Genomic DNA, 72,089 nt, shown 5'->3' with positions numbered 1-72,089 from the left:
TTCTGCAGCTCCTGTCACCTGCATGTAGCAGAGCTGGACGCGACGCTGGAGGACCGTGGATTACACCGGACATGGAGGGCTTTGTTGTGGGTAATAAATTGGTGATGAGGGACTTTGTTATTGTTTTTTATTTCTAATAAAGGATTTTTCGTGTGTGTGTGTGTTTTTTAACTGTAATTTACAGATTAATCATGGAAGGAATCTCGGGGAGACGCCTGACATGATTAATCTAGGACTTATTGGCAGCTATGGGCTGCCAATAACTCCTTATTACCCCGATTTGCCAACGCACCAGGGTAAATCGGGAAGAGTCGGGTACAGTCCCAGAACTGTCGCATATAATGTATGCGGCAATTCTGGGCGGCTGCTGACTGTTATTGTTAGGGTGGGGGGCTCCCCATAACGTGGAGCTCCCCATCCTGAGAATACCAGCCTTCAGCCGTATGGCTTTATCTGGCTGGTATTAAAATTGGGGGGGACCGCACGCCGTTTTTTTTAATTATTTAATTATTTATTTCACTGCACAGTATACACACACACACCGGCTGCTGTGATTGGGTGCAGTGTGACACCTGTCACTCAGAGTGGGGGCGTGTCTCACTGCAACCAATCATAGGCGCCGAAAAGCAGGAAAGCAGAGAATACGAGATTGATTAATGAGCGGCCGGCTTTTTCAAAAGAGGAAAAGCCGCAGGAGCAGTGTGAATGCCGTGCAGTGCCGCAGCAGTGATCGGGGAACGGTGAGTAAGAGAGAGGGGGGAGAATGACCGACAGACTGTGAGAGGGGGACAGACAAGACAGAGAGAGACCGACAGAGCGAGACCGACCGACGGGAGATAGAATGAAAAAAAAAATGACCGACATCGCTAGTAAAAAGCACAAAACGTGCGTTTTGGACATCGGCGTGCCACACAATGTTTATGTAAAATCTTTCATGTATTAATCTCAAAAAGTAACATACACCAGCTCTATCTCACTATTGTGTATGTGCCCTTAACATTTCCGCCATGAAAATTCATTTTGGGGTCATTTTGCAAGGTTTTCTGGTGAGTCCGTAAAAATGGCGTAAAACGCGGACAAAATTGTTCACAGCTGTGACTTTTGAGTGATAAATGCTTCAAGGGGTCTTCCCCATGCTGTTGCCATGTCATTTGAGCACTCTTCTGAGACTTTTGTGACATTTTTAGGGTTTCTACATGCTGCCGGGGGTCATTTCACAAAAATACTCGGGTCTCCCATAGGATAACATTGGGCTCGTTGCTCGGGCCGAGTACACGAGTATCTTGGGAGGCTCGGCCCGAGCTTCGAGCACCCGAGCTTTTTAGTACTCGCTCATCACTAGTCATAATGAATTGTTTGAAGCATTCCAGCCCTAGGTCATGCGAGATATTCGTATACAGAGCTGCTATGTCCAGGGATACAAATATGAAGGATTCTTGCCATTTAATGTCTTTAATGATGTTTATAAGGTGTGTCGAGTCCTGTAGATAGCTTCTTAGGTTAGTTACATGTACACACATGACTTGATCTATATAGGAAGCCAAATTCACTGTCAGGGAATCAATCCCCGAAATGATGGGTCTCCCTGGTGGATTCTGCAGGTTCTTGTGAATTTTAGGCAAGTGATAATAAAATGCCATTTTAGGGTCCTTCACCTCGAGGAATTTTTTCTCCTCTTTATTTAGTATACCCGCTGTTACAGCTCTGGATATTAAGGAGTGGTAATTCACAATAGACTGGTTGTAATGGGCCATGTCCACCACCTCATAATGTGAAGGGTTGGATAGGTTCCTTAGAGCCTCCTGGATATAGGTATTTCTGTCCTGCAGTACTATGCCTCCCCCTTTATCTGCACTCCTGATGATCAGGTCAGGATTATTTTTCAGTAAGAGAAGAGATTTCTTTTCTTCAATATTTAAATTGGAATGACCCGAGGTTCTGTGACCAGCAAGTTTTTTGAGGTCTTCCAGCACTAAGTCACTAAAGGTCTTCAGATGGTGACCTTTGCTCTGTAGGGGATAGAATTTGGACTTCAGCCTGAGATCTGTATGATGAAAATCATCAGGCTCCTCAGTGCCTTTATCAGAGATGTATTTGTGAATTTGGAAATGTCTGGTTAGAGTGAGCTTCCTAATGAACCTCTGGAAGTCTAAAAATACATCAAAATCATTGGCATTAGCCGCTGGACAAAAGGATAGTCCCTTATTGAGGATTTTTATTTCACCTTTGGAGAGGGTATAATTGGATAGATTAAAAATGCCCATATTTTTGTTTATTGTGTTGGACTTTTCCTCTCTTTTTTGTTGGACCCTGGCATCAGCTCTTGTCCCTCTATAGCACTTTTTCTTTTTCCCATTCTGGGAGTGAGGAAATTTGTGATGTGAGTTTTTTGCCATCGATAAAAAAGGCACACAGGTGTTGCCTTTCTGTGTATTGTCGATGGTGATTGTATTGTCTATTGTGCTGGCTCCCGGGACTGCCTTAGGAGATGTGGAATTGATGATACTGTTAGAGGTCTGCGTATCTGGTAGGGGAATGTATTCATCATGTGTTGACAGATCCAAAAGGTCAGTGAATGCTATATCGGGTGTGATCACTTCCATAGGAGTGGTGATCTCTCCTTCCTGTTCCAGATCTCTGTTCCTTTCTTTTCGGATTCTCTCTATCTGGGTCCCCCTATTTTTCTTTAAAAGGAAATATATACTTTTATAAAGTATATATATTTATTAAGAAAACACCCCCACTCCCCGTCTCTGCTCTCTTTCGTTTAAGGTGAATATTTACCCTTAATACGTTTGTTCTGAACAAATCAAATTATATATACACGTGGCACAGGGGGCTGAGTGTACGTGGTTCCCGTCCCCTGGATCATGGACTGCGTAACACTCGTATGGTGGTTCAAGGCAGTTTATGTGAGATACGGAATATCGAGAAGCTTATGTGTCTTGGTATTTAAAGAAACGTTTTTGGAATACAAAGACTACGCCTTCACATACATTTTTTTCACACATTTTTTACACAATTTTATTTCTGTTCAAATACCACTTTTAATCAGCACCATTAATATTTTGGGATTAAGAATAAGTTATCACGAATGAATAAGTTGGAAAATTCTTTTATTACAATGTATGATGTCATGCGGTTTTAAATGTATAGATTCCCGTCGATTTTTTCAAAAAAGGGGCGGACCGGGACTTCACCTCCAAGGTATTTAATGCTGTATAGGACACCTTGCAGCAGATTTTATGTTCTTTGCCAGCTTGTCCTGATGAAGAGAGCTGAGTCTCTTGAAACGCGTTGACCTGACCTGTGCATGAAATAAAGAAACATTAATCTGACACTTTTGGATTGTCGGTCATTGGCGCGGTGTTGAAACCCTTCTCTACCGTTCTCTGTTATCTGCCATTTGGGGACCGCTGCCGTGACCTGGAGCTACATGCTTGCATAGGAGTTGTGACTTTCACAACCATCTTTGGTGAGTAGGTTTGCTCATCCTAGACCCCTTATATACCGGGGTAAGACCCTATTGCGCTTCTCTTTCCACAGATTTTTCTTTGCTATTATAATGGCTTAGTAAAAATGAGCTTGAGGGTGCAATGCAGAGGTGCTGGAAATAGCTTGGCACCAGTGGGACACTAATGAAGTCCAACAGCTACTTTTAGGATGCCACTAACTGGCAGCACTCTGCAATTATAATGGCTTTGCTAAAAAGGGCAGGAGGGTACAGTGGCCGGGATGTGGGTCAGTGTAGAGGAAAGGAAGCCTCACTTTCTATCCCTCCTAATGGTGAAATGCAGCAAGGAAGTCCCTGAGCTTAGCTACACAGATGTTGTTATCTGTAGCTGTTAAAAACTGTTTCCACGGACCTGACTGTCACCTATGGCTCTGAGCATGCTGTAATTAGCCCTTAAAAGGGCTGAAAGAAACTTCTATCCCTGTTCTGTATAGTGCTGTGTGTAGAGCGTACACAGCAGGATCGGTGGCAGGAGCTGCGTCAGCGGTGACTGACACCCAGACGCAGAAGGCAGATAATGCCGTGCTGGAACAAAATGTCCGTTTGTATAATGCAAGAACATGTGACATGGACAGCCTATGACACATGCCCTTGCTTCTCTGGCAAAAAGTCCACTTAGCTGTGTGTGTGTCTGGGATTGGCTGAAATGCTGGCCCGCCCCACTACACGCGCGCATAGGGAAGGAAGAAAAGAAAAAAAAAAAATGGCGATCGCCATTATCCCAGCAGCAGTGATCTAAACGCGCAGTCCCCGCACACTATACGCTGAAATTTCATAATAGTGTGAGTCACAGAGTGACTTACACTATTACAGCGAAAAGCCAGCTAGTAATTAGCTTGGCTTTTTGCTGATAGAACCGTTCTCGAACGTAACTCGAGCTAACGAACTTTTAGCAAAAATCTCGAGTTCTAGTTTGATCTAGAACACCCCCCAAAATCACTCGAACCGCGAACTGTAGAACCACGAACCGCGCACAACTCTAGTGGTGTCACACATAGCGATGCAGCAGCGATCACGACCAGCGATCTAACCTTATCAGAATCGCTGCTGCATCGTTACATGGTCGCTGGTGAGCTGTCAAACAGGCAGATCTCACCAGCGACCAGTGACCAACCCCCAGCCAGCAGCAACGCATGGAAACATAACTAAGGTAAATATCGGGTAACTAAGGAAAGCACTTCTCTTGGTTACCCGATATTTACCTTAGTTACTGGCGTCCGCCGCTCTCACGCTGCCAGTGCCGTTGTGTACTCCAGCTATGTATGCAGGGAGCAGGGAGCCAGCACTGGCAGCGTGAGAGCGGCGGACGCTAGTAACTAAGGTGAATATCGGGTAACCAAGGAAAGGGCGTCTTGGTTACCCGATGTTTACTGTGGTTACAGCTTACCACAGGCTGCCAGACGCCGGCTCCCTGCTCCCTGCTCGCTTCAGTTCGTCTCTCTCTCGCTGTCACACACAGCGGTGTGTGCTTCACAGCGGGAGAGCAACGTCCAAAAAATGAAGCAGGACATTCAGCAACGACCGGCGACCTCACAGCAGGTGCCAGGTCGTTGCTGGATGTCACACACAGCGACAGCGGCGGGACGTCGCTGCTACGTCACAGAAAATGGTGACTTAGCAGCGACGCCGTTGTCGCCGTCGCTATGTGTGACACCACCTTAAGTCATGTGGCAAGGCTTGTTAAAAGGTCAATAACTTTTAGGATTGCTATCTCCAATAGGTGGCACTTGAGTTCCTTTCCTCTTCCTTTCTTCTTATGGACACAGACTGACACACTCTTATGTTTACATGAACTATATAGTGCATGGGCTGCAGCCATTCTGTCACTGAGGAGCTGAGAAGATAGTATTACCCTCATTGGGTGTTATGCCCCAGCCCCTCCTGTGATGTAAATGCCCAAAACCCCTCCTGTGTTGTGTATGTACCAAGTGTCTCCTGTAATGTATATGCCCCCATCATCTCTAATGTAATGTATAAGTCACAGAAGACGCTAGGGCATACACATCACAGGAGACTCTGGAGGCAACATATTTATAAATGACCTTGTTGGGGGCATGCGGAGTAGAATTTCAATATTTGCAGATGATACTAAACTCTGCAGGGTAATCAATACAGAGGAGGATAATTTTATATTACAGGGAGATTTATGTAAATTGGAGGATTGGGCTGAGAAGTGGCAATTGAAGTTTAATGTAGATAAATGTAAGGTCATGCACTTGGGTAGAGGAAATAAAATGTATAATTATGTACTTAATTGTAGAACACGGTAAAATAGACACAGAAAAAGACTTGGGTGTATGGGTGGATGGTAAACTTCACTTTAGTGGACAGTGTCAGGCAACTGCTGCCAGGGCTAATAAAATAATGGGATGCATTAAAAGAGGTATAAGTGTTCATGAAAAAAATATAGTTCTACCTCTGTACAAGTCACTAGTGCGACCGCACTTAGAATACTGTGTACAATTCTGGTCACCGATATATAAGTAGGACATAGCTGAACTGGAGAGGGTGCAGAGAAGAGCGACCAAGATTATTAGAGGAATGGGTGGGCTGCAATACCAAGACAGGTTATTAAACTTGGGGTTATTTAGTTTGGAAAAACGAAGGCTTAGGGGGGATCTAATCACAATGTATAAATATATGAGGGGACAGTACAGAGACCTTTCCAAAGATCTTTTTACACCTAGGCCTGCGACTGGAACACGGGGGCATCCGCTACGTCTTGAGGAAAGAAGGTTTAATCATAATCACAGACGAGGATTCTTTACTGTACGAGCAGTGAGACTGTGGAACTCTCTGCCGCATGATGTTGTAATGAGTGATTCACTACTAACATTTAAGCAGAGCCTGGATGCCTTTCTTGAAAAATTTAATATTACCAGTTATGTATATTAGATTTTATGACAGGGTATTGATCCAGGGAACTAGTCTGATTGCCGGATGTGGAGTCAGGAAGGAAATTTTTTCCCCATTGGAACTTGTTTGCCACATTGGGGTTTTTTTTGCCTTCCTCTGGATCAACATGTTAGGCTACAGGTTGAACTAGATGGACTTAAAGTCTCCCTTCAACCTTAAAAACTATGATACTATGATACTATGATACTATGAAAAGAGGGGCTGAGGTGGCATACACATCACAGGAGACACTGGGGGCAAATACAGCGCAAGAGGTGCTGGGGGACATACACAATGCAAGAGGAGCTGGGGGGCATACGCAACACAAGAGAGGCTGGGGCACAGACATCACAAGAGGGGCTGAGGGCACAGACATCACTGGGGGCACAGACATCACAAGAGGGGCTGGGGGGCATACACAAGGCAAGAGGGGCTGAGGGCACAGACATCACAAGAGAGGCAGGGCCACAGACATCACAAAAGTGGCTCGGGGCACAGACATCACCAGAGGGGCTGGGGGCACAGACATCACAAGAGGGGCTGGGGTCACAGACATCACAAGAGGAGCTGGGGTCACAGACATCACAAGAGGGGCTGGGGTCACAGACATCACAAGAGGGGCTGGGGCACAGACATCACTGGGGGGGGCACAGACATCACTGGGGAGGCACAGACATCACTGGGTGGACTGGGGGCACTTTCAGAGCACAGACATCACTACTAGGGGCATGGACATCACTAGGGGAACACAACACTGGGGGTGATACACAGAATTGGGAGGGCACGGGGGGGCTGCACAGCACTGAGGGGCTGCACACAGCACTTGCAGAGCCCTGACATCACTGAGGGGACACAAACCTGGGTTGATACACAGCATGGGTGGAGGGGGGACACAGCACTGAGCGTTGCACACAACTCTGGGGGGTGATACACAGAACTGGAAGGCCACAAAGCACTGAACGGGCCACAGCACGCACAAAGCGAAGGCGCCGGACACACAGCCCTGGAGAGCAGGCGCCAGACACTCAGTGCCGGAAGGCAGAGGGGCAGGCACACCGCTCCGGAGGGCAGAGTGGGGGCAGACCACTCAGAGAGCAAAGGGGTGGGCACACCACTCTGGAGGGCAGAGGGGCGGTCACACTGCTCAGATGGCAGAGGGGAGTGCACACCGCTCGGAGAGCAGAGGGGCAGACACACCACTCGGAGAGCAGAGGGGCGGACACACCGCTTGAAGGGCAGGAGGGCAGGCACACTGCTCGGAGGGCAGAGGGGCGGGCACACACCGCTTAGCACGCTGACACTGGACAGCGGGAGAGCCCATTGGTTCACACAAGCAGCGCATGTGGTGATTTAAAGGACCGGTGGCCACAGCACTGCAGCCCCTGGGAATTTGCCCGGTGGCCACATAAAAGGTCATCGCAGGCCACATTTCTTTTTTATTTTTTATTTTATACAGTACAGACCAAACGTTTGGACACACCTTCTCATTCAAAGAGTTTTCTTTATTTTAATGACTCTGAAACTTGTAGATTCACATTGAAGGTATCAAAACTATTAATTAACACATGTGGAATGAAATGCTTAACAAAAAAGTGTGAAACAACTGAAAATATGTCTTATATTCTAGATTCTTCAAGTAGCCACCTTTTGCTTTGATTACTGCTTTGCACACTCTTGGTATTCTCTTGATGAGCTTCAAGAGGTAGTCATCGGAAATGGTCTTCCAACAGTCTTGAAGGATTTCCCAGAGATGCTTAGCACTTGTTGACCATTTTGCCTTCCCTCTGCGGTCCAGCTCACCCCAAATCATCTCGATTGGGCTCAGGTCTGGTAACTGTGGATGCCAGGTCATCTGGCGTAGCACCCCATCACTCTCCTTCTTAGTCAAATAGCCCTTACACAACCTGGAGGTGTGTTTGGGGTCATTGTCCTGTTGAAAAATAAATGATGGTCCAACTAAACGCAAACCGGATGGAATAGCATGCCGCTGCAAGATGCTGCGGTAGCCATGCTGGTTCAGTATGCCTTCCATTTTGAATAAATCCCCAACAGTGTCACCAGCAAAGCACCCCCACACATCACACCTCCTCCTCCTCTATGCTTCACGGTGAAAACCAGTCATGTAGAGTCCATCCATTCACCTTTTCTGTGTCGCACAAGGACATGGTGGTTGGATCCAAAGATCTCAAATTTGGACTCATCAGACCAAAGCACAGATTTTCACTGGTCTAATGTCTATTCATTGTGTTCTTTAGCCCAAACAAGTCTCTTCTGCTTGTTGCCTGTCCTTAGCAGCGGTTTCTTAGCAGCTATTTTACCATGAAGGCCTGCTGCACAAAGTCTCCTCTTAACAGTTGTTCTAGAGATGTGTCTGCTGTGTCTCTGTGGCATTGACCTGGTCTCTAATCTGAGTTGCTGTTAACCGGCGATTTCTGAGGCTGGTAACTCGGATAAACTTATCCTCCACAGCAGAGGTGACTCTGGGTCTTCCTTTCCTGGGGCGGTCCTCATGTGAGCCACTTTCTTTGTAGCATTTGATGGTTTTTGCCACTGCACTTGGGGACACTTTCAAAGTTTTCCCAATTTTTCAGACTGACTGACCTTCATTTCTTAAAGTAATGATGGCCAATCATTTTTCTTTACTTACCTGCTTTTTTCTTGCCATAATACAAATTCTAACAGTCTATTCAGTAGGACTATCAGCTGTGTATACACCAGACTTCTGCACAACACAACTGATGGTCCCAACCCCATTTATAAGGCAAGAAATCCCACTTATTAAACCTGACAGGGCACACCTGTGAAGTGAAAACCATTTCCGGTGACTACCTCTTGAAGCTCATCAAGAGAATGCGAAGAGTGTGCAAAGCAGTAATCAAAGCAAAAGGTGACTACTTTGAAGAACCTAGAATATAAGACATAACTTCAGTTGTTTCACACTTTTTTGTTAAGTATTTCATTCCACATGTGTTAATTCATAGTTTTGGTGCCTTCAATGTGAATCTACAATTTTCAGAGTCATGAAAATAAAGAAAACTCTTTGAATGAGAAAGTGTGTCAAAACTTTTGGTCTGTACTGTATATATTTTATATTTTATATCTATTTATATTTTATATTTATCTTAAGCATTTATAAAACCACTTATTATGGATTTAAAAAATATACATCTTTTGGAAGTTTGGACAAATTAGTCTTTTGTTAAAATTATGTTTGCTGGAATTTTTGTAATAGTTTGTTTAAAACATGAAATGAAAGATAAGAACCTGTGGATAAAAATTGTGAAGGGGATTATCCAGGATTAAAGAAAAGATCTTGCAACTAGTGTTGGGATTGACACAAACAATCCCAACAGAAGCAGATGACGTAAAGTTGTCGGTTTGACGTCTATAGCCTCTGAAAACTTTGTTTGCTATGTCCGCTGTTTTATGTTTATTCTATTGATTGTGCTTCTTATTCCTGTCACTAATGTTTGCAGATCCCTGACAGCTCATCTCGTAGAGAAGTGCAAATCAGAATCATCATTAGCTCAGAACTTCCTGTTCTTTAAGTCACATTTATTATCACTTTGCATGTAATAAGCTGCTCTGGTTTTCTTGTATAATATTTGCTACTGTAAATATGACATTTATTCAACACTGATCAAAGAGCTACACAAAAAATAGCATTTTAGGATCTACAACATTTACAGTGATATATACAGTGGGTCCGGAAAGTATTCAGACTCCTTTAAATTTTTCACTCTTTGTTTCATTACAGCCAGATACTCATATTTGTCACATTCTGTCCATTTCCTGGTGATCCTCCTTGAGATAGTTCTACTCCTTCATTGGAGTCCAGCTGTGTTTAATTAAACTGCTGGAACTTGATTTGGAAAGGCACACACCTGTTTATAGAAGACCTCACAGCTCACAGTGTATGTCAGACCAAATAAGAATCATGAGGTCAAATGAACTGCCCAAGGAGCTCAGAGACAGAATTGTGGCAAGGCACAGATCTGGCCAAAGTTACAAAAGAATTTCTGCAGTACTCAAGGTTCCTAAGAGCATAGTGGCCTCCATAATCCTTAAATGGAAAAAGTTTGGAACCACCAGAACTCTTCCTAGACTTGGCCGTCCAGCCAAACTGAGCAATCACTGGAGAAGAGCCTTGGTGAGAGAGGTAGAGAAGAGCCCCAAGATCACTGTGGCTAAGCTCCAGAGATGCAGTTGGGAGATGGGAGAAAGTTCCACAAAGTCAACTATCATGGCAGTCCTCCACCTTTATGACAGAGTGGCCCGACGGAAGCCTCTCCTCAGTGCAAGACATATGAAAACCTGCATAGAGTTTGCAAAAAAGACATGAAGGACTTCCAGACTATGAGAAATAAGATTCTCTGGTCTAAGACGAAGACAGAACTTGTTGGTGATAATTTTAAGCAACAACAATACTAATGTTTTAAATCAGGAATAGTTCAGATATCAATATTTTGTGGAATAACCATGATTTTTAATCTCAGCTTTCATGCGTCTTGGCTGCTTTCCACCAGTCTTTCACACTGCTTTTGGGTGACCTTATTCCACTTCTGGTGCAACCATTTAAGCAGTTCTTCTTTGTTTGATGGCTTGTGACTATCCATCTTTCTCTTGATTACATTCCAGAGGTTTTCAATGGGTTCAGGTCTGGAGATTGGGCTGGCCATGACAGGATTTTGATGTGGTGGTCCTTCATCCACACATTGATTGACCTAGCTATGTGGCATGCAACATTGTCCTGCTGGAAAAACCAGTCCTCAGAGTTAGGGACTGAGCAGAAGGAAGCAACTGGTTTTCCAGGATAACCTTGTATGCGGCTTGATTCATACGTCCTTCGCAAAGTTTCACCTGCCCAATTCCAGCCTTGCTGAAACATCCCCAGATCATCACTGATCCTCCACCAAATTTCACAGTGTGTGCAAGACACTGTGGCTTGTACGCCTCTCCAGGTCTCCATCTAACCATTAGATGACAGGTGTTGGGCAAAGCTGAAAATGAAAATCATCAGAGAAGATTACCTTACTCCAGTCCTCTAGGGTCCAATCCTTATAGTCTTTGGCAAACTTCAACCTGGCTCTCCTTTGCTTCTCATTGATGAAAGGCTTTTTTCTAGCTTTACATGACTTGAGCCCTGCCTCTAGGAGCCTGTTACGAACTGTTCTTGCCCTGCACTTCATCCCAGCTGCCATTTTCCATTCATTTTATAGGTCACTTGATGTCATCCTACAGGTGCTGAGTGACATTTAAATAAGATCACGATCATCCCGGTCAGTGGAGAGTTGCTTTTGCCCTCTGCTGGTCTGTAACTTTGTTGTCCCCAATGTCTGCTGCTTGACCTTGTTCTAATGGACTGCCATCTTAGAAATTTTAAGGATGGAGGCAACATGATGCTCACTGTATTCCTCTGCTAGTAAAGCCTGAATTGAGCCCTTCTATTCCTCACTCAAGACTTTTCTTTTCAACTCCTTTGGCATGGTTAAAGTTATTTTTTCATTCCTATTACTTTTGGGATATTACTAGCACCTGTTTTGCCATCCAGCTAGTCCTATTGCAAGAGGATTGTGAAGACCACAGCAGTGTTTTTTATACTTTCCCTTGTTAAATAACATTTGGTTCAGGAGATCACCTAATCAGACGCACATTAAGTAGAATGTGGTATAATGAGAAAAACAAAAATCTAAATTCCTCAATTGCATTTTTCCAGAGCAAAAAAAAAAACAAAAATGCAATCAAAACATCGTATCTATCCCAAATGGAACCAATAAAACTGTTAGCTAAGGGTGACAGATACAAGCCCTGACATTGCTTGTTCTACGACGAGCTATGTTTCTCTCATAAAACAGAAACACAAGCAAAAAATGTATTTTACAAATTTCTTTTACACATAAATAAAATGTTTCATTTCATCGGAATTATTCTGACCAGTAGAATCATATCGCCAGATCATTTTTACCGTATTATGAACATTCAAAAATCAAACCTTAACAGAATTACTCAATTATGCACAATTTGGATTTTTTTTCCTTTTGTCCCAGTACATTACATTATAAAATGGACAGGGTAATTCAAAAGTACAACTTGTCCTACCAAAAACAAGCAATCATGCATCTATGGAAATACAAAAAAGTGATGGCTCTTAGAAGGAGCAGAGAGGGAAAAATGAAACCACAAAAATCTCTCAGTCGGGGAATGGTTAAGTCATGTAACACCCTATCAGAGTTTTATCTTATTGAAATTTTGCTAAACTTCAGGAGTAAACAAATGACATCCATGAGTTCTTAAGTAGCTAAGTCTTGTTATGTCAGTGTATTGCATAATAACACCCAAAAGTGTGATAGTATGATAAGAAAGTAGCAATACACATCTGATCTACAGTAAAAAAAAATATTTGACAATATTCCAGAGATAACATATGAGTTTTCCTGACAGAAAATAATGTGTTTACCAAAATGGTTTTCTGAAATATAGACATATTGTAGGATTGGGAATTATATCATAGACATTCGCAAAGCAATTTAATTGCTTTTCATAAGTTTAATGTTTTGAAGCTTGGCTGTAGAGGTAGGAATGGATATAGGACATTTATATTTTGTAAAGGAATATATTCCTACCCTAGATTCATTAGGTATTTTAGGCAACTTCCTGGCAGATGTTAATAATCAATATCACTTAATTTAAAATGGCTAAAATCTTTATGTACCATACATCATCTGTTATGCTATGTTCACATAATGTTTATTGGAATGGATCTATTCCAAAACTCACCTACAAAAAAAAGCTTGGAAATTCTTCCTATTATTTTCTATGGGAAATTCACCTTACTGTTCATGTGAGTTGTTTTTGAAAGTGTTTTTTTCTGAAAATGTTTTGTAAAATAAATTAAAAAAGTGCATTTCACTCCTTTGAAATGGATCCTGATTGAATTTGCACCAAACTGGGCAATGTCAAATTAAAAGGCTGCAGGGGGTTTGTCCAGGTTGCACTGAAGTGAAGCTGTATGTTCTGTGAGTCCCCCTGCCCGCACGGTGTTTATCCACATAAATCTGCCACTTCTGTCTCCCCACAATGCCAGAAAAAAAGAAGCAACGAGCCCCACACACCGGGAACCTTCCAACAGCTTCTCCGCATCGTGCAGGTGGTATGGAGACATTTTTCACTCCACCGGGCTATGGCACGCTCCCAGCACTAAAGGACAAGATGGCGCCGCTTCTACAGCATGTCTCCCATGTGAAATCTCTGGTGGCAGTGATGTCGGCTGGGATCAGGGAGTCTGCATCGCCTAGCCACAGCCGCCACATCAGGTGAGCTGTGGTGTGGGAGAGCCCGCAGGGGATCAGCCATTGCAGGAGGGAGACAAGGGGGCCCAGCCCAGTGCATGTGACACCCCTTATGCAGGATAGGATGAGACACTACTATCCCCTGCAGATACTCTGGGACATGTACTGGCGCTAGACCACCATTGTGATAGGCCTCCCGCTCCTCTCCCCTTCACTGTCACAGGGACCACAGTCTGACTTCCAGGCCCTGAGGGAGCTCATTATGGCCCCAGCATAAAAAAAGACCTGGATCTCATGGTGGAGAAAGTTGAGCTATCCCACCAGCAGGCCCTCAATGCTATACATGGGGAAATTAAGCTGATGGACAGCAGGATTAGTGTCCCAAAGTATCACAGGAGTCCCTAGAAAGTAGGGTGGCCAGATTAGCAAAGAAGATCGTGTCCAGTAAGAGGTGCCAGAAAGACCTCCCACTGATGGTTGATGACCAGGAAAACAGAGACAGAAGGAATAATGTCAGGATAAAGGGGATCCCAGAGGACTGGCCATCGGAGCATCTACAGTCTAAAGTCCTGGCCATTTTTAACACACTTACCAGCCGACCCCTGGATGCTGTTTATAGATTTGACAGAGTGCACCAAGTCTCCAGACCTAACATGAGATCATCCAATTCCCCACGGGATGTACTTTATCTTCTGCACTACTACTCAGACAAGGACCTGATCATACAAAAAGCTTGGTCGCATGGTCCAGTGGAACTAGACGGGGTGGTCATCAAGTTGTTCCCAGATGTGTTTTCCCGAACCCCCAGTATGAGACGCATGCTTCAGCGCCTGTTGGCAAAAATCAAGGATGCCAATGCAACCTACAGATGGGGCCATCCAATTCATGTCATTATCCACAGAAGTGCCTCTACTTTCATCCTGGGATGGCATTCAGAACTGCCAGACCTGTTTGCTTTTCTGGCTCTGATGGGGTGGCCATCCCAGACTGTCTTTCCCTGGACCTTCCCGAGTCCCCGTTGGGCAGATCTGGGAGAAGAAGGAGGATCTCTGTGCCTGCTGTGGGTGGCTTGCGGTGCTCCACTGAAGTCATGGACGGCAATCCCGCTGGGTACTCTCTCCGCTGAGATCATTTTTGACCCTCATGAGACTCAGCGTATTGGGTTGATCTTTGAAATATATTAAATTAAATTAATTATAAGAGTCTATCCAGGTGCTATAGGGTCCCAACTAATCTTCACAAGATGTATCTGTAGCGCCCCACGGGGCAGGTGGAGCGGCCCCGGGAGGATAGCGGGGGCATAGCAGTCCCCGTGAGCGCCGGAGCGCAGGGCGATGGCAATCAGAGTCAAAGTCAATAGATGTGGGTTCCAGGTCTTTACTTAATGGTTCAACACCGCACCCCGGGTACTGGTCTCTGCCGTGATGAAGCTCCGGTCGATCCCAAGTAGGTCAGAGGTTCGGTCCGGTATGGTAGTCTCTGTGGGTCTCTCCTTCTCTAAGATGTGCTGTGTCGATCCCTGTGGCATGAAGCACCTTGGGGACCCCCTTGGTTGTTTAAGTGTCCCAGTTCTGTCGCAATTGAAGTGGATCCTCACCTTGGGAGCAGCCGCTGAACTCAGTCCTGGATCCAGTGGATCACTATGCCTCAAGCTATTTGGGTGGTGGAGGGGAGACTTGAAATCTTTCCATTCTGCAGATATTGGCAGCCAACATGAAGTATAACTTGCCCTAGGACTCTGCACCCTATATTAGCGCTGGCCCTGAGGAAGCAGCCGCCTGCTTCTCCCCAGTGACCCTTGTTGAATTTCTCTATCCCATAAGATCTACCGGTACCAGACTCCTTCTCCTACCAGTGTCTCGAGACTCCCCCCGGTCTGTCCGATTCTATCCGCAGGAGCTTTGAAGCACTCCCTGCGGATGACCGTGTTGTCCTTAACTTTCTGAAGTTCTTCTGTCTCTGCTCCTGTATTTTCCTGTGCTCCTCCATCCCTCTGGATGAGTCACCAAACTAGGGACTTTCCAGCTGTTATGGTGATCTCCCCTGCTCTAATTACTGAGAACCCACCTGCTGTATGTGTTATGCAAGGAAATTGCTGACTCATTCTCTGACTGTGTGGTTTAAGTGAGATATACCAGACATTAACCATTCCATACCCAGGATGGATATTGTGCCCTAAATGAGACACAGTACCCTGTGGCGACCAGAAGCCTCAGAGACGCCACATATCCTTCTGTAGACCCTAAATGTTGGAAATGTGGGGTGGAGGAGCGCAATTTTCTACATACTTTTTGGGTATGCCTGGCCGTGCAGCAGTTCTTGGATGGAGTGAGGGGCATTATCAGGTTGGTGACAGGTACTACACCGACATTAGGCCCAGTAAGGTTTCTTCTTCAACTCTCTGAGTCCTCGCTACAATCTTATAAATGGGCTTTATTGAGATTCTCGTTAATGGCGGCCAGGGTCTGTGTCCCTCTAAAATGGAGGTCCTCTGCCCCCCCAAGTCTAGCTATGTAGGTGAACACAGTGAACAATTTGATGCACACGGAAGACCTGACGGCCTCTCTTCACAACAGATAAGAAGGCTTTTATAAAACTTGGTATTACTGGATTGAGTTTAATTACTCCAGCAAATTCGGTAATTAGATAGCCCCGAACTGATCATCGGGTCCCCATAGACTCCTGTTTTGGATTGCCTAATGTATTGTATAAGTCTTTTTTTTTTTATTCGTGTGATCTTGTCCCTCCCTCTTCCCCATGGCCCTCCCTACCTCTCTCTCTTTTGCCTGCATGTGTTCATATCCCTCTATTCTCCCCTCTCCCATCCGCTCCCCCCTCTTATTCTCTTTTTCTATTTCTCATTCCACCCTCTAAAAATTTTTAAAAATTCCAACAAGCATGGATTTACATTTTGGCTGACTTTTATGTTATGTTATGGTTATATTGGTTTATCTACTGTGTTGACTTGGCCAAACTGTTATTAGCTTATTACTCTGTTATATCCATGTTCGGTGGTTAAATAAAAAATGAAAAAAAAAATATTAAAAGGCTGCAAAAAATACTGCTGAAAAAAAACTTCTTCCAAAGTTCTTCAAGACCTCTTCAAAACTGACTGCTTCATGGAAAAAGAAAAACTTCCCAAAGACAATAGAGCATTTCCTTGAATGAAGTCTGCTTGTAAAACCCATAGTGTGTGGAATGCCTCGAAAATTTGCATGTAAACTTAGGGTTTGAATTACTAATGGATAGGGGCTGGCTGGCATATTTTGGCCTGGGGTCTATCAGAAAGCATTGGTCCATGGGTTGCAGCAGCCAAACTTTAGCCTTATCTCTGGCAGCTACAATAAAGCAGCAGAGGTAAAAGGCTTTCAAAATAACAGTGACTAGTACATAGATACAGGAACAGTAACCAGCTTATTACATAGATACAAGAAAAGAATGTAGCTTATTACTAGAGATGAGCGAACCGGTCGCGGTTCGGCTTGAGGGCGGTTCGCCGAACGGAGCTCCCGTTCGAGTTCGGTTCGTCGAACGTTCGACGAACCGAACTCGAACCAATAGGCTATAATGGGAGGCAATCACAAACACATAAAAATGCATTATAAATGTACACATACAGTAAATAAACATTGCCATAACACTTACCGGTCCCCGCGATCCCTCCTGCACTCTGTCTCCTGCCGCTATTCCATCCGATGATCGCTGAATCCTCCCGGTGACCGGCACTGCCAGCAGAGAAGCAGGACCTATCGTGACGTCAAAATAGCCATGTGACCAGTCACGTGGCTATTATCTCATTGGCTACAGACTGGTCACATGACTATGACGCGTCATGTAGGACCTGCGAGTGCATCTCTCCGGTACACGGTGCACATTTGTGTATCGCCGTGTACCGGCGATATGCTCTAGCACACGGTCGACTCCCCGTTCCGTTAGGGACCGGCTGACACAGCCGGTCATTAACGGAGATCATCGTTGCCATAGCAACGCAGTTAGCGGTGACGTCACCGCTAACCGCGGCTCCGGGAGCACCGTTGCTATGGTAACGCGTCTGTCAGCGTTACCGCTGTTACCGCTAGCAGCACTGATCACTCACGGAGTGAAGGCTGCACGCTGCTTCCCGATTGTAGTGAAGATTGTAGTGAGGATGAGGTGTCCCAGCCCATCAAGTGATGAGCTGGTGCACCTCATCCTCACTACAATCGTCACTACTACTACACTAGTGAGGATTGTAGTGAGGATGAGGTGCCCCAGCCCATCAAGTGATGGGCTGGGGCACCACATCCTCACTACAATCCTCACTACAATCCTGAAGTGCAGTTTCTTCAAATTCATTTAAAGGCACTTGGAACGCTGAAATTGCTGCTTATAATTTAAGCCTCTATTAAAAACCTCTTATCAGCGCTGGTTTATTGGGGATTTATTGGGCTGACAGGGGGTAATAAAGATGGAGTCTCTAATGTGTCTGTGTATTTATTTCTATTAAAGTATTTTTTCTCTGTGTGGTGTCTTTCTTTTAACCCTTTATTGGAGATTCTTAATGGCCGGGTCAAACGTGCCTGACATTAAGAATCTCTGGCTTAATACTGGCTAGTAAAACAAAGCCAGTATTAACTCATGATTACCCAACAAGCCACCCGGCTCCAGGGCTGTTGGAAGAGTTGGATACAGCGCCAGATGATGGCGCTTCTATGAGAGCGCCATTTTCTGGGATGGCTGCGGACTGAAATTCGCAGCAGAGGCGCCTAGAAACCTCGGGCTAACCTGTGCTGCGGATTCCAATCCCCAGCTGCCTAGTTGTACCTGGCTGGACACAAAAATGGGGCGAAGCCCACGTCATTTGTTTTTTAATTATTTCATGATATAAGTGAAATAATTAAAAAAAACGAGCTTCCCTATATTTTTGGTTCCCAGCCGGGTACAAATAGGCAACTGGGGGTTGGAGGCAGCCCGTGGCTGCCTGCTGTACCTGGCTAGCATACAAAAATATGGCGAAGCCCACGTCATTTTTTTGGTGGGCAAAAAACTTCTGCATACAGTCCTGGATGGAGTATGCTGAGCCTTGTAGTTCTGCAGCTGCTGTCTGCTCTTCTCCATACAGACAGACAGCAGCTGCAGAACTACAAGGCTTAGCATACTCCATCCAGGACTGTATGCAGAAGTTTTTTGCCCCCTGAAAAAATTATGTGGGCTTCGCCATATTTTTGTATGCTAGCCAGGTACAGCAGGCAGGTACGGCTGCCCCCAACCCCCAGTTGCCTATTTGTACCCGGCTGGGAACCAAAAATAAAGGGAAGCCCTTTTTTTATTATTTCATGAATTTCATGAAATAATTAGAAAACAAATGACGTAGGCTTCGCCCCATTTTTGTGTCCAGCCAGGTACAACTAGGCAGCTGGGGATTGGAATCCGCAGCACAGGTTGGCCTGAGCTTTCTGGGCCCCACTGCTGCGAATTGCAGTCTGCAGCCGCCTCAGAAAATGGCATTTTCATAGAAGCGCCATCTTCTGGCGCTGTATCCAACTCTTCCAGCACCTGCCTGCTATACCTGGCTAGCATACAAAAATATGGCGAAGCTCACATCCTTTTTTTGTAGTTTTTTGGCAAAAAAAATAAAAAATACTTCCCTGGATTTTCCATTGCCAGTGAATGTAACACCAAGCAGTGGGGGTTAGCAGCCAGTAGCTGCTTGGATTATCCTTAGCTAGCAATACAAAAAATGCAGCGGGAGCCCATATATATTTTTTTTAATTATTTATTTAAATAACTAAAAACAAAATGGGCTTCCCTGTATTTTGATTGCTGGACATCACAGTGCTGTAAAAATAAATCTTTAAAAAAAATGACGTAGTGCTCCGCGGTATTTTTGATTCTCAGCGCAGATAAAGCAGACAGCTATGGGTTGCCACCCCCATCTGCCTGCAGTTACCTTGGTTGGCAATCAAAATACAGGGAAGCCCATTAATTTTTTCTATTTAACAAATAGTTAAAAAAAAAATGACGTTGGGTCCCCCCATTGTTGATAGCCAGCTAGGGTAAAGCAGACGGCTGTAGCCTGAAAACCACAGCTGGCAGCTTTACCGTGCTTGGGGATCCAATGTGGAGGTCCCCCCAGGCTCTTTTTTTATAATTATTTTATAAATATTAATAATTACACAAAAAAAGTAGGGTCCCCCCCCAAATTGGATCACCAGCCAAGGTAAAGCGGACAGCTGTGATCTGGTATTCTCAGGGTGGGAAGGTCCATAGTTATTGGGCCTTCACAGCCTAAAAATAGCAGGCCGCAGGCACCCCAGACGTGGCGCATCCACTAGATGCGCCAATCCTGGCGCTTCACCCCAGCTCATCCCGTGCCCTGGTGCAGTGGCAAACGGAGTAATAAATCGGGTTGATACTAGCTGTAAAGTCACCTGAGATCAAGCCCAGCAGTTTGTGATGTCATGGCGTCTATTAGATACCCAACATCATAAACTGTCAGTACTAACAAAAAAAAAAAAATTGACAAAGAAATTTATTTGAAAAAACAGTCCCCAAAACATTTCCTCTTTCACCAATTTATTGTAAGAAAAAAAATAAAGGGGTCCCACGACGACTCTGGACCGTCTAGAATATGGGGGGAGACACTCAGGGAACATATCCCCCATTTTCTAGGAGTGCGGACCCTTCATGTGAGGAGTGTGGGTGCAATGAATCTGCACTCACTCTCCCCGGGTCCATAGTAGCAGAGTCCATGTCATAATGGTTGCTACCAAAGCTGCAATGCCCTGCTCATGAGGTAAGGGCATGCCTAATCAGGAGAACTACTGTAGAGGAAGCTCTGCTCACTGGTATATAGGTGCTCAGAGGTAATAATAGATAAAATTAGTGAGTAACCTCGGCACTCTAAATCTCCCAGACTAAGTCAGTAAGTCACAACGGATAGTAATGCAAAATCACTCTTTATTGGTCCGTATTAAGAAAAAAAAATTTTTCATAAGCATATATGTTTTTGTCCAAAACAAGTTACAAATGACGTTTCGGCCTGAGCATTCGTCAGATTGGACTTATCTGCATGTAATCATGAAAAATGACAATAATCAGTATCACATAAGAGTGAGAGAACAATAACATAAACTCGAACAATGTAGAGGTACAATTGGGATGCAGCAAAAAAATTGCAACACAGCAAGAAATTAAACACATGATACAAATGTCATAATACAGTACAAGGACAATATAGTAATGACAAATATGGGGTCAGAGTAGGCTTAGACAGCTCTGGTACGAAAGAGATGTCAATCATAAAGTAACATGTGCAGTAGGTGTAGAGCTACACTATGCATGGCAGAGCTAATGGGTAGACCGACCATAGAAAAAGAACGGAGAAAAAGTGCAGAAAAAGTGGAGAAAAAATGGAGAAAAAGTGGAGAAAAAGTGGAGAAAAAAATGTAGAAAAAGTGGAGAAAAAGTGGAGAAAAAATGTAGAAAAAGTGGAGAAAAATTGGAGAAGAAGTGGAGAAAAAGTGGAGAAAAAGTGGAGAAAAAGTGGAGTAAAAGTAAAGAAAAAGTGGAGAAAAAATGGAGAAAAAGTGGAGAAAAAGTGGAGAAAAAAATGGAGAAAAAGTGGAGAAAAAATGGAGAAAAAGTTAGAAGAAGTGTAGAAGAAGTGTAGAAGAAGTGGAGAAAAAGTGGAGAAAAAGTGGAGAAAAAGTGGAGAAAAAAATGTAGAAAAAGTGGAGAAAAAGTGGAGAAAAAATGTAGAAAAAGTGGAGAAAAAATGGAGAAAAAGTGGAGAAGAAGTGGAGAAGAAGTGGAGAAGAAGTGGAGAAAAAGTGGAGAAAAAGTGGAGAAAAAGTAAAGAAAAAGTGGAGAAAAAATGGAGAAAAAGTGGAGAAAAAGTGGAGAAAAAAATGAAGAAAAAGTGGAGAAGAAGTGGAGAAGAAGTGGAGAAAAAGTGGAGAAAAAGTGGAGAAAAAATGGAGAAAGAGTGGAGAAAAAGTGGAGAAAAAATAAAGAAACAGTGGAGAAAAAATTGAGAAAAAGTGGAGAAAAAGTGGAGAAAAAAATGGAGAAAAAGTGGAGAAAAAATGGAGAAAAAGTGGAGAAGTGGAGAAGAAGTGGAGAAAAAGTGGAGAAAAAGTGGAGAAAAAGTGGAGAAAAAATGGAGAAAGAGTGGAGAAAAAGTGGAGAAAAAATGGAGAAGAAGTTGAGAAAAAGTGGAGAAAAAGTGGAGAAAATGTGGAGAAAAAGTGGAGAAAAAAATGGAGAAAAAGTGGAGAAGAAGTGGAGAAGTGGAGAAAAAGTGGAGAAAAAGTGGAGAAAAAGTGGAGAAGAAGTGGAGAAGAAGTGGAGAAGTGTTTGTTTATGCCAGATGAGAGATAAATAATTTTTTACCGGCGCTGTCATTTACTGTAACGTGATCATCGGTGTACGGTGTATACCTGTGATCACGTGAGCGGGGACCGGAAAAACCGTCCTGAATCATGATCTCCAGGGTCTCAGCTAGCCCTGAAACCCCGGAGATTTTCTGACGCTGGGGGGCGTTATTCACTTATTTCTGCCTGCTGTTTATAAACGGTAGATCAGAATAAGGCTACATTAACACGACCGATCCATTTTTGCGGTCTGCAAAAAACAGTCCGTTTTATTTCACGGGTGCATCCGTGTGGCATCCGTTTCCGTTCCGTAGACGGTCCGTATGTCATCTGTTTGTCATCCGTGTGTCTTCCGTTTTTTTTGTGTACTGCAAAAAAACTGAAGGAGGGTAAATGCATAAATTTACCCAGGATCCATAGCTTCATCCTACATGAGGCGGTCACATGTTCACTCCAGTGCCATTTTCTACTGCTTTTCACAGCGTAGAGCGCTCTGGTGATTTTCTTGTGCTTGTGCACTTCATATCAGTCTTTTCTGTCATTATAATGGCAGAAAGACACATAATGTCCCACTCTCCTGCATTTTGTAATTTTGCACCCTTTGGTGCCTTTCATGTGGCACTAAGGGGTGCTTAGCTTTGTATTTAGCCAAAAAAATGGAAAAAAAAAAATTACGTAGAGTTCCCCCTAGTTTTGTAGCCAGCTAGGGTAAAGCAGACGGCTGCAGCCTGCAGACCACAGCTGGCAACCTCACCTTGGCTGGTAATCCAAAACTGAGGGCACCCCACGCTGTTATTTTAAATTAAATAATTTTAAAAAAAAAAACACGTAGGGGTCCCCCCAAAATTGGATCACCAGCCAAGGTAAAGCAGACAGCTGGGGTCTGATATTCTCAGACTAGGGAGGTCCATGGTTATTGGACTCTCCCCAGCCTAAAAATAGCAGGCCGCAGCCGCCCCAGAAGTGGCGCATCCATTAGATGCACCAATCCTGGTGCTTCGCCCCAGCTCATCCCGCGCCCTGGTGCGGTGGCAAACGGGGTAATATATGGGGTTAATACCATATGTGTAATGTCACCTGGCATCAAGCCCTGGGGTTGGTGAGGTCAGGCGTCTATCAGATACCCGACATCACCAACCCAGTCAGTAATAAAAAAAAATAGACGACAAACACATTTTTATTTGAAAAAACACTCCCCAAAACATTCCCTCTTTAACCAATTTATTAGAAAGAAAAACAAATCCAGGTCTGGTGTAATCCAAGGGGTTGCCATGACGATCCACACTGTCCCAGTCAATGAAGAGCAGAATGTTCCCCATTGGCTGGGAGAGCAATGCAGTGACCTGAGCTAACATCAATGGGTCAGCCCAGGTCACTGCAGGGGATGACAAGTGCTGCTGTCAGCGAGGTACATTACCTGCGCTGATCTCCAGCACACTGACAGCACCTGTCACTGAGTTCAATGACCGCCGCCTTCACAGCCAAGCATCGCGAGAGGCCCGTAACGTCACCGCTAGTCAGTCTCGGGTCGGAAGCGAGAGAAGGTGATGTGACAAGCGGCGGCCATGGAGGACAGTGACAGCGCTGAGGTCGGGATGGCGGGACTTCATCACCGCAGGTAAGCCGAGCAGGACCATGTGTGCAGAGTGTGTGTGCAGAGTGTGTGTGTTTGTGTGTGTGTGTATACGTGTGTGCGGAGCGAGCTGAGCGGGGAAGTGTGGGCTTCCTGCACGTAACTAGGATAAACATCGGGTTACTAACCAAAGCGCTTTGGTTGGATACCCGATGTTTATCTTGGTTACCCGCTTGTGGCAGGCTGCCAGTGATGGCTCCTACACACTGTAGCTATAAAAAGCCTTGCTTTTTGCTGCTAGAACCGTTCTCGAACGTATCTAGAACTATCGAGCTTTTGCAAAAAGCTCGAGTTCTAGTTCGATCTAGAACAGCCCCCAAAATCACTCAAGCCTCAAACTGGAGAACCTCGAACCGCGAACCGCGCTCAACTCTACTTATTACATATGTAGATACAGGAAGAGAAGAGAGCTGACTACATAGATACAAGAAAAGAACCAAGCTTACTGCAAAGATACAGGAACAAAATGGAGCTTACGGCATAGATACAGGAACAGAACGGAACTTACTGCATAGATACAGGAACAGAAAAGTGCTTATTACATAGATACAGGAACAGAAAAGTGCTTACTGCATAGTTACAGGAAAAGAATAGAGCTTATTGTACAGACACCTGAACAGAACCAACCTTAATTCATAGATATAGGAACAGAATGGCGCTTACTGCATAGATTCAAGAACACAATGGAGCTTACCGTATATATACATGAACAGAACAGAGCTTACTGCATAGACACAGGAACAGAACAGAGCTTACTATATAGATACAGGAATAGAATGACACTTAGTTTGTTGACACAAGAGCAGAATCGAGCTTACTACATAGATACGGGAACATAACTGATCTTACTACATAGATATGGAAACCGAACCGAGCTTACTACATAGAAACAGGAACAGAACTGAGCTAACTATATAAATACGAGAAAAGAACCAAATTTACTATAGAGATACAGAAACAGAAAGAGCTTACGACATAGATATGAAAACAGAAGTGAGCTTACTGCATAAATATGGAAACAGAACCAAGTCTACTACATAAGTACAGTACCAGAACTGAGCTTACTACATAGTTACAGGAGCAAAACCAAGCTTCCTACAAAGACGTGGAAACAATATGATGTGAGAACAAAAAGTCTGTGCAATGCAAATTGCAAAAAAATCTCATAGTTTTGCCTAATTCATCAAATAGCAAGTTGTGTTGACAAAAACTGAACACTACACTAAACTAAAGTTATATAGTGAAGAACTTTTGCACACCACCTTTACCCCCCCCCCCAAACCTTTCAAAACTATTGTTCCCCTTCAAACAATATATTTTGATTTTGTTTTAGGAGTCACCTGTCATCACATTCTGCACTCATCACATCCCCAGTCCTTATGAAGTTTGTCTGCGTACAATCACGTGCCAATCTTTCTCTTCCATGTGTCTCAATTGCAACAACAAAAGAAGTAGAAGAGAAAGATAGCGGTACATGATTGTCTCTATGAATATTGCACATGGAGTGGTAATGTGAGAAGCGCAGAGTGTGAAAACAGCTGAATCCTCCAATGTTAGTGAACTCCTACAAGTGTACTGGATACCTCTTTAAAAGGAACTTGTTACCTCAAGAAATGCTATTTATTTGGCGATAAATAATTAATCTGCAGGTAAATATCATTTAAAGTCTGGTTAGCCGGTGTACTGGAAAAACATTGGCTACAGGTCGAAAATTAAGTTTCTCCCCTTCCTACTCTTTTGCTTCCTGTCATAGGGATGGTGCATGGAGCTGTCACAGTCATTGCTCACTACAAAGTGAGTGTGCTGCAATAGTGTCTCGGCATTTTGGGACATCGTCCAAGTAGCCCATCGTTAGGCCGGCTTCATAGAACAACCAGTATGGCAACAACACATGGCAATACGTAAGTGCACCACAGGCGGCTGATTGGAGTTGGTGAGTGCATGCACCAGCCAACATGCTATCTAAATGCAGCTGACAGTGATTGACAAGGTCATTTAAAAACTTAAAGCAGCAGCAATCAAAGTGACCACTGCTCACTACCAGCTAAGGTAAAGGCAATTGCAGGCTGCAGCCTCAGCTGTCTGCTTACCCTTGGCTGGTTATAAAAAATAGAAAGGATCCCATGATGCATTTTTTTTATTATTTATATTATTAAATATAATAATGTAAATAATTTTAAAAAATGGTGTGGGTCCCCCCTATTTTTTATAACCAGTCAAGTTAAAGCAGAGAGCTGGGGGCTGGTGTTAAAAGGCTGGGAAGGCCCATGGTTATTTGGCCTTTCCCAGCTTAAAAATAGCAGCCCACAGTGACATTAGATGCACTAATTCTGGTACTTTGCTTAGTTCTTCCTGATTGCCCTGGTGCAGTGGCAATCAGGATAATATTTTTGTATTTGGTGTCAGCTGTGAATTGAGAGCTGATTCTACCACTAAATTCTATTGCTACAGTTTGGAAAATTAATTACACAATATGATTATTCACTATTCTCCTTAATCTGCACTTCAGAAAAGAAGAAATCATTTCTTGTAACAGAACAATTTATTTATTTTGTTCTATTTTACCAGATTCAGTAATTCAAAATGATGAAGTGTAATACTAATAAGTCTTTCTTAATTCCTGCATATTATAATATGCCTTATCTGAATTGCAAAAAATAATTTTTGCATGGATTCTAGAAGGCCCCTGGGGTTATGCCATGAATTTATCTATGCACATAGATAAGGCTTTTGTAATATTTTGAAAATATAAGGCTCAAAATAGCAAAATTGTACAATACTGTGCATCCACAAAAAAAAAAAAATACAGAGCCTTATTTACTAATACTAATTAAAGTGAACCTGTCAGGTGCAATATTCACCCAGAACCACAAGCAGTCCTGGGTACATATTGCTAATCCCTGCCTAACCGTCCCTGTATACACTAGCATAGATAAAGAGATCTTTAGAAAAAGTATTTTTAAAGATCCCATATGATATGCTAATGAGTGAAGGGACTAGTTGCAAGGGCGTTGCTAGTCGGCCCCATGATAGTACTCCCCTGTGGGTATGCTAATAAATGTGCAGCATCAGAGGATGATCTCACTCATCTCCCTGCTGGTATTGCGTCCGACGCTGCACTTTGGCCAAGTGTACATGATCCTGGACTTCCGGTCATGTACATGTGCCGAACCTGCAGCAGTCGAACCGCTCAGATCCAGGGGGGTCTGCTGTGGCTCGAGGGTCTCCGGACCTGGGGGCTCGCGGCCATTAGAATGTAAAGGGGGCTATTTATAGGGGATAAGAGTTTGTGACACCACCCGTGGTTCGCGGTAAGGGGAGTACCACTGCTGCCTATGGGAGTACCCGGGAGAGATGGAGTGGGGCAGCCAGATGACGTTCCTTCTATGGGTAGGGGAGGCCCCGGGACTCTGGATGGTAGGATGGTGGTGTAGGGGAGCGCAGGGCTGGATGGAAGCAGGGGAGGACCATGTACTCACTCAGGCAGTGTTGGTGACGATGCGACCACAAAGCAGACTCTGACAACAAGGTAAACCAAGTCTCTGGGTGCCACTGCCCTCTTGGGGGAGCCCGTCCAGGTATCCGTCCCCTATAGTACTGCCGGGTGGTCCAGAGCCTGCCTCCGTGCACAAATTAGAAGTGTTCTGGTGGCCCGTTGGCGTAAAGCTGTCCGGGCCCCGCTCTCTACTTGTTGGTAGTGGAGCTGTGCTCTCAAGGGCTCACGCTTGGGATTTCTCTGGGCTGCTGGGACTGGAAAGCCCTACCCCCCTCGTTGCGCTAGGGTCCCTGATCTCTGAGCTTCTTGGGGACAGTCCATTAAGTCCATTAAGTCTGTCGCGGGTGGGGAGGACGCCGCCGCTGCTGCGCTCTCGCTAACGCTCAGGTCCGGCGCTGCTGCGATGCCTGCTCGGTGGCTCGAGCGGGGGGCCGGATCCGGGTACTCGAGCGGCGCTCCTTGCCCGTGAGTGAAAGGGGTGGTTGGTTTGGGGAATTTAGTCCGTGACGCCACCCACGGGTCGTGGTGAAAATAGGCACCACCGCTGCTGATGACGGGGATCCCGGGAGCGATGGGAAGGAGCAGCTGGGATGTTGTTTTCCCCCTCCGTGGGTAGGGGTCGGTGGTCCCGGGACCCGGTGATGTTGTGACGGGGAGGCAGGGTTGGTGAGGTGCAGGGTTGCAGGGACAGCGCGGCGCGGTGCCGGATGGCACGGGTGTACTCACTCAGCAAGAAAGGTACAAAGTCCTCGGTAAACTTAGAGGGCTTCAGTTTCATCCCATATTTGGCCAGGGATACAAACACTTCAGCCAGATGTTCCAGGTGGGCCTCGTATGTCTGGGAATACACGATCACATCGTCCAGGTACAGTAGGACCGTTTCGAAGTTGAGATGTCCCAGGCAGCACTTCATGAGCCGTTGGAAGGTTCCAGGGGCATTGCACAGCCCAAACGGCATGCTGTTGAACTCGCAGAGTCCCATGGGAGTGGCGAATGCCGTCTTCTCACGGTCCTCTGGCGCAACTGCTACCTGCCAGTACCCACTAGTAAGGTCAAGGGTGGAGAAGAAGTTAGCAGTTCTCAGTGCAGCTAGTGACTCTTCGATACGGGGGAGAGGGTAGGCATCTTTATGCGTGATCTGGTTGATCTTTCGGTAATCCACACACATTCTCATGGTGCCGTCCTTCTTCTTGACCAGCACCAGCGGGGCTGCCCAGGGACTACAACTATCCCGAATGACCCCTGCCTCCTTCATGTTCCTCAACATGTCTTTAGCGCATTGATAGTGTGCTGGCGGAATGGGCCTGTACCTCTCTTTGATAGGTGGGTGTAGGCCTGTAGGGATATGGTGTTGAATCCCCTTAATCCTCCCGAAATCTAATGGGTGCTTGCTGAAAACCTGCTCATACTCTTGCACTACCCTGTATACCCTCTCTTTGTGATGTGCGGGTGTGGTTTCAGTACCTACGTGTAGTTCCTGGCACCACCCCTCCAACTCTGCAGAGGGTGTATGGCTACTGACAGGGGATGCCGAAGTAGGAGGGACAGCTTCGTGAATGGTGTGAGGGTCTAAGGTGAGCAACTTGGCGAGGGTAGCATAACGGGGGAGCCTGACTTCCTCCTCTCCACAATTCAGCACTCTTACAGGCACTATCCCCTTTTTAACGTCAACCACCCCTCTGGCCGCCATCACCGAGGTCCAGTGTTCTGAAGGCGTGGGTTCCACCATCGCCGGGTAGTCGCGCCCCTGGGGGCCTACTGCTGCCCTGCACCAGATCATCATTTCACTCCGGGGTGGCACTACTAAGGGGGCCACATCCATCACCCTCACTCCACCAATCTCTCCGCCAGTCGAGCTCACTTGTTGCCGATACAGCAGGGCTCGGATCTCGCGCTGCACAGCCCTCTGTCGGCCTCCTCCTGCGGTGGCGGCCAACTGCTGCAACAGATTCAGCACCTCACTCATGCAATGCTCCATTACATTGGTCCCCAAGATTACTTTCGGGGTGTGATCACTGGGTTCATTCATTACCACAATCATCCCTTGATTCTTTAACTCCGCACGTCCCACAGTCAGGGTCACTTGCTTATAGCCCACCTGGGTTAGCAGGAGTCCATTGGCTGCAATCAGGGTCAGGCTATCATCAAAGGGGGCAAGTTCGTCAGTACCGCAATACTGCTGGTACAGTGTATATGGTATAGTGGTTACCTGTGATCCTGTGTCCAAGAGGGCCATGAGCGGGACGCCGTCCACTGCCAGGGGGATGATGGGGCGAGCCCCGACGTACCGGTCTCGCCAATCAGGGGGGCCGTTGGTGTCTACTCCTGAGGATTGGCCCTTGGCCCCAGGGGTTGCTCATTTAACGGGCACCGCCTAGAGTAGTGGCCAGGCTTGCTGCACCTGTAACAGATAGGAGGCCCATACCGTGAGTCATTGGTCCTTCTCTGCGGCATCCAGGGAATGTCCTCTGGGCTGTCGGCGAGCTGGATCCCTCCTGGGGGCTTGACTCTTGTCGGAAGCTGGAGTGCGGCGAGGATCTTGGCTAGGTCTGCATCCATGCGGCGGACCTGGGCTGCTAGTTCCTCCATCATCCCGATGGGTGCTGCAGGAGCTGGTAGAGTTGGGGGTGGAGGTGCCACCGTGATAGGAGCGGTCTCAGCCGGCCACGGGGCAGCCTCAGGAGGATCGGGAGCTGGGGCCTGCAGGGCCTTGATGGCCCGCTCTTTCAGTACTGCAAAGTCCAGATTGGGGTGTTCCAAGACCCACAGCCGCAGCTGCTTGCGGTCCTCCACGGACTCCAGCCCCTGCAGACATTGCTCTACTAGCATCTTATTACTGTCCACATCATTGATAGTGTCCACCCGCTTCAGCGTACGGAGGGCCGTTTGCAGGCGCACGGCATAGTCTCTCACATTGTCCGCAGGCCATTGCCGGCACTGATAAAACTGCATCCGTAGCTCCGCTTCGGTGCGGGTCTCAAAAGCGATTTGGAGTTTTTCGAAAATGGTAGTCACCAAGGCCCGGTCCGCATCGGTCCAGGTCTCTGCCTCCTGCTCAGCTGTGCCGGTTAGATAGCAGGCAGCGGTAGTGCTAGGGCAGCTATCAGCCAAGGGATATAAATCGAGGACCGGGCTGATCTTTTTCTGGAACACCTGCAAAGCATCAGGCTTCCCATCGTACTGCGGTAGCCAGGTAGCACCGGGCACATAGGGCAAGGAGAACGGCATCACCTGGGTGACCGCCGGGCCCGCGGCCTCCCCCGCTCCTGCTACCAGAGCAGGGGCTATCCCGTTTCCATCTACGGGCACGGCGGGAGCTGCAACCACTACTCCTTCAACAGCTCTGTCGGGCGCAAACATCTTTTTCCCGTCCCCCCTTGGTACTCTTCAGCACTTCCATTTGTTGGGGGCGGGGCTTCGCTTTCGCTTTCCCTGCTCGGAGAAGATGCTTGAGCGGGAGATTTTCGCGCCAAGATGGCGGCGCTTCAAAATTTTCGTCCGGACGCCGCCGGTGGAGATCACAAGGCGCACTTCTACTGGTAAGTAGAGGGGTTCAATCCTGTTTGTGACGCCAAGTTGTCGCGGACAGGGAGGACACCGCCGCTGCTGCGCTCTCGCTCGGGTCCGGCGCTGCTACGATGGGTGCTCAGTGGCTCGAGCTGGGGGCCGGATCCGGGGACTCGAGCGGCGCTCCTCGCCCGTGAGTGAAAGGGGTGCTTGGTTTGGGGAATTTAGTCTGTGATGCCACCCACGGGTCATGGTGAAGATAGGCACCACCGCTGCTGATGACGGGGATCCCGGGAGTGATGGTAAGGAGCAGCTGGGATTTTGTTTTCCCCCTCCATGGGTAGGGGTCGGTGGTCCCGGGGCCCGGTGGTGTTGTGACGGGGAGGCAGGGTTGGTGAGGTGCAGGGTTGCAGGGACAGTGTGGCGCGGTGCCGGATGGCACGGGTGTACTCACTCAGCAAGAAAGGTACAAAGTCCTCGGTAAACCAAACGGCTGGATGGACGGGTCCCACAGCCGGCTGCAGTGTCTCTCCCCGGACAGGTGATGGCGGCTGTCTTTCCCTGCACCTTGATGTTCTCCTTCTGACTACTATGGATTCCCAACGGTAGTCCGCTCCCCGGTGTATGGGTACCGGAGGAGTCCGTTTGCCCGCAGACGCTGGCCCTTGGGTCTCTAGCCTTAGGCGGTAGCTGTATACCCTCACAGTGTGGGCTGTTGCCTTCAATCGGGACTTTTGCTGTTGGGAAACCCCTGGGGTTCCAGTCACATTCAGATCTGACTATTGTCGGCGGCTCCAAGTCTGGTCTGGGTCCGCTGGCCCTGCCTGTGTGTGCTAGCTTCACTTCGCTCCCCGGTCGGTACCGGTGGGCCATCGCCCGACCCCGGTCCTACGGTTCCGCGTTGCTCCACCACTCCTGCAGACGGCCACCATTGTCTGCCAACCTTGCTGTCAGTGCCTGGGCCACAAACCCAGACACCCAAGTGCTTACTCCTCACTCCTCACTGCTCAACACTGAACTCTCACTTTTCCCGCCTCCAGGCCTGTGAACTCCTCGGTGGGTGGGGCCAACCGCTTGGCTCCTCCCCACCTGGTGTGGACATCAGACACTGGAGGGAGGCAACAAGGGTTTTTGTTTGGCTGGTGTCCCTGTCAAATGGGGGTGGGGGTGTTTGTATGTTATCTGTGACGACCTGGCTAGGCCAGGGCGCCACAAGTCCATTAAGTCACTATCCTCCGCAGGTTAATTGCCAGGTTGCCTGAATCTACTCCCCGACCTAAAGTCCAGTACCCCGCCGTGCTTTCGGTCCTGGACCAGTTATTAGACTTGAGCTGCTGACCGTCCTCCAAGACCAGGTCTAGCCATGCAGCCTCAATACCCTGCGGCCGGGTCTCCGACTTCTCCAGGCCCAGATCACCGTCTGCGACCCAATCTTTCACTCCCAGGGAGCCACCCCCCCCCAGCTCCAAACTTCTCAAGAGCTACCATTGTTCTGTTCTACTTCCCTCCCACCAGTCTGCTTGACCCCTCAGTGGGCGGCCCTATTCCAGCTCAGCAGCCCACTAGTATGTATGACAGGGTGTGGTGTGAGGTGTGGTTGGGATTTGGATGCTGATGGAGGCAGTATTATAGGTTGGGAACCCAGAACCATCGGGGGTTGAGTCCTGCACTAAGACATAAAGAGGGTGCAGACCCTGTGACGCTCTGACTAGTCCAGGGACGTCACACGCACTACATGAGTTTGAAGCCGGGACACGTACACCCGGCCTCATAGTGCGCATGACTGAAAGTCGGGGATCATGCGCACTGAGACAAAATCCAAGAGTCGGATGCAATGGCAGCGGAGAGGTAAGTGAGATCATCTTCTGACGCTGCGCATTCATTAGCATGTTAGCACACCTACAGGGGCCCACAGGAGGACTAGTCGCTGGCCTCATTGGCATATCATATGGGATCTTTAGAAATACTTTCTCTACAGATCTCTTTATACTAGTGTATACAGGGACAGTTAGGCAGGATTAGCAATATACACCCAGAACTGCTCGTAGTTCTGGGTATATATTGCATCTGACAGGTTCCCTTTAATACAGTAGATATCAATAGTTATATAAGCTTCAATTTAACTACTTCATACCTGCAGTATTAATGCAGAATTTGCATGTCTCCACGAAGGCTAAATGTATCATTTATTAATTAAAGCAAAGTGGATGTGATTTCATGAAAACCCCTGTCCACTGTGCGTTTAAAGACGCTGTTGAACTCTGCATTTTAGTTGCGTTTTTTTCATTATAAACTCTTAAGTGGAGCCTGAAAAAATGCATGTAAAATCACTTGGACTTTTAATCGTTGATGCCCTGCATTTTTATTTTTTTAAAAAAAGCATTTACAAAAATGCTATTTAAAATCTGAACTAAGAACACAAAAATGCAACAGAAAAAAATGTTTTTGCACTTAGGAACTTGTCTTTTTCTTTTACTATGACCAATGTTCATGTTTGCTCATTGGTCCCCCCACTTCCGTCTCCTTTATAAATCATATTTGTTCTAATTTTCCTTTGATTTATCTACATGAAGGCTTGTTTTTTTTATTTGAATAATTGTATTTTTGAGTAACACCATACTATGATCATACAATGTACTAAAAATCAAAGTGCGGTGTGTGCAAAGAGGGAAAAAAATATTCTGCAATTGTTCTTTGGGTTTTGTTATCAGTGTTCACTGTGTGGTATAAATGATATGGCAACATGATTTTCCAGGTTAATATGATTACGACAATACCAAAGTAGTATATATTTTTATATTTAAGCAGTGAAAAAGATTTCTGAAAGCTGTAAAAAAATATATATATTCTGATACCGTCAACTTTTCTTTGTTTTTGTGTGATTTCTTTTTCATTTTTTGGTGACCCTGATCGTAGATGGTGATGTTGAGGCACAAATGCCGTGGAGCACTGAAAATGAGTATTTTCTTTTGGCCACCAACTTGCATTCCTCCCTTCTTTTAACCGCTTCACGATCTTGGATGTACTGGTACATCCAAGGTCATGTGCCTGTCTTTGATGCGGGCTCGCATGCCGAGCCTGTATCTTTCTTTGCTGATTAGCCAACATATGCCTCTGATCAACCCGTGGCAGTTTAGCAGTTAAACAAATCTCTGACAGTGAGATTTAACATGATGGCAAGCACACTATTCACCACTCACATTGCTGGCCTCTTGACATAATTGCAGAAAGCCAATGGGCTGTCATTAGTGTTGGGCGAAAGTGCTCGGCACTGCACAGTACTTGAGTGAGTATTAGGGTGCTCGAAATGCTCGATACTTGATTGAGTATTCTGGCACTCAGACACCATGCTTGGGTCTCAACCCCACATGTTTCCTGGCTTCTTATCAGCCAGTAAACATGAGGGCTACTGGTAATACTTTGATTGGCAGTATAGCATCATTGGGTTTATATAAGACCCAGAATCTCTACCTTGAATAGTGTAGGGACTAGGGAGAGATTCTGTTGGAGAAGGGACAGTGATTGTGTGACAGTACCTGCTGGTACAACAGTAATCAAACAGTCCTTTCAGGGCTAATTGAAATCTATTCTATTCTCTAATACCATTCTAATTCCTCATTTAGTGTAGGGTGACCATCTGCAGTAGGGGTAGTGTATTATAGACATTCAGGAAGGGAATCTAGCCTTACAGATTTTGCTGCTTATACCTAAAAAATGTAATATATTCTCCAATAATACCTATCTTAGCTGCATTTAGCGTAGTGCAAGCTGCTAGAGTAGAGATCGTATATTACAGGCCTGTAGGCAGGGATTCAAGCCTTACACTCCATGCTGCTGCTAGCTACAATAATTTCATTTCTTCTCTAATAATACCATTCCTAGCTACATTTAGTGTAGGGCAAGCTTCTGGAGTAGGCATAATGTATTAAAGGCATTCTAAATTCTAAAAGCATTCCAAAGGTAGGGATTCTAGCCTTACAGACCGTGTTGCTAGTATCTAAAAAATGTATTCTATTCTCTAATGAAACCGCTCTTAGCTGCATTTAGTGTAGGACGAGCTGCAAGAGTAGCTGCTGCTAGCCAAAATATGTATTCTATTCTCTTTAAATTCTGCTCTTAGTTTGCAACTATCGATGAGATTCTGAAGTAGGGATTGTGTATTATGGTAAGTCAATGAGGGGAGGAAGGGGGCAGGGAAAAATGGACTCCAGCACCAAAAATTAATTTATATAAAAATCAAAAATTTATTGAGACATATAAGTTAAAAATATGAAAACCGCAAAAGGGGGGAAAGGGGTATCATAATATTCTTACGCGTTTCAGACACGAGGTTAAAAACATGTCCTTATTCATAGGGGGGCGTGTCCATTTCACAACAGGGAGCTCTCCTGTAATAAGCCTAGGGGTTGGATTCCGACTATCAGAGTCTATGCACAGGGGCTGCCATAAAGGAGTGAGTAACTGTCGTTACACACACAGCAAATCCAGCATGGCAGCCCCCAGTGCCTCCAGTAAAATTAGAATGAAATAAAAACTAAATAAGCAGTGATTTTAATTTTGTATTAAAAATACTTGATATCATAATCACTATTTTTAATACAAAAATAAAAAATTGCGACACCTTCCCTTTAACAGTTTCAGTCCATGATGCTGGAAATGGGTACCACATCCTCAGCGGTGCCCTTATCTTGGCTGTCTATCAAAATAAGAGAAACCACATGCGGCTTTTTTTTTTCATTATTTAAAAAAATACTTTAAAAAAAACGACAGCGGTCCCCCCTATTTTGATACCCAGCCAAGATAAAGCCTGACAGCTGAGGGCTGGTATTCTCAGACTAGGGAGGTCCATAATTTTTTGGCTATTAAGATGTTTGATACATAATGACCTCTCATATATATATAATTTTTTATTACATTACATTACATTATTTTCCACTTTGACATTTAGGACATTTAATGGATTGAACACACATGATGGCTTTTCATACGTAACAAATTAGCATTGGCACTTGTCAATTATCATAATTCAAATTTTTTCTTTTGAGTTTACAATAGACACATTTGTGTTTTATCTTTAAGAAAAAAAAAAATATATATATACCATATTTAAAAGGCATCATGTAATATGTGTTGAGGTGCATTTTGACAAATCTGTGGTGTTTTTGTGCTTTTTCCATATAAATCTGTGTATTATTATTTTATGTAGCATATTTTGTTATATTTGTGGTATGTATGTGTTATCATCAGGTGTTTTGTACCTTTTACTTTTTTTTTCTTCTCTCCTTCAGTATAGACCTATGCATTATCATGTTGTTTGAATCATTAATTATTTTTTGACCACCCATTGGTGTATTTGCATTTAAAAAACAGTCATACCTTGTAACAATTCCTATGAATACAGACGTCTTTTCGTGCTCCAAAAACGTGTCAGTTGTTATCATGCTGTAGGTTTTTTTTTAGTGGTTTTTAAAGTGCTTTGAATAAAGGTTATTTTTATTTTATTCATCACTTCTTGGAAGATGCCGTTCCTTTGTTTCTATTTTTCTGGTTGACGCCTTTACCAGAGGATGTTGTATCTATTTCCCACATTGTGGATTGAAATGGCTACATACATCGTGGTGAGCTTCCTTTTTTGGGGGCTTTACTGCATATAGGCAAGTAGGAGCTCCGCTGTATATTTTCATTATAGACTTTTCAAGGACATCTATGGTTTCGTTCAGTGAAATATTTACCAGGAATTTTTCATTTTGTATTGGACCATTGTTGTGATGTATTAATTCAAATATATTCACGTGCATCTCAATAAATTAGAATATCATCAAACAATTCATTTATTTCAGTAATCTAATATATAAAGCTGAGTGTATGTACTGTATGTGTGTGTGTGTGTGTGTGTGTGTGTGTGTATGTCCGCTAAAGGAATCCGCACTGTCACATTAACAATCACGAAATTTTGCACACACACCTCATGTGACTCAGGGAACATCATAGACTATGTTGACAGGAAAATTTAACCCCGCGCTTTACAGTTACTCTCCAAAAAACCTGCCTCCATAAAAGTCTATGGAGCTGGGAACTACAGGTTATTAATAGCAGCTCTGATTGGTTGCTATAGGCAGCGAAGAACATTCTTAGTATAAGAAGCTTTTGTGTGAGGTAATATTATTTCTGTGGAGAGACAGATAGAGACAGAGACAGACAGACATAGGCACAGACAGAGACAGACAGATAGGAAGAGAGACAGACAGAGGCAGATGGGGAAAGAGACAGACAGATGCAGATAAGGAAAGAGACAGACAGAGGCAGACACAGAAAGAGACAGACACATAAAGAGACAGACACAGAAAGAGACAGACACAGAAAGAGACAGACGGAGAAAGAGACAGAGGCAGACAGGGAAAGAGACAGACAAACAGATACAGACAGGAAAAGAGGCAAACAGACAGATATGGAAGGCAGACGGACAGGGAAAGAGGCAGCCAGAGGCAGAAAGAGACAGATTGGGAAAGATACAGACAGACAGGGAAAGACAGACAGAGAAAAAGACATACAGATAGACAGGGAAAAGGACAGAGAAAGAGACAGACAGACAAAAAGACAGACAGGGAAAGATACAGACAAACACACACAGAGACAGACAGGGACAGACAGACAGGGAAAGAGACATGGAAAAAGTCAGACAAAGGCAGACAGGGAAAGAGAGACAGAGGCAGACAAAAAAAGAAATAGACAGAGTGTGATGGTGGGATATGGTGTACTTTGTATCCTGTTGTGTAGGTTTGTATTTTACTTTGGTTCACTGTCCATTATTTGTATTGCCTGTTTGTGCATTGTATTGTCTGTAGGTAATCACCCCCTGTAGTGTTCCTGTTTCTAAGTCTGGGGAAAGGGGCCTGGAATCCACTTAACCTCTTTGCTTACATGGGGGAATGAGTCAGTCTGTTTGAGAACTTGAAGAGAGAAGGAAGAAGATTGATCCTCTGGGAGGGAAAAGCTGAGGATGTGGCCAGCATGCCAGAGAGACTGTGAGAAACTCCCATTTGCGTGGTAAAGGACTGCTGGAGGATTGTGATTGATTCCTGTGACATTTATGCCATTACTGGACAATTTTACCCTCTGTTTTATGGATTATTTGATGGACATTCTGTATTGCATGGAATAAATATGCTTTGGATTGTTCATCCATCTCTCGCTCTTTTGATTGTGTGATGCAGGAGAAGGACCCCGTCACAGATAGCCAGACAGGGAAAGAGACAGACAGAGGCAGACAGGGAAAGAGACAGACAGACAGGGAAAAAGGCAGACAGACAGTGAAAGAGACAGACAGAGGCAGACAGACAGAGGCAGGCAAGAAAAGAGACAGATGGGGAAAGATACAGACAGACAGGGAAAGAGACTGACATAGAAAGAGACAGACAGATAGACAGGGAAAGAGACAGAGAAAGAGACAGGAAAATATACAGACAAAGGGATAGACAGGGAAAGATAAAGACAGACACACAGAGACAGATAGAGACAGACCGATAAAGAGACAGAGAGAGACAGAGAGAGACAGATAGAGACAGACAGACAAAAAATACAGAGACAGACAGGGAAAGACACAAGCAGAGACTGACAGACATATAGAGAGAGACAGACAGACAAAGAAATACAGAGACAGACAGAAAGAGAGAGACAGACAGAGAGATAGAGAGAGATAGACAGAGAGACAGAGACAGAGAGACAGATACTATCCTAGGCAATGCCCGATACTACAGCTAGTTCAATATAAAAAGGGAAACACATATAGTACATAGAGTCATTACACACAGAGTGATCTATTTCAAGTGTTTATTTCTGTTAATGTTGAGGATTATGTCTTAAAGCCAATGAGAACCCAAAAGTCATTATCTGAGAACATTAGCATAGTTACCACAAAACACATAGCAAGGCATCCTAAGTGTTTAAAATGGTTCCTTAGTCTGGTTCAGTAGGCTACACAATCATGGGGAAGACTGAAAACTTGAAAGATGTCCAGAAGGCAGCCATTGACACAGGGGTGTCTTAAGGCCGCTTTACACGCTGCGATATCGGTACCGATATCGCTAGCGTGCGTACCCGCCCCCATCTGTTGTGTGACACGGGCAAATCGCTGCCCGTGCCGCACAACATCGCCCAGACCCGTCACCGTACTTACCTGCCCGGTGACGTCGCTGTGACCGGGGAACCAAATTCTTTCTAAGGGGGCGGTTCGTTCAGCGTCACAGCTACGTCACAGCTGCGTCACTGAACCGCTGCCCAACAGAAGCGGAGGGGCGGAGATGAGCGGGACGTAACATCCCGCCCACCTCCTTCCTTCCGCATAGCGGCCGGGAGGCAGGTAAGGAGAGCTTCCTCGTTCTTGAGGTGTCACACGAAGCGATGTGTGCTGCCTCAGGAACGAGGAACAACCTCGTTACTGCTGCAGTAACGATATTTGAGAAGGGACCCCCATGTCACCGATGAGCAATTTTGCACGTTTTTGCGATGATGCATAATCGCTCATAGGTGTCACACGCAACGGCATCGCTAATGAGGCCGGATGTGCATCACCAATTCTGTGACCCCAACGACTTCGCATTAGCGATGTCGTATTGTGTAAAGCCCTTTTTAGACTATAATAATAACAACAAAGTCTATGACTGGAAAAAGGACTATGTTCCATTGTCTAGCAGAAGACCGATTTTGAAAGGTTGCAGTAGAAATTATAACAACTCTTCTTTTGATAAAAGGGTTTCTTTCTCATTGTCAGAATATGAATTCAGTGATGGAGGAACCAATACCTCTCATACCTCTACTTTGCATAGGGCCTCTTAAGGCCCATTTACAATCAGGGCCAGAAATATTTGGACAGTGACACAAGTTTTGTTATTTTAGCTGTTTACAAAAACATGTTCAGAAATACAATTATATATATAATATGGGCTGAAAGTGCACACTCCCAGCTGCAATATGAGAGTTTTCACATCCAAATCGGAGAAAGGGTTTAGGAATCATAGCTCTGTAATGCATAGCCTCCTCTTTTTCAAGGGACCAAAAGTAATTGGACAAGGGACTCTAAGGCTGCAATTAACTCTGAAGGCGTCTCCCTCGTTAACCTGTAATCAATGAAGTAGTTAAAAGGTCTGGGGTTGATTACAGGTGTGTGGTTTTGCATTTGGAAGCTGTTGCTGTGACCAGACAACATGCGGTGTAAGGAACTCTCAATTGAGGTGAAGCAGAACATCCTGAGGCTGAAAAAAAAGAAAAAATCCATCAGAGAGATAGCAGACATGCTTGGAGTAGCAAAATCAACAGTCGGGTACATTCTGAGAAAAAAGGAATTGACTGGTGAGCTTGGGAACTCAAAAAGGCCTGGGCGTCCACGGATGACAACAGTGGTGGATGATCGCCGCATACTTTCTTTGGTGAAGAAGAACCCGTTCACAACATCAACTGAAGTCCAGAACACTCTCAGTGAAGTAGGTGTATCTGTCTCTAAGTCAACAGTAAAGAGAAGACTCCATGAAAGTAAATACAAAGGGTTCACATCTAGATGCAAACCATTCATCAATTCCAAAAATAGACAGGCCAGAGTTAAATTTGCTGAAAAACACCTCATGAAGCCAGCTCAGTTCTGGAAAAGTATTCTATGGACAGATGAGACAAAGATCAACCTGTACCAGAATGATGGGAAGAAAAAAGTTTGGAGAAGAAAGGGAACGGCACATGATCCAAGGCACACCACATCCTCTGTAAAACATGGTGGAGGCAACGTGATGGCATGGGCATGCATGGCTTTCAATGGCACTGGGTCACTTGTGTTTATTGATGACATAACAGCAGACAAGAGTAGCCGGATGAATTCTGAAGTGTACCGGGATATACTTTCAGCCCAGATTCTGCCAAATGCCGCAAAGTTGATCGGATGGAGCTTCATAGTACAGATGGACAATGACCCCAAGCATACAGCCAAAGCTACCCAGGAGTTCATGAGTGCAAAAAAGTGGAACATTCTGCAATGGCCAAGTCAATCACCAGATCTTAACCCAATTGAGCATGCATTTCACTTGCTCAAATCCAGACTTAAGACGGAAAGACCCACAAACAAGCAAGACCTGAAGGCTGCGGCTGTAAAGGCCTGGCAAAGCATTAAGAAGGAGGAAACCCAACATTTGGTGATGTGCATGGGTTCCAGACTTAAAGCAGTGATTGCCTCCAAAGGATTCGCAACAAAATATTGAAAATAAAAATATTTTGTTTGGGTTTGGTTTATTTGTCCAATTACTTTTGACCTCCTAAAATGTGGAGTGTTTGTAAAGAAATGTGTACAATTCCTACAATTTCTATCAGATATTTTTGTTCAAACCTTCAAATTAAACGTTACAATCTGCACTTGAATTCTGTTGTAGAGGTTTCATTTCAAATCCAATGTGGTGGCATGCAGAGCCCAACTCGCGAAAATGGTGTCTCTGTCCAAATATTTCTGGACCTAACTGTACATGCAACGACATCGCTAACGAGATGTCGTTGGAGTCACGGAATTCGCGACGCACATCCGGCCTCGTTAGCGAGGTCGTTGCGTGTAACACCAACGAGTGAGTGTTAACAAACAAAAATACTCACCTAATCGTTGATCGTTGACACGTCGTTCATTTTCATAATCTCGTTGCTCGTTGTGGACGCAGGTTGTTGGTCGTTCCTGAGGCAGCACACATCGCTATGTGTAACACCCCAGAAACGACGAACAACACCGTACCTGCGTCCTCCGGCAACGAGGTGGGCGTGTCTTTCCTTTGGCTGCTCTCCGCCCCTCCGCTTCTATTGGTCGGCCGCTGTGTGACATCGCTGTGACGCCGCACGAACCTCCCCCTTAACAAATAATTTGTTCGCCGGCCACAGCAACGTCGCTAGGCAGGTATGTGTGACGGGGACTAATGATATTGTGCGCCACGGGCAGCGATTTGCCCCTGACGCACAAACGACGGAGGTGGGTGCTTTCACGAGTGACATCGCTAGCGATGTCGCTGCGTGTAAAGCAGCCTTTACACACCTCTGTGCAAAACATGAGCATTTTCCACAATCCGTGGTGTAGGTGCATTTGTGTGTTTTCCGTGTGCTAGCCGTGTGACATCCAGATAGCACATGTAAGTGACAGAAGGAGAAAATGAGATGCGCTGAGTAGCACCCGGTGGTGAGATTGGACTAAGGTAATGCCCGAAGGCTGCTCACCTCAAGAGGTTGTGCACCCTTGCACAACCCTGGTTGTAGCGGTGAAGAATCCACGGGGTCCCGCTGGAGCTTGGAGCTGTCTGAAGATCCTGGGGAACAGTGTGGGACGAATCCTTCCAGGTAGGTCACGTGATCGCAAGCGACCGGAAGTACATAACTGCAGGTCCTAAGCAGCCAGAGCAAGCTTGGTAACCCAGCAACCGTAGGTGCTAGTGAGTAATATGTGACTCTCCGTTCCCAGAGCTGCTCCTGCCGTTGATCCCTCAAGGGGATAATACAAGTGAAGATAATGGGGTGGCGGTCAGATAGGAGTGCTAGGAAGCAGGTGGACTAGGAGGATTAAAATTACAAACAAACCTTTTATTTAAAATCCTCTAAAGGCCACTACACGTTTCAAAAGCTGATTGCTGTATTTATCAGGTGATTTTCATCCAGATAGCACATGGACAACATGAACTTCTATAGTTGCCTGTCTCCAACGGTGTCGTCTCCAGCTGCTGCCGGGTCTGCGGTGCAATAAATATGCATGGGCTTAATGAGTGGGCCTAGAAGCAAGTAACAGCAGTGCTGAAGGCAGCAGCACCGGAGACAAGTAAGTATAAAAAATAATGTGATTTCAAGGACACATGCTTTCTCTGGTATGTGTCACGTGGATCACGTCAGTTTGCGGTCCGTGTGACATCAGTGCTGCAGAAGAAAAATGGACATTTCGCCGTGTGGAGCTCATGGACATGTGTGTGTGAAAACACGGAGGTGTGCGCAGACCCATTGATTTTAATGGGTCTACGTGTGTCAGTGTCTCCGGTACGTGTGAAAATGGACATCATACATGTCCGAGACACGGATAGTGAAAGAGGCCTAAGTGTGAAGCAAGGAATAACCTGACAAAAAACGACACAGGAGGAGAGTAGGCAGGAGGTCCAGGAGGGGGCCATACAGGCGGTATTCCCTGAGAATCAACAAAAGCCAGCACCACTCCACTAACCAAACATTTGGAAAGTCTTCTCAGATTGACCCCCACCATCCTCTCTGCTCCCCAAATAGAGGTACTGTCCAAAGGACTGAATTATGTTCCCATCACAATTTCAATCTTTTCAATACAATCAAAGATGTCAACAAATTCATACGCCTTTTAACAGTTAAGAGTCATTTGTTTTTTCTTCATCTGATTCTACTCCCACCACTACTGAGAATAAAATAACTCACATGGATGCAAATACTCCAAAAAATTTTGAGAAGCAACTTACCCTGTTATAGCTGGAACAACTTCAAAATGAAAGTGCTGATTCTAATTGTTCAGATCGAAATATCAGAATATCATACAACAGTCCTTCGTTTTACCCACTACAAGTAATGGTTCCTGCTGGGCAAAATCTTACTTAGAGTCATCATAAGGCCGTTAAATAATTACAGGAGAATGACAACTTCGCCATTCGTAATTCTGACAAAGCAGGCTGTGTAGTGGTCCTGGATACATCTCTATATATCCAACTAGCTCTTAATATTTTGGAGGACACTACCACATGTAGGACATCAGTTACCGATCCTAGCATTTTATTTAAGGTAAAACTACGGTATCTCAGTGTTTGAACCAGGGCATTGTCCTAGGTGAGATAACTAGTAAAATTAAAGAATATTTACTATCTGAACACCCCATCATTCCTGTGTTTCATGGTTTGCTCAAAACACACAAGGTTATTTTTCCTCCCCTGCTCGGTCCAAATATTTCTGGCATTAGGTCATTAAATGAATGTTTAAGTCAGTGTGTGGATGATTACCTCTTTCCTTTAACTACCAGAATACCTGTTGTTGTTTTTTTTTTCTTTTAAAGGACACGATTATGGTGTTACAAGTTTTTGTTTCTTTTGCGTGGGTAAGCAATTTCTTTTTCCTTACTTGTGATGTTGATAACTTGTATACCACGTATTCTAGCTTTAGAGGCAATACAATACCATCTCAACACTTACAGCATTTATACTCCTGAACTAAAACAATTCAGTATTCTTGTCTTAGAATATTTATTAAAAACATAATTTTTTTTGTTTCCTTCCACATTTTACGTACAGTGCGCAATGGGCTTGAGGTTCTCACCTTCCTTGGCCATACTGTATATGGCTTTGTGGGAGGAGAAATACATATTTACCACATCTAATCCCTTTCATCATAATATTGCTTGGTTTGGACGCTATATTGACGATCTCCTCTTAGTATAGAGGGGAGCTTGATCGACTATTACAGAGGTCATTCATTACATCAACAATAACTGTCTTAATTTGAAATTTACAAATGGAACACCAGGCAGTACTATTTCCTTTCTTGAGGTGCTACTAAGTTGTGATCCCATCATGAAAAAAGTTTCCACCTGTTTGCATAGGAAGGAGAATACTGGTAACGCTGTTCTTCAATCGTCCAGCAGTCATGCACAACACACTATACATGCAATTGCTTATGGTGAATTCACCCGGGCAAGGCAAATCTGCTTATCTGACAGTCTATTTGAAGCAGAAGGTGCACATATAAGGGTAGAGTCACACTGGCGTATGCCAGTGTAACTTCAGCCTAAGGGATAGACTACTTGAGAAGGGATATAAGGATATAATAAATCCACCATCACTAAAGCATATAATCTTGTTAAGATCATGAGCAGAAAGTCATTGCTGGTCAAATCACATGGTAAATTGATTAAAGATAACAATTTCTCTCACATGTAATACAGGTTTTACTCACAGGTTCCCAAATTAAGAATATTATTTTGAAATATATACCGGTGGTCAGTCAGGTCAGTATTAGGGGTACTTTGCACACTACCACATCGCAAGCCGATGCTTGCGATGCCGAGCGCGATAGTCCCCACCCCCGTCGCAGCAGCGATATTTTGTGATAGCTGCCGTAGCGAACATTATCGCTATGGCAGCGTTACACGCACTCACCTGTCCTGCGACTTCGCTCTGGCTGGCAACCCGCCTCCTTCCTAAGGGGGCGGGTCATGTGGAGTCGCAGCGACGTCACACGGCAGGCGGCCAATAGAAGCGGAGGGGCGGAGATGAGCGGGACGTAAGTATCCCGCCCACCTCCGCCCTCCCTTATAGCCGGCGTGAGCCGCGGTGACGCAGGTAAGCTGATGTTCCTCGCTCCTGCGGCTTCTCACACAGCGATGTGTGCTGCCGCAGGGGAACGAGGAACAACATCGTACCGTAGCTGCAGGGAAATTATGAAAATGTCGGACACTACACCGATGATACGATTACGACGCATTTGCGCTCGTTAGTCGTATCAAAAAGGATTTACACAGTACGATATCGACAGCGATGCCGGATGTGCGTCACTTTCGATTTGACCTCAGCTGCGATATCATAGTGTGCAAAGTACCCCTTAGTGTCATCATAAGTCAGCGATGCAAAATTGTAGCCTGTAGGAGACTCACACTGGTCAATATGCTTTCTCTAAGCCTGATCCTCAAAAAAAAGAAAGCAGCTACTCGTTGGTTAAATATCATAGGATTTTTCAACTATGCTTGTCCCAGATGCAATATGTGCAAATTTGCAGTAATTAAAAAAATTATCTTTTTCATCTTTTTCTTTACCTCATGTGGACTATAAGATCAATAATTTCATCAATTGCAACTCTCACTGCGTAGTGTACAGTATTAGCAGTAATATTAGTTGCTGAATATCTATCTAACATTGAAAGCAACAATGCTACATATTCTGGTGCTGGGAGGCATTTTGTATCAAATCATGACAGTAATGCTACACATTTGCATTTTTATGGCTTGGAATAGCTTTCACCCCATTAGGGGTGGTAATTGGCAAATAAATATAAATATATATACATATATATATATATATATATATATATATTTATTCATTTATATAGCACTATTAATTCCACAGCGCTTTACATACATTGGCAACCCTGTCCCCATGGCGGCTCACAATTAGAGATGAGCGAACCGGTCGTGGTTCGGCTCGAGGTCGGTTCGCCGAACGGAGCTCCCGTTCGAGTTCGGTTCGTCGAACGTTCGACGAACCGAACTCGAACCAATAGGCTATAATGGGAGGCAATCACAAACACATAAAAATGCATTATAAATGTACACATACAGTTAATAAACATTGCCATAACACTTACCAGTCCCCGCGATCCCTCCTGCACTCTGTCTCCTGCCGCTATTTCATCCGATGATCGCTGAATCCTCCCGGTGACCGGCACTGCCAGCAGAGATGCAGGACCTATCGTGACGTCAAAATAGCCATGTGACCAGTCACGTGGCTATTATCTCATTGGCTACAGACTGGTCACATGACTATGACGCGTCATGTAGGACCTGCGAGTGCATCTCTCCGGTACACGATGCACATTTGTGTATCGCCGTGTACCGGCGACATGCTCTAGCACACGGTCGACTCCCCGTTCCGTTAGGGACCAGCTGACACAGCCGGTCATTAACGTAGATCACCGTTGCCATAGCAACGCAGTTAGCGGTGACGTCACCACTAACCGCGGCTCCGGGAGCACCGTTGCTATGGTAACGCGTCTGTCATCGTTACTGCTGTTAACGTTAGCAGCATTGATCACTCACGGAGTGAAGGCTGCACGCTGCTTCTCGTGCAGCTTTCACGGAGTGAATGCTCCACGGGAAGCAGCGTCTTCCCCCATGCAGCAGTGATGTAGCAGAGCTGCATTTGTTGAACGAGAAAGACAGAAGAGCAGGATCGTGGAGGGCTAACAGGGGGTAATAAAGATGGAGTCTCTAATGTGTCTGTGTATTTATTTCTATTAAAGTATTTTTTCTCTGTGTGGTATCTTTTTTTTAACCCTTTATTGGAGATTCTTAATGGCCAGGTCAAACGTGCCTGACATTAAGAATCTCTGGCTTAATACTGGCTAGTAAAACAAAGCCAGTATTAACTCATGATTACCCAACAAGCCACCCGGCTCCAGGGCTGTTGGAAGAGTTGGATACAGCGCCAGATGATGGCGCTTCTATGAGAGCGCCATTTTCTGGGGCGGCTGCGGACTGCAATTCGCAGCAGAGGCGCCCAGAAAACTCGGGCTAACCTGTGCTGCGAATTCCAATCCCCAGCTGCCTAGTTGTACCTGGCTGGACACAAAAATGGGGCGAAGCCCACGTCATTTGTTTTTTAATTATTTCATGAAATAAGTGAAATAATTAAAAAAAACGGGCTTCCCTATATTTTTGGTTCCCAGCCGGCTACAAATAGGCAACTGGGGGTTGGAGGCAGCCCGTGGCTGCCTGCTGTACCTAGCTAGCATACAAAAATATGATGAAGCCCACGTCATTTTTTTAGTGGGCAAAAAACTTCTGCATACAGTCCTGGATGGAGTATGCTGAGCCTTGTAGTTCTGCAGCTGCTGTCTGCTCTTCTCCATACAGACAGACAGCAGCTGCAGAACTACAAGGCTCAGCATACTCCATCCAGGACTGTATGCATGGCAGAGCTAATGGGTAGACAGACCATAGAAAAAGAACGGAGAAAAAGTGGAGAAAAAGTGGACAAAAAATGTAGAAAAAGTGGAGAAAAAGTGGAGAAAAAGTGGAGAAAAGGTGGAGAAAAAGTGGAGAAAAAGTGGAGAAAAAGTGGAGAAAAAATGGAGAAAAAGTGGAGAAAAAGTGGAGAAAAAGTGGAGAAAAAATGGAGAAAAAGTGGAGAAAAAATGGAGAAAAAGTGGAGAAAAGGTGGAGAAAAAGTGGAGAAAAAATGGAGAAAAAGTGGAGAAAAGGTGGAGAAAAAGTGGAGAAAAAGTGGAGAAAAGGTGGAGGAAAAGTGGAGAAAAAGTGGAGAAAAAATGGAGAAAAAGTGGAGAAAAAGTGGAGAAAAAGTGGAGAAAAAGTGGAGAAAAAATGGAGAAAAAGTGGAGAAAAAGTGGAGAAAAAGTGGAGAAAAAGTGGAGAAAAAGTGGAGAAGAAGTGGAGAAAAAATGGAGAAAAAGTGGAGAAAAAGTGGAGAAAAAGTGGAGAAAAAGTGGAGAAAAAGTGGAGAAAAAATGGAGAAAAAGTGGAGAAAAAATGTAGAAAAAGTGGAGAAAAAATGGAGAAAAAGTGGAGAAAAGGTGGAGAAAAAGTGGAGAAAAAATGGAGAAAAAGTGGAGAAAAAGTGGAGAAAAAGTGGAGAAAAAGTGGAGAAAAAGTGGAGAAGAAGTGGAGAAAAAATGGAGAAAAAGTGGAGAAAAAGTGGAGAAAAAGTGGAGAAAAAATGGAGAAAAAGTGGAGAAAAAATGTAGAAAAAGTGGAGAAAAAATGGAGAAAAAGTGGAGAAAAGGTGGAGAAAAAGTGGAGAAAAAGTAGAGAAAAAGTGGAGACAAAAATGGAGAAAAAGTGGAGAAAAAATGGAGAAAAAGTGGAGAAAAAAATGGAGAAAAAGTGGAGAAAAAGTGGAGAAAAGGTGGAGAAAAAGTGGAGAAAAAGTGGAGAAAAAGTGGAGAAAAAGTGGAGAAAAAGTGGAGAAAAAATGGAGAAAAAGTGGAGAAAAAATGGAGAAAAAGTGGAGAAAAAGTGGAGAAAAGGTGGAGAAAAAGTGGAGAAAAAGTGGAGAAAAAATGGAGAAAAAGTGGAGAAAAAGTGGAGAAAAAGTGGAGAAGAAGTGGAGAAGAAGTGGAGAAGAAGTGGAGAAAAAGTGGAGAAGAAGTGTTTGTTCATGCCAGATGGGAGATAAATAATTTTTTACCGGCGCTGTCATTTACTGTAACGTGATCATCGGTGTACGGTGTATACCTGTGATCACGTGAGCGGGGACCGGAAAAACCGTCCTGAATCATGATCTCCAGGGTCTCAGCTAGCCCTGAAACCCCGGAGATTTTTTGACGCTGGGGGGCGTTATTCACTTATTTCTGCCTGCTGTTTATAAACGGCAGATCAGAATAAGGCTACATTAACACGACCGATCCATTTTTGCGGTCTGCAAAAAACAGTCCGTTTTTTTTCACGGGTGCATCCGTGTGGCATCCGTTTCCGTTCCGTAGACGGTCCGTATGTCATCTGTTTGTCATCCGTGTGCCTTCCGTTTTTTTTGTGTACTGCAAAAAAACTAAAGGAGGGTAAATGCATAAATTTACCCAGGATCCATAACTTCATCCTACATGAGGCGGTCACATGTTCACTCCAGTGCCATTTTCTACTGCTTTTCACAGCGTAGAGCGCTCTGGTGATTTTCTTGTGCTTGTGCACTTCATATCAGTCTTTTCTGTCATTATAATGGCAGAAAGACACATAATGTCCCACTCTCCTGCATTTTGTAATTTTGCACCCTTTGGTGCCTTTCATGTTGCACTAAGGGGTGCTTAACTTTGTATTTAGCCAAAAAAATGAAAAAAAAAAATGACGTAGGGTTCCCCCTAGTTTTGAAGCCAGCTAGGGTAAAGCAGACGGCTGCAGCCTGCAGACCACAGCTGGCAACCTCACCTTGGCTGGTAATCTAAAACTGAGGGCACCCCACGCTGTTATTTTAAATTAAATAAATAATTTAAAAAAAAAAAACACGTAGGGGTCCCCCCAAAATTGGATCACCAGCCAAAGTAAAGCAGACAGCTGGGGTCTGATATTCTCAGACTAGGGAGGTCCATGGTTATTGGACTCTCCCCAGCCTAAAAATAGTAGGCCGCAGTCGCCCCAGAAGTGGCGCATCCATTAGATGCGCCAATCCTGGTGCTTCGCCCCAGCTCATCCCGCGCCCTGGTGCGGTGGCAAATGGGGTAATATATGGGGTTAATACCAGATGTGTAATGTCACCTGGCATCAAGCCCTGGGGTTGGTGAGGTCAGGCGTCTATCAGATACCCGACATCACCAACCCAGTCAGTAATAAAAAAAAATAGACGACAAACACATTTTTATTTGAAAAAACACTCCCCAAAACATTCCCTCTTTAACCAATTTATTAGAAAGAAAAACAAATCCAGGTCTGGTGTAATCCAAGGGGTTGCCATGACGATCCACACTGTCCCAGTCAATGAAAAGCAGAATGTTCCCCATTGGCTGGGAGAGCAGTGCAGTGACCTGAGCTAACATCAATGGGTCAGCCCAGGTCACTGCAGGGCATGACAAGTGCTGCTGTCAGCGAAGTACATTACCTGCGCTGATCTCCTGCACTGCTGACAGCCCCTGTCATTGAGTTCAATGACCGCCGCCTTCACAGCCAAGTATCGCGAGAGGCCCGTGACGTCACCGCTAGTCAGTCTCGGGTCGGAAGCGAGAGAAGGTGATGTGACAAGCGGCGGCCATGGAGGACAGTGACAGCGCTGAGGTCGGGATGGCAGGACTTCATCACCGCAGGTAAGCCGAGCGAGACCATGTGTGCAGAGTGTGTGTGCAGAGTGTGTGTGTGTGTGTACATGCCGCGGGCAGGAGGGGGCGGAGCGAGCTGAGCGGGGAAGTGTGGGCTTCCTGCACGTAACTAGGATAAACATCGGGTTACTAACCAAAGCGCTTTGCTTGGATACCCGATATTTATCTTGGTTACCAGCTTCTGGCAGGCTGCCAGCGATGGCTCCTGCACACTGTAGCTGTAAAAAGCCCTGCTTTTTGCTGCTAGAACCGTTCTCGAACGTATCTAGAACTATCGAATTTTAGCAAAAAAGCTCGAGTTCTAGTTCGATCTAGAACAGCCCCAAAATCACTGGAACCGCGAACTGGAGAACCGCGAACTGCGCTCAACTCTACTCACAATATAAGTTTTCTATCAGTATGTTTTTGGCGTGTGGGGGAAAACCCATGCAAACACGGGGAGAACATACAAACTCCTTGCAGATGTTGTCCTTGGTGGGATTTAAACCCAGGACTCCAAAGGTACCGTCACACTAAGTGACGCTCCAGCGATCCCACCAGTGATCCCACCAACGATCTGACCTGGCAGGGATCGCTGGAGCTTCGCTACATGGTCGCTGGTGAGTTGTCAAACAGGCAGATCTCCACAGTGATCAGAGATCAGCCTCCAGCCACCAATGACCCGTGTAACGACACTGTGCTTCGTAACCATGGTACACATCGGGTTACTAAGCAAAGCGCTTTGCTTATAGTTACCCGATGTGTACCTTGGCTACATGTGCAGGGAGCAGGGAGCCGACTTCTAGAAGCTGTGGACGTTGTTAACCAAGGTAAATATCGGGTAACCAAGAAGAGCGCTTTGCTTGGTTACCTGATATTTACCTTGGTTACCAGCATCCGCAGAAGCCGGCTCCCTGCTCCCTGCACATTCAGATTGTTGCTCTCTCGCTGTCACACACAGCGATGTGTGCTTCACAGCGGCAGAGCAACGACAAAAAAATTGTCCAGAACATTCAGCAACGACCGGCGACCTCACAGCAGGGGCCAGGTCATTGCTGGATATCACACACAGTGACATCTCTAGGAAGGTCGCTGCTACGTCACAAAAACCATGACTCAGCAGCGATGTCGCTAGCGATGTCGCTTAGTGAGACGTGGCCTGAAGACTGCAGTGCTAACCACTGAGCCATTGTACCGCTATATACAGTGCCTACAAGTAGTATTCAACCCCCTGCAGATTTAGCAGGTTTACACATTCGGAATTAACTTGGCATTGTGACATTTGGACTGTAGATCAGCCTGGAAGTGTGAAATGCACTGCAGCAAAAAAGAATGTTATTTGTTTTTTGGGTTTTTTTTTAAATTGTGAAAAGTTTATTCAGATGGTCATTTATTATTCAACCCCTCAAACCACCAGAATTCTGTTTGGTTCCCCTAAAGTATTAAGAAGTATTTCAGGCACAAAGAACAATGAGCTTCACATGTTTGGATTAATTATCTCTTTTTCCAGCCTTTTCTGACTAATTAAGACCCTCCCCAAACTTGTCAACAGCACTCATACATGGTCAACATGGGAAAGACAATGGAGCATTCCAAGGCCATCAGAGACAAGATCGTGGAGGGTCACAAGGCTGGCAAGGGGTACAAAACCCTTTCCAAGGAGTTGGGCCTACCTGTCTCCACTGTAGGGAGCATCATCCGGAAGTGGAAGGCTTATGGAACTACTGTTAGCCTTCCACAGCCTGGACAGCCTTTGAAAGTTTCCTCCCGTGCCGAGGCCAGGCTTGTCCGAAGAGTCAAGGCTAACCTAAGGACAACAAGGAAGGAGCTCCGGGAAGATCTCATGGCAGTGGGGACATTGGTTTCAGTCAATACCATAAGTAACGTACTCCACCGCAATGGTCTCCGTTCCAGACGAGCCCGTAAGGTACCTTTACTTTCAAAGCGTCATGTCAAGGCTCGTCTACAGTTTGCTCATGATCACTTGGAGGACTCTGAGACAGACTGGTTCAAGGTTCTCTGGTCTGATGAGACCAAGATCGAGATCTTTGGTGCCAACCACACACGTGACGTTTGGAGACTGAATGGCACTGCATAAGACCCCAAGAATACCATCCCTACAGTCAAGCATGGTGGTGGCAGCATCATGTTGTGGGGCTGTTTCTCAGCCAAGGGGCCTGGCCATCTGGTCCGCATCCATGGGAAGATGGATAGCACGGCCTACCTGGAGATTTTGGCCAAGAACCTCCGCTCCTACATCAAGGATCTTAAGAAAGATGGGTCGTCATTTCATCTTCCAACAAGACAACAACCCAAAGCACACAGCCAAGAAAACCAAGGCCTGGTTCAAGAGGGAAAAAATCAAGGTGTTGCAGTGGCCTAGTCAGTCTCCTGACCTTAACCCAATTGAAAACTTGTGGAAGGAGCTCAAGATTAAAGTCCACATGAGACACCCAAAGAACCTAGATAACTTGGAGAAGATCTGCATGGAGGAGTGGGCCATGATAACTCCAGAGACCTGTGCCGGCCTGATCAGGTCTTATAAAAGACGATTATTAGCTGTTATTGCAAACAAGGGTTATTCCACAAAATATTAAACCTAGGGGTTGAATAATAATTGACCCACACTTTTATGTTGAAAATTTATTAAAATTTAACTGAGCAACATAACTTGTTGGTTTGTAAGATTTATGCATCTGTTAATAAATCCTGCTCTTGTTTGAAGTTTGCAGGCTCTAACTTATTTGCATCTTATCAAACCTGCTAAATCTGCAGGGGGTTGAATACTACTTGTAGGCACTGTATATATATACAGTATATATATATATATATATATATATATATATATATATATATATATATATATACGGTATATTCACTTCTTTTTAATTTCTGCATACATGAATGTTCTAATGATTTGCTATTATAGCAATCACCTCATCATCATAGGTTTCGAACTTCCGACTGCCTACAACGTGATGTATGAAATGTAAATGTGCCCATATATTTATATATATGCAGTATTGTTTGGTTATGCATTTTTATAAGCACATGGTGTTTTCTGCACATTAGATCGTACTTCTCATTCTGTATACCACAATGTTATTTGTGTCTTATCTAGATAGTACAATGAAAGACACCACACATTTTTATGTTGTATCTGGATTTTTTTACTGATCATAATACAATTTGGTTCTTTAGGTTTTTTTCAGCCTATTATACGTTCTATTTCATTTTAAGTCACTATATACTTTTTTCTTTTAAGTCTATGAAGTTGTGCGGTCACATTGAGCTTTTCCCTATTTTGGCTACGCGGCAGTCTGGAAGTGGATTTGTGAGATGACAACTGGTATGTCGAAAGACATTCAGGCAACTGTACTTGTGCTTATCTTGGGGGATTGTGGAGTAGGTGTTTTTTTGTTTTTTTCTGATTTGTTTCTCTCAGTGTCCAAAATAATTTGTTGGATGTTTCCTTTTGAAGTTCCTAATCTTGCTTTCTTGCACCGGATTCCTATCTGTCTTGGACTGTGCGGCGATCTAAAAATAAGGATGGGAAATGGCACCAGATCTTTGTGTATTTTGAAGCATGGTATCTCATGTGCGGTACCACAATGTATTCTGAGGGAAACCTACATGCAAAATTACAGACTCACATGGAACTTGTACACATGCTTTTATTACATTTTTCCGTTTTGACATTTTGGGCGTTTAATGGATTGAGTACATATGATGGCTTTTTCATAAGTTATAAATAAGTATTGGCAACTTATCAGTTATCATAATTCAAATATTTACTTTTGAGTTTACAATAGACACGTATTTGTATTTTTCATTAGGCTATGTGCCCACGGGGAGAGTGTCCTGCGGTTATATCCGCAGGACATTCCGCAGGAGCTCCCAGAAAACTGCAGCACAACTTTGTCTGTTTACATGCTGCGGATGTGCTGCGGTTTTACTGCGGCATGTCCTGCGGATATTCTGCGGGCATTCTGCATTGAGGATACAGTACCATGGCTTCGGCACTGCATCCTCAATGCAGAACAAGTGCTGAGTGATCAGGGAGTTCATACTTACTTCCATCATGCAGCAATTCACTTTCTGGCCGCCGTGTCACTCTGTCAGCGTCTGCACATTGCCGGAGAAGGTGGGCGGGCCTGAACTAGCTCCGGCTGTCACATGACCGGAGCTCGTGCAGGCCCCGCCCAACTCCTCCTTCCTGCTCCTGGCTTCACTGCGCTCCAGTCTGCACCCGACAAAGTGACTCTAGTGTCTTCTATCAAGTCAGGTAAATATGGGACCCTGCGTAGAAATCCTGAGGAATAATTCACATGCTGCAGATTTGTCCGCAGGGAAATTCGCATTATTTCCGCTGCGGAAAAAAATGCAGCATGAGCACAGCAGTCCCCAAATGCCATAGAAATGGCTGGGGACTCGCTGTACTGCAGATTTTTTAAAAATCCGCGGAATTTCCGCGAAAAAATCGCGGCAAATTCAGCGAATTTTCCACAGCGTGGACACATAGCCTTAAGAAAAAAAAATATATTTAAATCCCATCATGTAATATGTGTTGTTATGCATTTTGACAAACCAGTGGTATTTATGTGCTATTATCAGGTGTTTTGTGCTTTTTCCAGATAGACCTGTGTATTATGTTATGTAGCACATTTTGTTAAAATTGTGGTGCTATCATCAGGTGTTTTGTACATTTTCCTTTTCTTCTCTCTTTTTGTATTGACCTATGCATTATCATGTGGTTTCAATCATTAATTAATTTTTTTGCTGCCCATTGGTATATTTGCATTCAAAAAACAGTCGGTCATACCATGAGTAAGGCTATGTGCGCACGTGTGCGTAACTCATGCAGTTACGCTGCGCTTTGTAGCGCAGCGTAACTGCATGCGTCCTGCGCCCCCTGCACAGTCTATGGAGACTGTGCAGGGGCCGTGCGCACGTGGCGTCTTAGAGCGCAGCGCTTCGGCTGCTGCCCGAAGCGCTGCGTTCAAGAAGTGACATGTCACTTCTTCCGTGCGCTTTGCCGGCAGCTCCTGCTCTGTCTATGGGAGGAGCTGCAGGCAGAGCGCATGGAATCGGCTTTTTTTTTTTTCTCTACGGACATTGTCTGCAGCGATTTGAAGCGCACATGTGCTCTTCAGATCGCTGCAGAAAATTCTGCAGTGACTATACGCAACGTGCGCACATAGCCTAAGGGCGTCTTTTCGTGCGCCAGAAACAAGTCAGGCATTATCATGCTGCAGCTTGTTTAGTGTTTTTAAAATGCTTTGAATAAAGGTTATTTGATTTTACTTATCACTCCTTAAAAGATGCTGTTGTTTCACAATCAACAAGCTCATCCACAAGACCTAGCTTCCTGTTCCACTTTGCAGGGGGCGCGGGACACTGCTCTTGAAGCCAGAACAATGCAAGCAGGTTGTAGTCTGTATGGCAGATAATGCTTCCTGACTGTTTACCAGCACCACCCTGTCTTCTACACGAGCCAGTCTGACTAGCCAAGAGACAGGACCCCATAATTCTCATTCTGATCCTTCTTCCTCCCACCATGACAAGTGCCAGGAGTCAAGTGGCCCCACACTTGGACACTACGAGGAGCTCTTTACCCTCCCATTTATGGCCTCTCACCATGAACGTTTCAAAAATCACATGAGCAGATCGTGTAGTGATGCCCAAATATTTGAGCACACATGGTCTGAAGAAGCCGACAGTGGGGGACGGCAATTAGTGTTTCAAGAGGTTGATGATGATGAGACACAGTTGCCAACAAGTCATAGAAGTCTACAAGTCAGAAGAACCAGAGTGCAGAAGTGGAAGACGAGGTGGTCGGCGATGAAGTCACTGACCCAACCAGGCAAGGTGGCATGCAGAGCAAAGACAGCAGTACAAAGGGTGAGGGATCCTCTTCACTGCAACAGGTAGTAAGAGGCAGTTCTAGGGGCCAGAGGGAGAAGGCAGACAACTTTTCATCTGAGCACCCACACATAACACAATAATAGGCCAAAGGTTAGGTGTTACCTAGTCTGGCGCTGTTTTACAGAAAATGAAGAAGACAAGAAAATAGTCATTTGAAACTGGTACCATACCAAGCTCTGTAGCAGCCAGACCGCTACAAGCCTGACCAGCACCATCCTGCTCAGACATGTCATCCAAGCACATGACTAGATAGGTCGAATACCTGGGTCCACAATCAGTGCCTATAGGTGACACTACTACCACTTCCCTTGTGCTATGTGCTGGTCAATCCACTGTCTAGGATGCAGGAGCAAATGCTTCACTCCCTGAAGCTGTCTTTGCACATTTGCAAACACCATCAGCAACGATGTCCATTTCCTTGTCCCAGCGCAGAGTTCAGCTTTTTCTACCGTAGTCCTTATATGACAAGTGGAAATATGCAGCCACCCACCCACAGGCCCAAATACTAAACAGCCACATTTCCAGATGTTTGCCCTGAAATAGTTACTTTTTAGGCTTGCCGACCTTGAGGCTTTCCACAACCTGATGGTGGCAGCTGTACATCGGTGCTCGGTCCCCAGGCGTCAATATTTTTCCTGGTGAGCCATACCCGACTACATAAGCATGTATCCAATAACACTATTCACCCCCTCACCAATGCAGTTACTGGGAAGGTACACTTAACCAAGGACATGTGGAGAAGTGCTTGTGACCAGGGACACTACATTTCCCTGACTGCACACTGACTGAACCTTATGAAGGCGTGAACTGAGTTGGAGCCTGGGACGGCATATATGCTATTGACGTGTAGAATTGCATGCCCTAGTTCCATCAGGGTTTCCTCCGCCTCCTACACCAGTTCTTTCACACCCTCCTCCTCATCCTCCATCTCTTATTTGTTGTCCCTATCAATAGCAAGCTGGAAGCAGTGATGCACTACCTCAGTGAAGCGTCAACAAGCTCTGCTGAAACTGAGATCTTTAGGTGACAAACAGCACATTGCTGAAGAGTTGTTGAAAGATCTAAGAATCTAAAGCTGGGTTTACACACTGCAACATCGCAAACGACATCGCTGTAACGTCACCGGTTTTGTGACGTAATAGCGACCTCCCCAGCGACATTGCAGTGTGTGAAACCTATCAGCGACCTGGCCCCTGCTGTGAAGTTGTAATCGCTACAAATCATTCAGGACCATTCCTAGGTCCTTTGTTTCCCGCTGTGCAGCATGCATCGCTAGAAAGTTTCAGTGTGTAAAGGGGACTTTACAGCGACTCAGCGGCTCTGTCTGTGTAGCGTCCTGATTAGCGGTCACCTGTGAAAGATTCACTGGTGACCGCTAATCCCCCGAGTGACTGAAGTGTCCCCTCCTCTCTCATACTCACCGATCCCCGATCACCGGCGCTGCACGGCGTTCACACTGCTCCAGCGGCTTTTCCTTTTTTGAAAAAGCCGGCCGCCCATTAAACAATCTCGTATTCCCTGCTTTCCCCGCCCACCGGCGCCTATGATTGGTTACAGTGAGACACTCCCCCACGCTGAGTGACGGGTGTCACACTGCACCCAATCACAGCAGCCGGTGGGCGTGTCTATACTGTGCATTGAAATAAATAATTAAATAATTAAAACAAACGGCGTGCGGTCCCCCCCAATTTTAAAACCAGCCAGATAAAGCCATACAGCTGCAGGCTGGTATTCTCAGGATGGGGAGCCCCACGTTATGGGGAGCCCCCCAGCCTAACAATATCAGTCAGCAGCCGCCCATAATTGCCGCATACATTAGATGCGACAGTTCTGGGACTGAACCCGGCTCTTCCCGATTTGCCCTGGTGCGTTGGCAAATCGGGGTAATAAGGAGTTATTGGCAGCCCATAGCTGCCAATAAGTCCTAGATTAATCATGTCAGGCATCTATGAGACACCCTCCATGATTAATCTGTAAATTACACTAAATAAACACACACCCGAAAAATCCTTTATTAGAAATAAAAAACACAAACACATTCCCTCATTACCAATTTATTACCCACAACAAAGCCCTCCATGTCCGGCGTACTCCACAGTCCTCCAGCGTCGCGTCCAGCTCTGCTGCATGCAGGTGACAGGAGCAGCAGAAGACACAGCCGCTCTGGTCACCTCCACGCAGCTAATGAAGGCAATAGCGCGATCAGCTGAGCTGTCACTGAGGTTACCTGGATCCAGCGGTGGATGCAGCGGTGGCCGCGGGTAACATCAGTGACAGCTCAGCTGATCGCGCTACTCACCGCCGCTCCGGTCAGCTCCACAATGAGGTGAGTAGCGAGATCAGCTGAGCTGTCACTGAGGTTACCCGCGGCCACCGCTGCATCCACCGCTGGATCCAGGTAACCTCAGTGACAGCTCAGCTGATCGCGCTATTGCCTTCATTAGCTGCGTGGAGGTGACCAGAGCGGCTGTGTCTTCTGCCGCTCCTGTCACCTGCATGCAGCAGAGCTGGACGCGACGCTGGAGGACCGTGGATTACGCCGGACATGGAGGGCTTTGTTGTGGGTAATAAATTGGTAATGAGGGAATGTGTTTGTGTTTTTTATTTCTAATAAAGGATTTTTTCATGTGTGTGTGTTTATTTACTGTCACTTACAGATTAATCATGGAGGGTGTCTCATAGACGCCTGACATGATTAATCTAGGACTTATTGGCAGCTATGGGCTGCCAATAACTCCTTATTACCCCGATTTGCCAACGCACCAGGGCAAATCGGGAAGAGCCGGGTACAGTCCCAGAACTGTCGCATCTAATGTATGCGGCAATTCTGGGCGGCTGCTGACTGATATTGTTAGGCTGGGGGGCTCCCCATACCGTGGGGCTCCCCATCCTGAGAATACCAGTCTGTAGCCGTATGGCTTTATCTGGCTGGTATTAAAATAGAGGGGACCGCACGCCGGATTTTTTAATTATTTATTTATTTTACTGCACAGTATAGACACGCCCACTGGCTGCTGTGATTGGGTGCAGTGACACAGCTGTCACTCAGCGTGTGGGCGTGTCTCACTGCAACCAATCACATTTGCCGGTGGGCGGGGAAAGCAGGGAATACGAGATTGTTTAATGAGCGGCCGGCTTTTTCAAAAAAGGAAAAGCCGCCGGAGCAGTGTGAACGCCGTGCAGCGCCGGTGATCGGGGATCGGTGAGTATCAGAGAGGGGGTGAAATCTCCAGCAAATGAGGTGAGTAACGCGATCAGCTGAGCTGTCACTGAGGTTACCCGCGGCCACCGCTGGATCCACCGCTGGATCCAGGTAACCTCAGTGACAGCTCAGCCGATCACACGGCTGTCTTCATTAGCTGCGTGGAGGTGACAGGAGCGGCTGTGTCTTCTGCTGCTCCTGTCACCTGCATGCAGCAGAGCTGGACGCGACGCTGGAGGACCGTGGATTACGCCGGACATGGAGGGCTTTGTTGTGGGTAATAAATTGGTAATGAGGGAATGTGTTTGTGTTTTTTATTTCTAATAAAGGATTTTTTGGGTGTGTGTTTTTTAACTGTAATTTACAGATTAATCATGGAGGGTGTCTCGGGGAGACGCCTGACATGATTAATCTAGGACTTATTGGCAGCTATGGGCTGCCAATAACTCCTTATTACCCCGATTTGCCAACGCACCAGGGCAAATCGGGAATAGCCGGGTACAGTCCCAGATCTGTCGCATCTAATGTATGCGGCAATTCTGGGCGTCTGCTGGCTGATATTGTTAGGCTGGGGGGCTCCCCATACCGTGGGGCTCCCCATCCTGAGAATACCAGCCTGCAGCCGTATGGCTTTATCTGGCTGGTATTAAAATAGGGGGGGACCGCACGCCGGATTTTTTAATTATTTATTTATTTACACGGCACACAGACAGAGCCGCGCGGCATTAAATGAAGTCGGGTGAAGTTCACCTGCTTTTTTGACACGTCCCCAACGACCAGCTAGTCGCTCTGCAGGTCCGGATCGCTGTTAGGTCGTTGGCCAGGTCTGCCTGTTTGACAGCTCACCAGAGACTTTGTAGCGATCCCGGCTAGGTTGAGATCGCAGGTTGGATCGCTAGAAAGTCTCAGTGTGTAAACCCAGCTTAAGAGACTAGACAGATCTTTGGCTATCTCTGCTGAACCTCTAACCAGGAAGGGTTGTATGTAATAATGGTCATAACCTAGTTATTGTACTTGTCCCTATTATGTTTCACATGTAAAGTACCATGGAATATATGGCACTATAATCATTAATAATAATAATCAAGGTCTGTTTTTAAATCTCCTACATAGTTTGGTGTCGTCAGCATGGACTGATGCTTTACTCTCAATCCCATCCACAAGGCCATTAATAAAGAGATTTAAAAGAATTGATCCTAGCACAGATCCCTGTGGCACCCCACTGCTGACTATAGTCCAATTAGAGATATTACCATTTATGACTACTCTTTGTTTCCTATCTTTTAGCCAATTTCTTACCCATCTGCTTATAGTTTCCCCTAGTCCTTGATTTTGGAGCTTTATTACAAGACTGTTATGTGGCACAGTATCAAATGCCTTTGCAAAGTCCAAATAAATCATCAATAATCAGCTGCATTACCAATATATAGATTTGCACTTACTTATAGAAACCCAACATGTTGGTTACACAACTTATCTTTCATGAATCCTTGCTGGTTATCAGTTATTATTATCTCTAATACTGTATATCGTTGTATGTCAACTCTTAAAATACCTTCAAAAACCTTGCACACCACTGATGTCAGACTTACTGGATGGTAGTTGCCTGGATCCACTCTCTTACTTTTCTTAAATATTGGTACCACGTCAGCCATGCTCCCATCCTGAGGTACCAACCGTGTTATAGGAGAGTCTAAGAAGATAAGATACAGAAATCTGTCAATTTCTGAGCTCAATTCCCTCAATAGTTTTGGATGAATGCCATCTGGCCCTAGGGATTTCTCAATGTTTAATTTACTCAAAAGCAGGCATACTTCTTGTGTTAAATATTTATATCAGGGGACTTTGATTTTTGCCTTGTTGAATGATCCATGGAACCGTCAGTCCCTTGGTGAACACCAATGAAAAGTGCCTGTTTAATATCTCAGCCTTTGCTTTGTCCTCTATAATTATCTTGTTATAATCTTTTATGGGGCCAACACCATCCTTTTTTCCCTTTTGGAATTGATGTATTTATAAAAAAAATTTGGGGTTTATTTTATTGTATTTGGCAATTTTTGCTTCAGTAGCTAATTTTGCTAGCTTGATTTCTTTTTTACATTTCTTATTGAGCATTTTTTTACTCTTGCAATGCTATAAGATTTTGAATGCCCTTTGTTTTTGTTTTATTATACTTTGTACTGTATTAGTTATCCATGGTGATTTCTCTTTATTCCTGGACATTTTATTACCAGAGGATATAAGTTTTTTATAGGACTCTAGTAGTATATCCTTAAACTTGCCCCATTTATGTTCGCTATCTCCAGTTACCATGACATAATCTACACAATTAAGCTTAATTTATTGAAATCAGCTTTCCTAGAATTCCAGTTTTTAGCATTTCCCCCTTAAAATGGTCTCTTACCATATTATGGTCTCTGCTGCTCAAATGCTCCCAGACCTGTACATCTGAAATTATATCTGGTCTATTTGATAGGACCAAATCCAGCAAATTATCTCCCCTGGTTCGTTCATCTACCATCTGAGAGATGTAATTGTCTTGAATTGTCAATAAGAACTTGCAGCTTTTAGCACAACCAGAAGATTAGGTGTCCCACTGAATGTCTGGATAAATGAAATCCCCTATAATAAGAACCTGATAATAATAATAATAATAATAATAATAATAATAATAATAATAATAATAATAAAAAACATAATAAACATAATAATAATAATAATTATTATTATTATTATTATTATTATTATTATTATTATTATTATTATTATTTGCTTCCTTTTCAATTTGTTGCAGCATTTCACCCTCTACCTGTTCAGGTATGTTAGGAGGCTTATAGCAAACTCTACTTACCAGCTTTCCATTATTGCCCTCCCCATGTACATTTACCCATACTGACTCTACCTTGCTGCATCTCCTCCCAATGTCATCATTGAACACAAGTCTTAAGTTAGATTTGATAAATATACACACCCACCCATCTTTTTTGTCTTACCTGTCCTTTCTGAATGTGTTGTAACCCTCTATGTTTGTCACCCAGTCATTGCTCTCATCCAGCCAGGTTTCCGTAATGCCCACCACATCATAATCCGTGGCTGACATAAGAGTCTCCAACTCATTAATTTTGTTTTAAAATATTTTTATTTTCAATAATTAAGAAGGGGAAAGGGGGATGAGGAATGTGATACTATTTCATATTTGAATATGATTGAATACAACGTAGATAACAAAAGACATGTATCATAAAGCTTCTATTAAGGGTTAGGTATAAGATAAGGATGGGAAGGATGTAGGGAAGGTTGAACTGCGGAAAGTCGTGTAATTTAATTGGGGAAACAGCGATAGGAGGAAGGAAAAATTAGAGTAGAGGGTAAGGGAGAACAAAGCTTAATTAATCATTAACTATAACTGAAGCAAATATACAAGTTACATGTGATCGAATAAATGATCTTATCTGCGATGATATATTAATTGACCATATTATTTAATGATTTGTAAGAAGATACCCCTACATGATGTATATTATAATGCCCAAATATTTGTTCATGTGATCTCTTCTCGAAATTGGTTCCATGGATTCCATCGTTTTATAATATGGGGCAAATAAATTACTCGTAATAGCATAATGTTTTTCATATTTTTCATGAAGGGCGAGAGTTTTAATAATTTGTGATATATTGGGAAAGTCGATTTTCTTCCAATTGGCTGCAATTAGGTTTTTAGTAGTGAGTAAAATATGGATAATAATGGGTCTGTATATGGGATCTATTTGTTCTAGTTCTAAGGAGAGGAGGGCTTTTTGAGGGGTGAGAACAATATTTGAATGACTGATGTTATTGATTAATTTCGATACTTCCGGCCAGAGTTCCTTTAGTACCGGACATCCCCAAAAGACATGCATTAAGTTACCAATCCTTCCACAAATCCTCCAGCAAGCAGGGGGTGACATCTTTGTTAAATTGGTGAATTCTTGATGGAGTAAAGCACCACCTCATTAGTAGTTTTGTGTGTGTCTCTAGAAGAGTGGCACTAGAACTAGAAGAGTTTGTTGCTTTTAAGCTTTTTTGCCACATTTCTTCTGAGATCTGTTGCTTAAGTTCCTTCTCCCAAGCAAGAATATAGTTGTTTTTTTCAAATTTGGTATCTTTTATTATACGATGATATAGCTTAGTACTACTCCAGACTGCATTGTTGGTTGGGTTACAGAATAGGGGATCTATAAGTTTAGGGAAAGGGTTCTTATTTTTCAGTAGATTACGCAGGGTTTCTCTAATAGATAATAACTAGTGATGAGCGAGCATGCTTGTTACTACTCGGTACTCGCACGAGTATCACTGTACTCGGTCTACTCGGCGGGGACCGAGTAATCTCGCGATACTCGTGCTGTACTCGTGGTCTTCATCCCTGCATGTTGGCGCTCTTTTGAGAGCCAGCCCTCATGCAGGGATTGGCTGGCAGACCACTGCAATGCCACAGCCCTGTTAGTTGTGGAATTGCAGTGATTGGCCGGCCTGCACAGCGTGACCGAGCCTTTATACCGGCCGGCGCGCTGTGCTCTGCTCACAGCTATCCAGACAGTCAGTGCAGGGAGAGTGTCGCTGCTTCAGGGAAAGTTTTGCGGCTCTTTATAGCTATTTCCGTATCAGGGCTGCAAACAGTGTGACCAAAAGTCCTTCTCAGGACTATTCTAGTTGTATACAGGCAGGCAGGGTATAGCCAGGTCGGAGTACAGTAGCAGAGTCCTTCTCAGGACTATTGTTGCTGTATACAGGCAGGGTATAGCCAGGTTGGAATACAGGCTAGTGACCAAAAGAGTCCTTGTCAGGACTATTGTAGCAGTATACAGGCAGGCAGGCAGGCAGGCAGGGTATATAGCCATTCCTAGTGGTGACCGTATACCAGCCTTCATCATATCTGGGGCTGGTGTACACAGTCTAAAACAGTCCTGATAGTGTCAGACTTCTCAGCAATTGTCGCTCCTAAAACCTGTTAGGTTCTTAGTGCGTCCGTGCTTGCATTTAAAAACCGCACGTGTGTGCCTGTCGGTGGCAGCGTACAGGTGCACTTGTGTGCGTTTTTACCAAACTATTATATAACGCACAAGTGTAGTGTATAATACACGTCAGTCAGCAGTGGCTGATAGTGTCAGAGTTCTTAATTTTTGCTCCTAAAACCTGTGTTAGGTTCTTAGTGCGTCCGTGCTTGCAATTAAAAACCGCACGTGTGTGCCTGTCGGTGGCAGCGTACAGGTGCACTTGTGTGCGTTTTTACCAAACTATTATATAACGCACAAGTGTAGTGTATAATACACGTCAGTCAGCAGTGGCTGATAGTGTCAGAGTTCTTAATTTTTGCTCCTAAAACCTGTGTTAGGTTCTTAGTGCGTCCGTGCTTGCATTTAAAAACCGCACGTGTGTGCCTGTCGGTGGCAGCGTACAGGTGCACTTGTGTGCGTTTTTACCAAACTATTATATAACGCACAAGTGTAGTGTATAATACACGTCAGTCAGCAGTGGCTGATAGTGTCAGAGTTCTTAATTTTTGCTCCTAAAACCTGTGTTAGGTTATTATTGCGTCCGTGCTTGGTTTTTAAAACCGCACGTGTGTGCCTGTTGGTGGCAGCGTACAGGTGCACTGGTGTGCGTTTACCAAACTATTATATAACGCACAAGTGTAGTGTATAATACACGTCAGTCAGCAGTGGCTGATAGTGTCAGAGTTCTTAATTTTTGCTCCTAAAACCTGTGTTAGGTTCTTAGTGCGTCCGTGCTTGCATTTAAAAACCGCACGTGTGTGCCTGTCGGTGGCAGCGTACAGGTGCACTTGTGTGCGTTTTTACCAAACTATTATATAACGCACAAGTGTAGTGTATAATACACGTCAGTCAGCAGTGGCTGATAGTGTCAGAGTTCTTAATTTTTGCTCCTAAAACCTGTGTTAGGTTCTTAGTGCGTCCGTGCTTGCATTTAAAAACCGCACGTGTGTGCCTGTCGGTGGCAGCGTACAGGTGCACTTGTGTGCGTTTTTCACAAACTATTAAATAACGCACAAGTCTAGTGTATAATACACGTCAGTCAGCAGTGCCTGATAGTGTCAGACTTCTCAGTAATTGTCACTCCTAAAAACCTGTTAGGTTCTTATTGCGTCCGTGCTTGCATTTAAAAACCGCACGTGTGTGCCTGTCGGTGGCAGCGTACAGGTGCACTTGTGTGCGTTTTTCACAAACTATTAAATAACGCACAAGTCTAGTGTATAATACACGTCAGTCAGCAGTGCCTGATAGTGTCAGACTTCTCAGTAATTGTCGCTCCTAAAAACCTGTTAGGTTCTTATTGCGTCCGTGCTTGCATTTAAAAACCGCACGTGTGTGGCAGTCGGTGGCAGCGTCAGGCTCCATATTGTCCCTGGATAGAGACGTGCATGATGGCCTGTAAACATGAAGTGCCCATTGTAAGTTAGTGGGTCTATTGTAGTATAGCCCTTAGGCAGGACAGCCAAAAATTTGGAGGCTCCACATTGTCCCTGGATAGAGATGTGCATGAGGGCCTCAAAACATTGTTCCCATTGCAAAGGAGCGGGTCTCCTGTCGTTGTAATGCCCATTCTGAAAGAATGGGCGAAAAAATTTACCACTGGGGGTATACCTGAAACAACGGCTTAACTATTGTAACGGTCATCATGATGGCGCATGAGGAGAAGGAGGAGCAGTCCAGCGATTAGCCAAAGTCCAGAAGTGTGTTACCATGGGTGAGTGGAGGTACATGGCAAATTCCCGTTACAAACTTTAAATTCCGCTGTTATTTGCTGGTGGTGTGGTGAAGTCTGGCCCAATCCAACCCTTGTTCATCTTGATCAGAGTCAGCCTGTCAGCATTTACAGTTGACAGGCGGGTGCGTTTATCTGTAATGATTCCACCTGCGGCACTAAAAACACGCTCTGACAAAACGCTAGCGGCAGGGCAGGCCAGGACTTCCAAGGCGTAGACAGCCAATTCATGCCACGTGTCCAGCTTGGATACCCATTAATTGTAAGGCACAGAGGAATGTCGGAGTACAGTTGTTTGATCTGCAAGGTACTCCTTGAGCATCTGGGCAAACGTAGGATTTCTTGTGGCACTACCCCTCACCTCAGGGGCTGTGGTATGTGAGGGGCTGAGAAAACTGTTCCACATCTTAAAGACTGTTCCCCTACCTCTGGCGGATTGGACTTGTGCCCCTCTCGGCTGTACGCCTTGGTTGTCCACTGATTCCTGACCTATGCCGCTAGCGTTTTGTGAGGGGAATGCTTTGCCTACTTCCGTGACTATGGCCTTCTGGAACTGCTGCATTTTGCCTGACCTCTCCGCCTCGGGAATAAGAGACATAAATTTCTCCTTTTAGCGTGGGTCTAACAGTGTTACCAACCAGTAATGATTGTCGGCCAAGATGTTCTTAACGCGAGGGTCACGAGACAGGCAGCTTGCCATAAAGTCAGCCATGTGTGCCAGACTCTTAACAGCCATCACTTCAGTATCCTGACCAACACGATGACTGAACATGCTGTCCTCCTCCTCCTCCTCCTCATCATCTACCCGGTCCTCTGGCCAGCCACGCTGAACCGAGGATATGACTGCATGTCATATCTTCAATTTGGCCAGAGAGTTGCTCCATGTCTTCATCCTCCTCCTCGTCATAGTCCTCCACTGCACGTTGTGATGAGACGAGGCTGGGCTGTGTGTTATCACCCACACCCACTACTGTTTCTTGCTCAAACTCATCGCGTTCCGCCTGCAATGCATCATGGTTGTTTTTTGAGCAGAGACCATTTTAGAAGGCAGAGAAGCGGTATGGTGACGCTAATAATGTCGTCATCGCCGCTCACCATCTTGGTGGAGTCCTCAAAGTTTTGGCGGATGGTACATAGGTCGGACATCCATCTCCACTCCTCAGGTGTTATGTGTGGAGTTTGACCCATTTCCCGACTGCTTAGGTGATGCAGGTACTCAACAACTGCCCTCTTCTGCTCACATATCCTGACCAACTTGTGCAGAGTTGAATTCCAACGCGTGGGGACATCACACAGCAGTCTGTGAGCCGGAAGATGCAAACGGCGCTGAAAGCCGGCAAGGCCGGCTGAAGCAGTAGGTGACTTTCGAAAATGTGCAGACAGGCGGCGAACTTTTACCAGCAGATCAGACAGCTCTGGGTATGACTTTAGAAACCGCTGAACCACGAGGTTGAGCACATGGGCCACGTATGGAACATGTGTCAGCTGGCCTCGCCTCAAAGCCGCCACCAGGTTCCGGCCATTGTCACACACGACCTTTCCTGGCTTTAGGTTCAGAGTTGTGAGCCAGTGATCTGCCTGCTGTTTCAGAGCTCTCCACACCTCTTCTGCATTGTGGGGTTTGTCACCTATGCAGATTAGCTTCAGCACTGCCTGTTGCCGCTTCGCAGAGGCAGTGCTGCAGTGCTTCTGTGTCGCCCTGGACAAGCCAGGGGCCACAGAGCACAACACTTAAACACCCCACACTCCCTGCAGGCATATCATAGTCAAAACACAAAATCCTTGTTGCCTTCCCCAGGGGCTGTTGTCCACACCAGGGGGTGGAGCCAGGTGGTTGGTCTCCACCCACCAAGGAGGAGGGAAAACACAGGCAGTGAGAGTTAAGCTAAGGAAGTGGAAGGAGGAAAGTAGTAGAGAGGAGAAAAGTGACAGCAAAGAGCCTGAAGTTGGTCCGGGTGTGTGGCCCGGACAGGACAGCAAGGTTGGCAGGATGTGGTGACCGTCTGCAGTGGAGGCCGATTGGAGTCTGCCGTAAGGACCGTGGATGGGTGGTGACCCGGCCGTACCGGACCGGTATACAAAGAGAAGCCAGCACCATTGGCAGAGGACTTTCGGATCCCGGCAAGGCTTGGTGTCGCCGTGAATTTGCCAAATCCGTTAGTGAAGGGGACCTCAGGGTTTCCAAACAGCCAAGTCCCGATAGAAGGCAACCGTCCAACCGTGAAGGGGAGACACCGCCACCGCCAAGGGCAAACGTCTCCCAGGGCCAGCGCCTGTGGGCAAAAGGGGCTCCTCCGGCCCATATCCAGGTCGGGGAGCGGGTTACCGGTGGGAAACCATCACTACCAACACTGAACTTAGGTGCAGGGAGAGACAGTCATCACTAACCTGCAGGGAGGAACAACCGCAGCCGTCCGAGGGACCCGTCCATCCAGCCACTTGTTTTACCGTGAACTGTGTCATCATCATTGGGCTGAGTGAGTACCTCCGTGCCGTGCGGCACAGCGCTGACCCTGCGACCCTGCACCTCATCAGGCCCCGCAACCCGCCTGTCATCCATCTCTACCCCATCACCGGGCCCCGGGACAACCAACCCCCCTACCCACGGAGGGGAGAAATAACAACAATGCTGCTCCCTGTCACAGGCTCCCGGGATCCCCGTCCAGAGCAGCGGTGGTGTCCACACAATCACCACAACCGTGGGTGGCGTCACGGACAATATCCCCAAAACCCAAACCACCCCTTTTCACTCACGGGCGAGTAGCGCCGCTCGAGTCCCCGGGATCCGGCCATCGCTCGAGCCAACGAGCAGCAGCAGCCGTAGAGAAGCGGCAGCCGGACCCGAGCAGTGGGAGAGCGCACCGTCCCCTCCTCCGCCCGCGACACTTCCAGCTTGGGACTGGTGTGGAGGGTAAAGTGGATCAGGATGCGCAGGAGGAGGAGGAGGCTGAGGAGCATGACATTCCGGAGCTGTAGAGTGTGTGTGAAACCCTGACTGAGGTAGGGCCTGCAAAACTTGGTGTGTGAAGGACGTGTTCCGTCCCTCGCTCAGACTGGGTCCCAGCTTCCACAATATTAACCCAGTGTGACGTCAACGAGATGTAGCGGCCTTGCCCACATGCACTTGTCCACGTGTCTGTGGTTAGGTGGACTTTGGCTGAAACAGCGTTGTTCAGGGCACGTGTGATGTTTTGTGACACGTGGTTAATGGTTATGCAATGCGGGGACGGCACACCGGGAGAAATAGTGGCGGCTGGGGACCGAGTAACGTGGGACAGCTGCCACCATCAGGTTGCGGAATGCTTCTGTCTCAACCAGCCTAAAAGGCAACATTTCCAGCGCAAGCAGTCGCGAAAAGTTAGCATTTAGAAGTGTGGCATGTGGGGCGTTGGCAGTGTATTTGCACCTGCGTTCAAAGGTTTGCTGAATGGATAACTGAACGCTGCGCTGGGACAAGGACGTGCTTGATGATGGTGTTATTTCTGCGTGGGTAACTGCAGGTGCAGGGCCGGAGGAGGCTTGTTCGCAGGCAGCATGGACAGGGTATTGGCTCGCATGCACAACCAGCGAAGACGGCGGGCTGCTGATCTAATAGAAGGGCGTTACCTAATAGGCTGCGGGTTTGTGACTGTGTCATCTGCATGTGAACAGCGCTCTATGCAAGCCACTTGTGTGCAGTTTTATCATCTAGCAGTCACCTCCCCTCCATTCCATGAAGGTGTGTGTGTGATGTGCTTCTCCTGCACCTGTGATGTCTCCACTTAGTGGGGGTTTAGCTGTATCCTGCTAGAGCATCAGTTTTTGGCCAGGGCGATGTACACACTGCAGCCCAACTTGCTGTGAGTAATACTTGATTTTTGGAGGACATTATCCTCTTATTGTTGCTTTTTTTATATTTAGTGTAGGGACCTACAGACATGAGGTCCCTTGACGAGGGTGTAGGCTTACGTTTTATGGCCATAAATACCAACAAAAACCTCATTTTTTTGTTTGTACAGGATACAGCCAGGCCCCTTTCTGTTGGGCCTTGCATTGTAGAGTGTCTGTCCGTGCATGATATACAGTGGAGTACGGCTTGGCAGCCCGCCTGATCTAATAGAAGGGCGTTACCTAATAGGCTGCGGGTTTGTGACTGTGTCATCTGCATGTGAACAGCGCTCTATGCAAGCCACTTGTGTGCAGTTTTATCATCTAGCAGTCACCTCCCCTCCATTCCATGAAGGTGTGTGTGTGATGTGCTTCTCCTGCACCTGTGATGTCTCCACTTAGTGGGGGTTTAGCTGTATCCTGCTAGAGCATCAGTTTTTGGCCAGGGCGATGTACACACTGCAGCCCAACTTGCTGTGAGTAATACTTGATTTTTGGAGGACATTATCCTCTTATTGTTGCTTTTTTTATATTTAGTGTAGGGACCTACAGACATGAGGTCCCTTGACGAGGGTGTAGGCTTACGTTTTATGGCCATAAATACCAACAAAAACCTCATTTTTTTGTTTGTACAGGATACAGCCAGGCCCCTTTCTGTTGGGCCTTGCATTGTAGAGTGTCTGTCCGTGCATGATATACAGTGGAGTACGGCTTGGCAGCCCGCCTGATCTAATAGAAGGGCGTTACCTAATAGGCTGCGGGTTTGTGACTGTGTCATCTGCATGTGAACAGCGCTCTATGCAAGCCACTTGTGTGCAGTTTTATCATCTAGCAGTCACCTCCCCTCCATTCCATGAAGGTGTGTGTGTGATGTGCTTCTCCTGCACCTGTGATGTCTCCACTTAGTGGGGGTTTAGCTGTATCCTGCTAGAGCATCAGTTTTTGGCCAGGGCGATGTACACACTGCAGCCCAACTTGCTGTGAGTAATACTTGATTTTTGGAGGACATTATCCTCTTATTGTTGCTTTTTTTATATTTAGTGTAGGGACCTACAGACATGAGGTCCCTTGACGAGGGTGTAGGCTTACGTTTTATGGCCATAAATACCAACAAAAACCTCATTTTTTTGTTTGTACAGGATACAGCCAGGCCCCTTTCTGTTGGGCCTTGCATTGTAGAGTGTCTGTCCGTGCATGATATACAGTGGAGTACGGCTTGGCAGCCCGCCTGATCTAATAGAAGGGCGTTACCTAATAGGCTGCGGGTTTGTGACTGTGTCATCTGCATGTGAACAGCGCTCTATGCAAGCCACTTGTGTGCAGTTTTATCATCTAGCAGTCACCTCCCCTCCATTCCATGAAGGTGTGTGTGTGATGTGCTTCTCCTGCACCTGTGATGTCTCCACTTAGTGGGGGTTTAGCTGTATCCTGCTAGAGCATCAGTTTTTGGCCAGGGCGATGTACACACTGCAGCCCAACTTGCTGTGAGTAATACTTGATTTTTGGAGGACATTATCCTCTTATTGTTGCTTTTTTTATATTTAGTGTAGGGACCTACAGACATGAGGTCCCTTGACGAGGGTGTAGGCTTACGTTTTATGGCCATAAATACCAACAAAAACCTCATTTTTTTGTTTGTACAGGATACAGCCAGGCCCCTTTCTGTTGGGCCTTGCATTGTAGAGTGTCTGTCCGTGCATGATATACAGTGGAGTACGGCTTGGCAGCCCGCCTGATCTAATAGAAGGGCGTTACCTAATAGGCTGCGGGTTTGTGACTGTGTCATCTGCATGTGAACAGCGCTCTATGCAAGCCACTTGTGTGCAGTTTTATCATCTAGCAGTCACCTCCCCTCCATTCCATGAAGGTGTGTGTGTGATGTGCTTCTCCTGCACCTGTGATGTCTCCACTTAGTGGGGGTTTAGCTGTATCCTGCTAGAGCATCAGTTTTTGGCCAGGGCGATGTACACACTGCAGCCCAACTTGCTGTGAGTAATACTTGATTTTTGGAGGACATTATCCTCTTATTGTTGCTTTTTTTATATTTAGTGTAGGGACCTACAGACATGAGGTCCCTTGACGAGGGTGTAGGCTTACGTTTTATGGCCATAAATACCAACAAAAACCTCATTT

The sequence above is a fragment of the Anomaloglossus baeobatrachus genome, chromosome 4 (assembly GCF_048569485.1).
Source record: "Anomaloglossus baeobatrachus isolate aAnoBae1 chromosome 4, aAnoBae1.hap1, whole genome shotgun sequence".
In the NCBI taxonomy this organism is placed as follows: domain Eukaryota; kingdom Metazoa; phylum Chordata; class Amphibia; order Anura; family Aromobatidae; genus Anomaloglossus; species Anomaloglossus baeobatrachus.
The sequence above is the reverse complement of the archived record's forward strand: the minus strand, read 5'-3'. Positions refer to the sequence as shown.